This window comes from Lampetra fluviatilis, chromosome 3, assembly GCF_964198595.1.
Source record: "Lampetra fluviatilis chromosome 3, kcLamFluv1.1, whole genome shotgun sequence".
In the NCBI taxonomy this organism is placed as follows: Eukaryota; Metazoa; Chordata; class Hyperoartia; order Petromyzontiformes; family Petromyzontidae; genus Lampetra; species Lampetra fluviatilis.
Window position 1 is genome coordinate 24246399 of NC_136277.1, and position 59823 is coordinate 24306221.

Sequence of the window (59823 nt, forward strand, 5' to 3'; positions counted from 1 at the left end):
TGACAATATTTTAAAGCGATTTGAAGCATGTTTTATTTTTGGGGGGGGGGGCAGTGCTTTGTAACGTCATAGTTGAGGGTGGTAGTCTGACTTTTTGTGACGCCGTATGACGAAGGGGGGGGGGGTCAAAAATCGCCCAAAATCGCGTGACGTCATTTATGGACGGCCCCTTATTGGTCACCCTGTGCCCTTATAAATCTCAACCTTCATCCTACAAAGTCTCATCACAAGGAAAGAAAACTCAATTTCCCCTGTACAAGAACACGGGTAAACTGTGTGGTTGACACGCAATTTATCCTGTAATCATATTCGCCCCAGTATGTAAAGTGAAGCCACAACTGCCTGGGGGAGGGAGTTTTGCAATTACTTTGTCCCGCAAAAATTGGGCGGAGGAAAAACATTCGCAGGCACGACTGCCCTTAAACCCTCATCCCTAACTCCGAACTCTTTACCACCCAATCCGTAACCCCTGACTACACGAAAACTATAAATAATTCACGTCTCATCAGATTTAATCAGCTTATGGTAAACGCAACATGCCAAGCAAGTTCTTTCATTAGATTTAAAATCTGCCATATTTACTGCTTACAAGTCGGCTTCTTCCCCGAATTATCTCCATTAAAAAACCAACCACACTGGTTGAAGAGAAGCGATGGAGTGGCCGATTGATGGTGCAACGTGAAAATCAGGTTTTCCGATGACTTCTGTGGATCAAATGCTGACGTCGAGACGTCGTTTGATTGTATCAGCTGTTGTGCCCAAGTATTTCAATCACTCGAGGCTGCCCTTGTTTACGATTATAACACTGCTCAACACACTTTTTCTGGCATAAGGTATTCCAACGGTTTTAATGTAATTTTGGGATGCTGATTCCAAATCTGGCATCAGTTTTTGTCTATCACATCAGGTTTTTGAGATATCAAATATTGCATTTTCAATAAAAACTGCAGAAGAAAAATATTAAATAAATGTGGATATGTACATAAAATTATATTATAAACACACTATCCTAAAAATACAGCACCATATTTTAACACTAAAGCAGTCACTGACTCGCAACAACTTGCAATCATAAGTGACAGAGTTAATTTTGGGTAAAATAAATGAAAATGGGGTATGCCGGTAGCATAAAATGAGATGTGATAGAGAAAATCTGAGATCAGATTTGGAATCAGCACCCTGAAATTAGTCTAAAACAGCTGCAAAAGTCCAGGCCAGAATTTTTTTTTTTGTTGACCAGTATTACTCTCAAGCAGTGGTTCTTAATCTTTACTGCAGCCTTGTATGCCTTTGGTTCTCAATCGTTAAAACATGTATAATGTTAACAAATACGTAGGTTTGATGAAACAAAGTAGTTGTATTTACAGCTGTGAATAGAAAAATCAACCAGTGGTAGACAATCTTCATTCCTATGTCGTGGGACGAGTTTGTGAATTATGGTAATCACTATATACATTCTTGCTTCTGTCGATAAAGTCACGTAGATAGAAAATTTGGTCATCACTGTGGATTTCCCCACAAAGTGGTTACCCATTGTATTCAGCCCAGAGGTACATATAGTGGCTGAGTCAACCCCCAACGAGGATTTGAACTCGGAGCCTCCAGATTTCACGAGCCACCTGACCCCAAGTGTTGTGCTGATCACACTAAAGTGTTAAATAGTTAATTTGGTCGTTGTACAATATTCCTAAAGGGACCTGTACTCGTTCGTTCTTTGCAACATTGATTTTTTTTGTCATTATTTTGTTGTCGCTGCTGTCAGGCACCACTGATCTCACCTTGTGGAATAGCTAGGAAACTGGATAAACGGAATACTAATCCGTGTAACAATTCAAGTTTTCAGTCACCAAATGACGCAATGGCAGTATCATGTTTGACCAAAATTCACACTCATACGACCAATTCGATTCTTGGCATTTTTGGAATTAAAAAAATATTTTCCAAACGCATTATTTCACGCATGAGCACATTTGAAATGATGAACCGATGCCTCCATCCACCCACATCGTTACATGCCTAATAGAAAAATGTGGGTTACTCCCTGGCTAACGCCCCTAGTGATGGAAGGTTTACAAAATGTTGCATCAGCAGAGTTTGGGGGCTGGGCGGGTGCCAGGTTGAAAGTCCGGCCGCGTGTGTAAATTAGCAACGATTCTCATTACGATTCCGGTAATGGTTCTTTTTTAAACGGTCCTTCGTATTTAAAGCAGTGCCTAAATGATTGGAATTTGACCTACTGTTCTCTGGAGCAGAAAACAATTCGGACAACCGTGAACCAATGTCAAATTTGAGACTCGCGTTAAAAGACCGGGTTAAATGATTACCAAAATGTACTTCCTATTCGAGACAAAATACAAAATGTGAGAATTTAGGTTAGGTCATAGTCCCATATCAGCCACTATAACTTTTTCAATGACATCCACTTTTAGACAACATATGTTCGGCTGTCTTCAGTATAGATGTACATTATCCAGGGTGATCTAAATGTCTTGTGACCCCCATTTAATTATCTAAAAGTTAAATATTTTTAAAGTAAGGTTTATTTGAAACAAAAATTAATGTGCAAAGGAAAAACATGTTAGGGGTCAATGAATTGGAGGTCACGACATCTGGACCACCCTCTGGTGTTTTAATCTCATCAGCTAACATTCCTTAATTTGGGTTTTAAATTGGCTTGTGTGAATAGACACATGTATAATATGTATTGCAAACATGTCAAATTTATTTCCAAGAGAGAGAATGGGTTTAGTACTCTTGGAATAAATCACAAGTCATAATGTTGGCTCAAAGTTGATCCAAAGTCAGAGGGATAGAGTTGGGTGTTAGGGATTAATTCTAGATTTGAAGCTTTTGTGACTGCAAGGATTCATACTCTTATCTTCTTGGTTCTTTCGGTAAAGTCACGTAGAAGGGAAGTAATAAAATAATAAAAATAAAACATAATAAATGTTTTATGTTTTATTTTTATTATTTTATTACTTCCCTTCTACGTGACTTTACCGAAAGAACCAAGAAGATGAATCCCTGCAGTCACGAAAGCTTTAAATCGAAATTCATACTCTTAGTTCTTTCGGTAAAGTCACGTAGGTAAAAAAATTAATTAAAATTAATTATTATATATTATTATTGTGTTATTTTAATTTCATTTTTTACCTACGTGACTTTACCAAAAGAACTAAGAGTATGTTAGGGATTAATTTACGGGTTAGAGTTAACATGCTTTGGAGTTCAGCTTAGAGTTAATATGGCAGTGTTAGGGTTAGTGCTAGTATTATTGGTTATTTATGGTTAGCGCAAACATTATTGGTTCGAAAAAAAGCTTCGTGTTCATATTATTGGTGAGAGTTGGGGTGAGTGAGCGTTAAGTCAAGATTTATATTTGTTAGTGAACATAGGGTCATCATAATTCGCTGGAGTAGTGTTTTATGGTGTAGATTATCAAGGCTGGGGGTCACGGCCAGCATCTGGGTTGGACTTCGGGGTTGTGTTTGTGCTCAAATCTGCCAACTCATCACCAACTTTTGACCCTGCCTTACTGTGACCCTATCCCTCACGCTCTCCCCCCCGCCCTATCAAGTGACGTCACCCGCCAAGCCCCGCCCCTAAGGGGGTGTGTCAGCCAATGGGCGCGCGTCTTGGTGTTTATAACCGCGGTCCTCTCTCTCATCCACCCCTTCCTCTTGTCGCCCTCGAGCTTAGTTGCCCGGCGCGGCTCTCTCTCTCTCTGCCTGCAGGCACGCGACGATGGCGGGAGAGGATGTCTTCCTGCCGCCCTTCCCACACTTCGCCACGGATGCTGTGCACGCGGGGCAAGAGCCCGAGCAATGGAACTCCATGGCCGTGGTGCCGCCCATCTCCATGGCAACCACGTTCAAGCAACGGGGCCCCGGGGAGCACGCGGTGAGGGGCGGGGCGCGCGGGGGTGAAGGGGCGGGGCGACAGTCGCTGGGGGGAGGGGCGTACCTCCCGGAGACGCCCACATCCGGGCACTTGAACATCTGTTTCATTTTTCGATTTAAGGCTTTCGTGACTGCAGGGATTCATCTTCTTGGTTCTTTCGGTAAAGTCACGTAGAAGGGAAGTAATAAAATAATAAAAATAAAACATAATAAAATAATTATATTATTATTTTTCGATTATTTTATTATGTTTTATTTTTATTATTTTATTACTTCCCTTCTACGTGACTTTACCGAAAGAACCAAGAAGATGAATCTGTTTCATTGTCAGGAACTTGAACATCTGGGTGATCATTGGACACTTTTTCACATGGGTTGTGATCGGATACTTGTTCATCTGTCTGATCATCAAACACTTGTACATCTGGGTGATCATCGTGTACTCTGGCATCTGGTACTTAAATCATTCAATAGACCACCCGTGGTACCCATGTTAGGGACTTTTCAATCCATGTGATGAGAAAAAACCCCAACCAAGCACTTTTATAAACATCTGATATTGAAGTTGTGTTGGTGGATGGAGGGCAGTGCAGCAAAATCTGTAATACAGTACAGTTCTTTATTGATATGCTCCCACTTTTGTACGTACAGTATGTTGACATTATTTTGCACCGGAGGTGGAGCTATAAAGCACTTTTTCGCAGATGTCCACTAGGGGCAGACATCAGTGTCACCAGCTCTCCTCTGTATTTATCTACATTTAAGCAGCTGGGTACTTGAGTATTCGTCTGTGTTCGGCCAAAAGCAGCTTACCTCCACAACGGGGGTGGGGGGTGAATTAGGGAATGTGATTGTGACCGGTGAAGTGTAAAAAAACAGCACTCGTATTGCCAATCATTACCCAACACAACACTTTGCAGGAGGTACAAATGTCATCCATCTGGTGAGCCCAGATGCCACCAAATGGCTTTCCCCATTCAACATAGTACACAGTTCCTCGGTCGGTTGCTTTTCAAATGCCATACGAAAAAATGTAGCTTAGGAATCCAGTTTAATTCGTAAATCCATATCCAGTTTAATTCATAAATCCATGCATCGTTACGTAACCAGAATTTGTGAGAGTTTGTGCCAGGTGTGTATGCTTACTGTGTGTTGGATGTGATATATTACACAAGCAACTGTCTCATCTGCAAAACATTCCCGGTAGGATTCGTTTCAGCAGCAAACTATGGAGTGGTTTTCACTTCTCCTTGAGTCACATCAGCAGACCTCGACGTGATATGCCCCCCAGTAAGTGTGGATAATGAATTATTTGTTTAGTATTACACAGCCAGTAAGTGTGAATTCTGTATATTTCCCTGAGCAAGTGGGAAATAGTGTCGGGATGTGTTTACGATTTTGGAACTCGCCTGGAAAAATCTGAATTGTTTTTTTTCATTGATTCTAAAATGCGATATCATGCGACATGAGATCATTTCGTGAAATAACCTCCGTGCTTTCCCCACCGAAAGCCGATGAGTCGTGTGACATCATCTTTGTAAGTACAAAGACACAAATCTGAAAGAAAAAAGATCCGAAATGTTTAATCAAATTGTCACCCCTGTCATGTAACATATTTAATATTGGCTCTGACCTTAGTGGGAATAATGCCACGTGTTTGAATTCTGCCCCTCTGCTGGGGAAGAGAGCCCTGATGATGCAACACATGTATGTATACAGTACTTGATGTAACGATCCACCCATTCATTAGTCAACATCGATTCTTACACGAATAGTATCATGTTTGTGAGACTTGATTATTTACTATTTGTGCAAATGATATGCCAAAGTTTTGTTTACGCTTAAGAAGCCTGAATAAACCTGTACAAAGTAGAAAATACAAGAAACAATACGAAAAAAACAGCTATTTTAATGAATGACTGATAATCATGACTGACATGGCATCGAATTGATGTGGGAGTTGACTCACATCGAATGGATTTGTAAAGTGTTGAATTTTGACTGCATCTCAAGTTTGTCTGCACTACTCCCCAAACGAAACATGTACACACATCTACACACACACACCTGCTATGTATACACTCTCCCACCGACAAAGCCACCCATTCAAATATTAAACCACATAATCAGCCATTTACAACACAAACTCACCTATTCAACCTTCTCAATCATCCACTCAACCATGTACACATTTACACAAACACCCATTTAGCTACACACATTCACATGTGATCGTCCACACAGCCTCACTTATTCAGCCACACACGCGCCGATGAAACCACACACGGACACGGACACCCACGCACTCGTGGACACATCCACACAATCCTCAATTCGCAGTACTCGCACACAGTCACCCATTCACTCACCCATTCACCTACACCAGGGGTAGGCAATCTGCGTCTCTTTAGGGGTTGCTTCGTGATGTTATTTATTAAGAGCCTCCGTCTCGTTTTTAGGACTTGCATTGCGGCTCTTGAAATATTTAGGGTTTTTTTATTTTACCGAATTTGGAAAAAAAGGTATCTTCTTGTTATTTTGCTTGCTGACCCCTGACCTAAACCCACCCATACACTTATGCACACATCCTCCCACAAAATCATCCATTCAGAGTGCACACACACCCACACACAGTCCTCCAACCACACAGCTGTTTTGTCTCGTAAACACTTACCTCGTCACCTACGCTAAACAACAAAAATCCCAACATATCCATATTGTATAAATATCAAAACAAATTCAACACGTTCGACAATAACACTGCCTCAAAAGGAAAATTATATAATCTGCGACGTTTTGTTGAATAGCCCCTTTTCATTGTAAATTAATAGGCCAGAGATATTGAACAGGAAATGCACCATACATCATGCAGCTTAATAAGAATAATATATTTTTAAATCTTGATGAAAAGTTTTAAATTGACGTATGAATAGTTACCTATTGGTTAATGATGAGTAACGGGCAAACTGTTCAATAATGAGTCTGTTGGGGTAAAGTTGGTTACCAAGCATTGGTTAACAACTGGCACAAATAATGAGAGTTTAATTTCATGGTATAGCCCTGTGAGCCATTCGGCTCTTAAGAGAATAGCGTGGTAAGCACAACTTTGTTTTCCCAATGGTGATGTTTACACACACCACCAGGTACTCATTTAAGGCTGAGTCGACCTAGGTGAGGCCAAAGAAGTTTCTCATTCCACTTACCATTGATGTTATCTGTGGCAGGGAATCTCAACTCGGCTCGCTGGGTTCGTAGTGCAGTGCGATAACCCAATGCGCCACTGATCCAATCTCTCCCCACACACGCAGCTCTTGTGACTGGATGCCTCCCCCACACACAGGACTTTGTCACTGTGTAACCGTGGCCTCAGGAAAATGGTACAGCCCCCCTCATGTGGGCCCCCGAGTTGAACTCCTGGTATCACAGCCAATCTCAGTGGTTTTGCTCCGTCAGCAATATATGATATCGTTTGCTGTCGAGGGGGTGGGTAGTTTCCAAATGCTTAATCTGATCATGTTAATAAAATGCTCACAGTGACTGTGCTTTTCTGTGTTTTATTCATGGACATTAACTATTAAAAGAACACAGTGGATACACCCAACTGCTCCTGACGGGTTGTCTGACTTGACCGCCTGCATGTGAAATTGTAGTTTTTGCTCTGCATCAACATCAGCCATATGAAAGAAAGAAGAATAATTGTACTGGTTCTGCTTCACTAGCAGCACTCGGAGAGGTCGGGCCACTCGATATGCATGACACTATCCATATAAATAATCATAACAGTTGCAGTAACGTGTGCATCAACTTGGGACTATTTATCCTTTTGGGTTTTTTAGTGCACGTGTGTGTTTGTGTGTGCATTCGTTCATCTGTCTGCGTGTTTTTCTGTGTGAACATCTGTTTGTACAGCCGGGTTTCCGAGTAACACTGTTCTTGGGAATCTTACATCATATGCAAAATATTGTTATATTTTTATAGTTTCAGATACTTGGACCCTAACCATTAAAATGCAGTGTTTTCTAGCCTATTATTTATTTCATGGGCAGTTCCACGAATTAGGCAATCTCGCAGCTTCAAAATCACCCTAATTATCCATATTGAAAACAATTTTGAAGGTAATTACCTATAGTTTTAGGAAATATAGTTTATGTATGGGATATATTAATAGTTTTAAAAACGTACGCGAAATTGAATGCACCATCACCATTCCAGTGTTGATCGTGAAACGGTCAGTCTTGGTAATTCTTACACCGCGGCATTAGATGAGTATTTCTCCCTTCGTCAAAAAAGGTAGACAAATTATTTCTCTCTGAATCACAGTCCTAATTGGTCAACACGCTACGCTACTTCGTGATTATACCGATGATTACTCGCATCTCTTTCAAAGTGTTCCAAATTTGTGTCCAAATTCATGGAACTGCTCTTTCTCTGGGTGTTGGCCTTTTCTCAGTTATGCCAGTGCTAAGCGGGCAGGCATACGGAGCGAGTTTTTCTTGATAAAATTGTGTGTGGGTGTTTCCACTATAATTGGTGTGTTTTGTGTGGTTATGAATAGGTAATTATTTCCTGCAATTATGCAAGGTGGACGAGTACATCTTGTGACATTGGGTGTTGGCATTATTATTCTATTTTGAGTTTGTGTAATTAAGTTATGAATGTGTTCTTGTGCATACGTGCCGAATATGCGGCGTCTTTTATATGTTTTTACTTTATTATGTGTACAATTATAGTGTATTATCGTATTTCACGAGTGTTTATGTGTATAGAGAATGCTGAACAAGTGGTTTGAGCACTGCGTTACGAAGGTGCTTGCACGAGCTTTATTTCTAGCCAGGGCGAACATCAGTGGAGTGGCATCAGCAATTATCCTGGGTGCCTTCTTCACAAATCCACAATGACCAGCATTGTGAAGTATGGCTTAACAACCACTGTGACGAACATGGTGTGGGAAGACTTTCACCCAGCAGTGGATTGACAAAGGGTTGTGAAAATGTATACATGCGAATGCAAGGCAGTGATTACAGCAGTAGTGTGTCTATGTACTGCATATGCATGTATGAGTAATATGTGTGCCACAGCGCCATCCATGTCCTAAGCCTGGCAGAATGACTGGCGTCTAACTCCTGCACACAAGCTAATTTCATCGCTCCATCTCCACGGTGAACGTGTTATCCGGCATGTTCCACCTTTGCCTGCCATTCCATCATTAGCCTCTACCGCCGGCCATCATCCTTTTAGCAATATCCTGGCCAGCTCTCGTAGTTAAGTGAGTAGTATAAAAATAGGTTTTATCCTTTTTGGCAATGAAAAGGTAAAACCTATTCGTATACTTAGATACTGGCAAGAAAGATCCCATGCATAAGTGAGTAGTGTTTGTATATGTGTGTGTATGTTCGAAAGCAGGGCTGCGAGTACAGCAGGAGTGGGTTGTGTTTACAATCCGTGTATGTATTATGTACGTACATGATACGTGCGTGTGTGTGCGTCACAATGCCATCTATGTCTCAAGCTTGGCAGTGAAATTTGGCACCACACAGCCACTCGCAGAGCTGAGCCAATGCATACAGCTGTCACAACTCGTATACACAAAGTTCTGAACTACAGGCGACCGTTTGGCCCCTCGCCTTTCAGAGGTGCTTGGCACTGAATGCTTCCATTGTGGACTAAGGGCCTCAAGGTCCCTGTGATGCCCTGTCCTTTGCCAGTTTATTTTGGCAATTAATTATGTATCACATTCTAAAAATGTTTACAGGCTACAATCAAATTTACAGGCTGTAGTCTTCTGCTGATTGAAGTCCTCCCCATGCCGTGTCATCATGGGGGTTGGTTGACCATACTTCGCCACGCTGATCAGTGAAGGGGTGGGGGGCCAGGGCAGTTCAGGAATTGCTCGCTAAGTTCAAGCTGCAGTGCAATAACCACTGCACTACCCCTCCACTCAACATATACTGTACCAATATATAGCCTACGTGTACCACTGCCTATGACTAAATCACCCAAAGCAACATGTTATATGATACCGCATATAAGAACAGCAGAGGGAAATGCAGAAACGTCCATTGTTGTGCTATACTTCTCCTATTTCTATGATGCCCATCTTCACCAACCCACACTGACCAGCATGAAGTATGGCCAAATACTCCCCACGACCCACGTGGAATGGAGAGGCCCTCATCCAGCAGCACATTCAAAATAGAGATGTACATATACACACGAATGCACAACGCAAGCCCAGTCATTGATAGGGGGGGGGGGCATCGGCTTGTATAGCTCCAGCATGAGACACCACAAACTCAAAATGCTGCACCTGCCTCTGTTCGTCGTAATGGTGCTAAACAACGACAAAGGATGTCAAAGCCTCTCTCAAGAGTAGCAATCAAATGCTTCTCCTCTGTCATGGCACTGTCACCTCTGTCCATGGTGCTGAACATGCGGCCGTCTCACTCTGGCCTGGCTCTGCCTTTATATCGGGACTCGCCCAACCAGGACCCGCCCAATCAGGATAGGTCTCCAATCATCCAAGTGTGCTCACTCAACTAATGGCTCAACAACCAATGGCGTGGCAATGGGTTTATTTTGTTGGCACCAGTTGAGTGCCCAAACAAAGATGCCATTGTTCAGTCCATTGTTTGCTCATCATGAACGTTAAGCTCCCTGATCCTCTTTCTAAGAAAGAGAGATTTGCTTTCCCTCCTGCTGCACACTATAGTCCAAAGCCCCGATGACCAGGCATACAATCCCACATTGTGTACAGATGGTTTCCCCCCCCCACCACCCCCCCCCCCCCCCCCAGTGTGTGTGTGCATTTTATCACCAATCATAATATGTCCACTGCTGGATGAAGACCTCCCAAAGTCATCATCATTAAATCTTGACTTAAAGCTTTCGTGACTGCAGGAATTCATATTCTTTTGATCTTTTGGTAAAGTCATATAGATAGGTTCAAAGAAAATAACAAAAAAACTACGACGTTTCGATCGCAACACAAGCGGTCGTCATCAGGAAAAGGGGGTTAGCTTCTAAAGACAAACTGCTTATAAAGGATTGAAATGGACGTAGCCCAAATGTCAGCAGCCAGTGCCAATGCAAGTGGTGGGCAGCGACCGCGGCGGTGGTGGGCTTTCCAGCAATCAAAGGACTGCCAGGCAAAAACTAGTTTTTCACATGATGACGATTGTTTGTGTTACGATCCAAACGTCGTGATATTTTTTCTATGTACGTGGCTTTACCGAAAGACCCAAAGAATATAAAGATTAGCATGTCAATGCAAGATCGCCGAGCATCCTCCACGGCGAGTGTGCCAAGGTGGCTTTGTTAATGTGAGAGATTAGCATGTTAATGGGAGATCGTGAAGCAGTAGCTTCGAGGATGGCGCGAGTATGGCGCGTGAGGTAGCTGTGTTAGTGAGAAATTTAATCTGTTAATGTAAGAAATCGGAGCCGAAAATAACAACTAACATCAGAAGGTGGTAGGATGGGAACATCACAGCCAGTTCAGACTTAAACTGGTTAATAATGTCCTTCCAATGATTGCTCAGTTTGTACTCATCTTCTCGGTTGAAATGGTGTCTATATATATGGATGGCTTCATGAACGAATCTTTGTTGATAGCCAGTGGGTTTGCAAAGTACCTTCGTCTTGGAGAAAAAAAACATTTGTTTGAGCCCACCGCATTAAAACAATGATCAGCCACAGCCGAGGTATTGGTCCTACCGTGTTTCAGATCTGCCTTATGTTCACGAACACAGTCCGAGACATGTCATCATTGTCATCTCACAGTCTTGCAATGCTCATGCACACAAGCCGACTTCATGATTTTACCTCCGTGGTGGGCATTCTCTTGGGTGTGTTTCGACCTTTGAGTGGCAAAGCCATCATTAGTCTCAACCAACGGCCATCATTTCTTCCATGTCAGGTATCCTGACCAAGCTCACTTAACTTTTCCCAATGGTCAGTAGTGTTTGCATAATTTGTATATGTGTAATGCGAGCGCAAGCGGGGTTCGCTGCTGGCCTTTGGGCCAATCACATGGGCCGGGGTATTGGGGGGCGGAGCCAGTATGGGGGCGTATGTGAAGGTCCCCGCTCACCTCGGGTCCAATCGGAAGCGAGGTGAGTGGGGGCGGAACCTAGGGGCGGAGCCAGCAGGGCGCAATGCAGAGGCGAGATCTGGAAGGTTCGAAGGCACGTGGTGTGAGTGAGGAGACAGGGTCACGTGGCGACGTCCGTCATTACATATGTGCGAGTACACGTTTCACGTTATCTTGATTAACCAGGTGAGAATTCAAGAGGCCAGGATGGTTTCATTTGCAAGAGTGACTTGGGTATTTAGTCTGCCAGTAGGAGACGATATGATTGCTATGTATAATCTCAATTTAGGAATTTGCGAGTAATTTTCGAATTTGGACCCTGACGCCAGCAGACAATTACCTACTTTTGCAACAAGCAGTGAACACGCTATCACTAGGCCATGTTACCGCCCGTACAGCAGCAGTAGGTTGTGTGTGTGTATTTGTGTATAATGTGTTGGTGTGCAGTGACGGTCCGTGTATTTTACACCTAGGCCTTCAGTGCTATCCTGCAATTAAACTGCCTTCGAATAACCTCACAATGACATTAGGGCTATAGGCTGTTGTCATTCGACGTAACCACCCCATATTCACAGTGACAGTAACCTTTATCGAGTGGAATAAAGTAATTTAACACGAGGCTCAACACCTGAGAGTTAAAATACACTAATTGCAGAGACATGAATACATGGTAACTGAAACCATCAAGGATGTACCACTATTACGCAGTATGACAGGATGCTGCATCACAAATATACATCGCATAGCCCAAATCAATGTCATTACTAAAGAAACAAGAACAAACTCAATAACCAGTCACGTTTACTCATACGACCACCAAGCAAGCAAAAATGCCGTAAAACACAAATAACACAATCAGGATTCAACAGACTTTCCCACAGAAAATAAAATCTAAAGCACTACATCTAAAAATCTAAACGTCACAAAAGAAAGTTTAAATAAATCTTAGTTGATGCTACGTTACGTGCTAGCTAGTTTTACTTCAGTTAGCTAACTGGCCCTCCGATCACGCCACACGAAAAATGCTGACGTAGGCGGCTAGGCCAGCTAGAGGGCACCGGCGTGCCAAGAACACGCCCACCATGGCAAACTCGACATCTGATTGGTTAAAGAAATGGCAATCGACAACATCGTCCCCATTTGCTTCAACAGCAGAGGGGTTTCACTAGAAATCTTGAAGGCCTCCGGGTAGATTTTTCACCCGGAGACAGCACAGGCGGAAAATCTGATTGGATAAAACCTCTAATTTATGAGCTGCACTGGAAGCAGCACAACTGAGGGAGAGAGTAGCAATGAAATGACGTGAATTGACTGATGGGAACGAACTTTGTAAAATACATATAGCATTAATGAAAATATATACTAAATTATACAAATATTATTTTCAGATTCTGACAATCTCTAGGCCAGCAGAGAAAGCCTTGCTGGCTCTGACGGGGCCCGCCTTTGTAATAATAATAATGGTGTGTATATGTGTGTGTGGGGAGCAGTAGTGTAGTGGTTAGCACGCTGCAATGGTGACCCGGTTTTGATTGCTTACAGACAACACCAGTGACGATTATCTGAACCGGTCCTGAGCCTCCCCTAGGTCGACTCGGCCTCACATGAGTACCGTCGGGCATGGTACTGGTCACACACCCCATCGTGTACCATGCCGGCATTCATAGGTGCTCAAAACAGCACTTGCCAAAAAGTCAATTCAGGCGATAAGGGGGATTTTTGTCTTTGTGGGTGGATTCGTGGCGCAATGGTTCATTCACTGCGCTAGATCGACTCGGGGTTAATTGAGTGGCGAGTGTGTCGTCCTGGCATCACCGCCCCCTCGTGCATCACTTAAGCCTTATAAGGTACTCGCTAACGGAACTTGCCCCAACAATCTGTAAGGCTACACGGGACATCCTTACATATTATATAAACATTGTCTATGTGTGTGTGTATGTGTGTGTTTCCAGGGTTTTGAGTACAGCAGGAGTGGGAATCCTACCAGGAACTGCCTGGAGAAGGCCGTGGCCACCCTGGATGGCGCCAAATATGGCAAGAACCTCATTAATGAATATTCATAGTCATTAATATAATTATCTCATGTATATTCGATGCATAATTAATATGTCCAGTGTCTTAGGTTCGATTGCCATTCACGGCCAACACCAGCGACAGATATATGAACTGGCCCTGGGCCTGCCCTAGGTCGACTCAGTCTCAAATGAGTACCTGGTTACGGTGTGTAAACATCGTCACTGGGGAGCCAAAGGCAGTCAGGTGTTGTGCTGGTCACCCACCCCCTCGTGACCCGTATTGGCCTTCATAGTTGCTCACTAACAGCACTTTCTAAAAATGTCTTTTAAGGCTATAAGGGGGATCGTTGCCTTTGTATGTGCCTGTGAGTGTCCCTGTGTGTACATGTGTGCGTGTCTCCTTGTGTGCGTCTCAGCTATGGCGTTCTCATCGGGCCTCGCCGCGACCGTGACGGTCACTCACCTCCTCAAGGCCGGCGATGGCGTCATCTGCATGGACGACGTTTACGGAGGTTGGGACCCTCGCCACACCTCGCCAAAGCCTCTTGATCGCTGACGCCGACTCATCACGATCATCACCTCCTCCTCATAACCATCACTTCATCCTCATAACCATCACTTCCTCATCATCATCATTTCCATCTCATCATCCGCCACCTTGATAACCCATCATCTCCACCTGACCATAACCGTAATCTCATGTTTTTCATATCTCATCCTCCTCACCACCACTTCCCCATTTCCATCACCTCACACTTCCCCATCATCTCCTTACTCATCACAATCACCACCTCTCCACTTGCTCCTCATCAGCACCTCGCATTTCAAATGACTCCACGTATGCACAGGGTTCTCATTGCAGCTGGACAGATTTCTTCACTCACCTGTACACACGGGGCTGTGATCTCACCTGTGTTGTGTGAGTGTGTGAGTGAGTATATATCTATGCATGTGTCTGTATTGTTCTTGGCCCATTGTATGGCGTGCCGGCCTTCATAGGTGCTTGCTAACAGCACTTTCCCCAACAGTATGCTTAGGCTATAAGAGGATATTTGTCTTTGTATGGGTCTGTGTTTTGCATGTCATTATGTGTGGAATGTATCTGTATGGGTGTGTGCAGGTGTGTATCTAGTGTAGCGGTTAGCGCGCTTCGCTATGAACCTGGCGACCCGGGTTCGATTCCCGCTCACGGCCAACACCATTAACGACTATCTGAACCGATCCTTGGCCTCCCCTAGGTCGACTCGGCCTCAAATGAGTACCTGGTGTGATGTGTCAATACATCGCCACTAGGGAGACAATGGTGGCTGAGCGTAGTGTTGGCCACCCCCTCGTGTGCCATGATGGCCTTCATAGGTGCTCGCTAACAGCACTTGCCCCAACAGTCTGTTCAGGCTATATGGGGGATTTTTCTCTTTGTCACTATTGTGTGTGAGTGTCTGTGTGTGTGTCTGTGTGTGTGTCTGTGTGTGTGAGTGTCTGTGTGTGTGTTTGTGGATGAGTTGTGTGGGGGGTTCACACATTGCACTACAAACCCCACCACGGTCAACTATGGTGGCAAATATCTGAACCAGTCCTGGGCCTTAGGTAGGTCAACTCAACCTTAAGATTAGCACTGGGGAGACAAAGGCGGCTGGGTGTTGTGCCGACGAGACCCTCCCTCGTGTGCTGTGCGGACCTTCGTAGGTGATCGCGAAGAGCACTTGCCCAAGTAATCTGCTCAAGGCTATTTATGTGGATCTTTATCTTTGTTTTGTCTTTGTTTTATACTGCATGTGCCTGTGTGTGCAAGTGGATACTTGTGTGTCTATGTATGTGTCTGTATCTGTGTGTTTGCGTATGCAAGTGTGTATGTGTGTGCGTCTGTGTTTAGTCTTTTGTGTGTTGTTGTGTCTATGTATCTGTGTGTATCGTGCGGCACAGGTACGAACAGGTATTACAGGCAAGTTGCCGCTAACCTGGGCATCCAAGTGTCTTTTGTCGACTGCTCTGACCTCACGGCTTTGGAGGCGGCGATCAAACCCAATACACGGGTATGTGAGCGCACGCAGTGTAGAGGTGTATGAGCCAGTGTGGGTGATCAGGTGTGCGAGTGAGCAGGTGTGTGGATGAGCGTGTGTGGGCGAGTGTCTGTGTGAACAGGTGTATGTGTAGCCCCATTAACCCCTTACTCAATGTGCTGTGTGTGTATTGGTCGGGAGCAGTAGTGTATTGGTTCGCGCACTGCTCTACGAACCCGACGACCCAAGTTCGATTCCTGCTGGCAGCCAACATTGGTCATGAATAGTTGAACCAGTGCTGGGCTAAATGAGTACCTGGTGCGATGTGTAGATATCAGCATTGGGGCGACAAGGACGTTCGGGCGTGGTGTTGACCATTTTACCCCCTCGTGTGCCTCGCCGGCTTCATAGGTGCTCGCTAACAGCAGCTGCCCACCTCAAGTCTGTTAAGACTAATGGGAGGATCTTTGTCTTTGTGTGTAGATGGTATGGGTGGAGAGCCCCACCAACCCCTTGCTCAAGGTGCTCGACATCCGTGCCTGCGCCGATGTCGTCCATGCCAAGGGTGACATCCTCCTCGTCGTTGACAACACCTTCATGTCGGCCTACTTCCAGGTGAGTGTGTGTCCCCGTCTCTCTGTGTCTCCCCAGTGTCTGTGTCCCTCTGTCCCCGTGTCTGTCTCTCTGTGTCTCCCCAGTGTCTGTGTCCCTTTGTCCCCGTGTCTGTCTCTCTGTGTCTCCCCAGTGTCTGTGTCCCTCTGTCCCCGTGTCTGTGTCTCTGACTGTCTGTGTCTCCCCAGTGTTTTGTCTCCTTGTGTCTTTTGTGTTCCCATCTCTGCGTGGCTCTCTCCCCACACGTCAGGGTGGTGTGTGCTTATGTCTCATCACAGAGTTCCCACGTCTACGTGTTTCTATATTTCTCTCTATGTCCTCAAGTCGGTGTGTCTCCTTCTTGGTCCGTATCATTGTGCCTCCGTGTCCCTGTGTCTCTGACTGGCGCTCTGGGCTCCGTGCCTCTATGTCTGTCTGTCCTCAAGTTTTTGTCTTTGCCCCAAGTGGCCCTGTATGTCCCGTGCCTTCGTGTGTCCACGCTTATTTCTCATGATATATTTGCCTTTGCCTGGGACTTTTTGTGTGTGTCTGGGGCCCCATGTCTCTGTATCTCTTCTCTCCCTGTCTCCTTATCTTTTCCGTGTGTCCTTGTGTTGATGTGACGTATTCCTGTGTCTACTTGCCACTGTCCCTTTACCCACATGTGTCTTCCTGTGTCCCTGTGTCTCTGTGTGTCTGCAGCGCCCCCTGTCCCTGGGTGCTGACCTCTGCATGTACTCCGCCACCAAGTACATGAATGGTGAGAAATGCACGCAGCAGCACATCCCACAGAGCCATGCCACTTGCACTCTCTTGCATTGGCGCGCGGTGATGGTGTTCATGGTGACGTCACACTGACGCGGTGAAGTTGTTGATGTGACGGTCATGTGGTGATGTTGATGGCGTCTGACTTTGATGTCGCCGGTGTTGATGTGGTTCAGGTCACAGTGATGTGGTGATGGGCCTCGTCTCTCTCAATAGAGGCGATGTGTTTGAGAAACTCAAGTTTCTGCAGAATGGTACGTGAGCAGCACCTCGTGTCCCTGTCTCCATGTCTTTCTGTCTCCTTGTGTCTCTGTCCACGTCTCTCCGTCTTTCTCTCCCCACATCTCCACCCGTAGAAGTAGTGTCCTTCCCCCTTATCTGTGTGTTCCCATGTCCCTATGTCGTCATGCATTCTGTGTGTCCTCGCAGCGTGTTTCCATGTATCCCCGTGTATTTTTGTTTGCGCCTCTCTTCATTTCCTTACGTCTCCACATCCCCATGTCTCTGAGTTTCCCCTGTTCCTATCCTAAGATGTGTATCCAACCTCACCGTGTGTCCTTGTGTGTGTGTGTGTGTTCCCTGTGTGTCTCACTATTTATATCCGCGTCTCAAAGAGTGTCTCCACATCTCGATGTGTTATCCCCGTTGTCTCACCAAGTATCTCCTGTGTCTCTCTGTGTGCGTGTCTGCTTGTCCCCCGTGCATCTCTAGCTGTGGGTGCCGTGCCGTCCCCCTTTGACTGCTTCCTCGTGTCTCGGGGGCTCAAGACGCTGCCCGTGCGCATGAAGCAGCATTTCCACTCGGCAAAGGCGGTCGCCATCTTCCTGGAGCAGGATCCCCGCGTCACCAGGGTCCTATACCCGGGTACGCGCACATCCACTAGGACAAAGATCCCCCGTTTAGTCTTTAACGTGGGCAAGTGGTGTTAGCGAGCACCTATGAAGTCCGCAACGGTACACAAGAGGGTGGGTGGCCAGCACTACGCCCGACCGCCTTTGTATTTCTCGTGCCGGTGTTTACACACCGCACCAGGTATACTCATTTGAGACTGAGTCGACCTAGGGGAGGCCCATGACCGGTTCAGATATTCGTCACTGGTGTTGACAGTCAGCGGGAATCGAACCCGTGTCGCCAGGTTCGTAGCGCAGCGCGCTAACTTTTACCCTACCGCTCCCCACACGGGGACACACACGGGGACACACTGGTTATATACCCGGGTACGCACAAGCATGGGGACACGGGGACACACACGGGGACACACGGGTCATGTACCCAAAAGTGCAGGGACACAGAGCCACAAGGAAATGCGCATACAAGAATATGCACACACAGGCGAGCACATCGGTGACACGGATACCCGTGGGGAGAAGGAGACACGAGGACGAGGAGCTATGAAGGAGATGCGCGGATATGCCCTTGAGTAATGGCTGCCGTCCCCGTGTCTGTTTGTCCTTGTGTCTCCAGGCCTCCCGTCTCACCCGCAGTACGAAGTGTCACTGAAACAGACGAGCGGTGCCTCGGGGATGGTGACGTTCTACATCCGAGGGGGCCTGAAGGAGTCGAAGACATTCCTGAGTAGCCTCAAGGTAAGAAACAGGAATTGGTGGAAGACACTGGGAAAGACGCAGAGATGTGGGGAGAGGTGAAGAAGTCCAAAGAGTTAAAATAAGACACAGGTGGATTCTGGGGGAGGTGAAGAGAGACACAGGAGAGGTGAAAGATGACAGAAGCATAACTGGTGACATGGGAAGGGATGGGAAGATATGACAAGGGGAGGCGGATATGGGGAGGCATAGGAAGGTGAAGGTATATACGATGACATGGAGACGTGGCGAACTGTGGAAATGATGGGACACGAAGACATGGGGAGGCACGGAGAGGTGAATGGAGATATGGGGCGACACAGAGAGGCATGGGGAGACTTTAGGACAGGACACATGATGAGTCTTTTGTTGCAGTGTGATGTAGCCATGTGCAACCCGTGTGTTCCCGTGTATCCCAGGTATTCACTCTGGCTGAGAGTCTTGGTGGATACGAGAGCCTGGCAGAACACCCGTGAGTGCAACAACCACAACAACAACCACACCAATAACAACAACTCCCACATTTACCATAACCACCACGCAACCAGTACTACCATCGTTATCAATCACAACTACAACACAGACACCAAAACTGCAACAACCAACACAGCAGCCACAACGCCACTGCAGTGACAACCATTACAATAACAATGTCCCTTATTTAACCCGGAAAATCTCGGCACTGAGTCTCAAGAATCTCTATGCATGAGCGTCCTGAACTGGGATGTTTAAGTCAATTCTGTTCACGAGAGTTTGGCTCGTGTCGGCCAAGTGTATGTGCGAGCAGGTAACACTCGAAGCTCCGCACAGATTGATTTAGGAATCTCCTGCTGTGCCTCTATCTGTGTGTTTAGTAGTTGTGGTGGTTCTTGTTTAGTGGTTGCGTGGTCGCTGGTGTGTGGTTGTTGCTTGTTTGGGGCTGTGATTGCTGTTAAGTTATGGTCGTTATGAGTATTTTTTAAGTTGCTTTTGTTGCGTGTTTTGTTGTTTAATTGTCTTTGGTTGTTGTTGTTGATTAGTTGTCGTCATTACTTTCTTGTCTGTGGTTGTTTTTGTGGTTGTTCAGTTGTGTCCGTCCGATTGTTGTGCTGTTTTTATGGTAGTGATTGTGTATTTTTCTTTGGTTGTTGTTTAGTTATTTGGTGATTGTATCGTTGTAATTCTTGCTCTTTGAGTGATTGTTATTTACTTCATGCTGCAGTTGTTTAGTTTTTGATAAGTCATGGATGTGGTTGTTGCTTAGTTGTTGTCATTGTTGTGCAGGGCCCTCATGACCCACGCGTCTGTCCCCGATGACGTGCGTGCAACTCTGGGAATCTCGGACGCGCTGATCCGTCTATCCGTGGGGCTCGAAGAGACGGAAGACATGATTGCGGACATTGACATGGGACTGAGACTCGCGGTGAGACATGAGTACAACCGCCACTACACAGACAACTACTACTATTACAAGATACACACAATGCAACGACCAGTATACTATAACATCTAAATACTACAACCATCAAATACAAATATTACAACCACCATCAGTCACCTCTGTCACCACCATCAGTGTGCTTGATGAGATTGCTAGGATTTTGATTGTTGGCACTGTGGTAATTATGTTGTTGTGGTTGTTGATCAAGTGTTATTATTTTGGTTGCTTTTTCTAGTTGATGACGTTTGTTGCTGTGCCTGTGGTTGTCGACGTGAATGCTGTTGTGGTTGCCGTGCTTTGCGGTTGTTGATGTGGTTGATTCGTAGCTCTGCTTTGGAGTGGCTGTTGTTGACGGGGGTTTTGTTGTGGTTGCAGTGTCCGGACATCCCCGTGCCACCGTACAGCACCAACAAGACATCATCTCATTAACGTCTGCTCTTTAGAGTCTCAATACCTCGTTACAATTACCTCATTAACTTGACCTTGTTAGGAGCCCGTCCACTAAACCGTTGTGAGTTTGAGTCGAGGCTGTGAATGTAACATACAAATAAACATGACAATGGCTTCCAAAGCAAAGACCGGGTACTTGTGCATGTGTGCACACACACTTGTGCACGTGTGCACACACACGTGCATATGTAGTGAGCCCAAAGACGAGGGAGAGCCGGTACTTGAGGCAACAGTTTATTTAACAAATAACTCGACGCAAGGTCCCTACTATGAAGGGCAACGGCCCCCTACACCTGCTACCTGGGGAGGTATGGCCCCAGGGCTATCGTGCCTCCTGACACTGGGACCCACTCTACACTCAGCCCTCCGGCTAGGGGCTCTAGGGGAGGCGATCCTGACCCGACCCAGCCAAGGTCCTCGGGTCCTGGCCACTGGCCCACTCAATCCCGGCCCTGACAAGGAAGTCGGGTCTGGGGGTACCCAAGGTCCGACCACTGTCCCACCTCAGTCCCGGCCCTTAGAAGGACAGTGGGTCTGGAGGTCCCAGGGTCCTACTCTAAGCCCAGTCTTCTGTCTTCGGCTTGAGGACGACTGCCGAACCCGTTCAGGGGTCCGGCTTTTATACACTTCCTCGGGTCTCTCTGCCCCTGGCCACGCCTCCCTTCCAGAGTGTTCCAGGGGATCCTAGAATATTCTCCCAGCCACCCTCTTGGGGTCTGGGGGACCTCGGTGGCCCACATATCACCCCCTACTGACGTATGCCCGCTAGTGCAGGTAAGTACACCGTGTGTTCATGGCGTTACACATACATACACAATCACGCAAAGATCCTTAACAGACTGTTGGAGCAAGTGCTGTCAGCGAATGTCTATCGAGGCCAACACGGTGCACATGAGGCTAGTATGGCTTACACTACACTCGGCTGTCTTTGTCTCTCCAGTGCTCATGCATACACACTGCGCCAGGTACTTCTTTATGGCGGAGTCGACCTAGGGGAGCCCCAGGACCATTTCAGATATTCATCACTGATCTTGGCCGTGTGCAGGAATCGAACTCTGATCGCTGGGTTCATAGCGCTGAGCAATAACCACGATGTTATCGCTTCTCACACGCATGGACAGAATACGTAACGCACATGCACACAGACATGCGGTTACAATGTACAGCTTCACACGTGGACTCGTGTACACGTGTCAAGTTTATTCCATTAAGCAGGTGAGAACGTGTACTCACATGCATGTACAAATACACACGCACTTATGTTTATACACTAGATATGGATTAACGCTGACATGCACAAATAGTCATCATTTAGCCTTATATTCTGTTGGGATAAGATCTATTGGAGAATGAAGCCAAGTTGAGGCTCGAGACGGCATCAGATACCACCTGCTACTGGTGTCATGAGGCACGTTCCCACACCCACTTGGTAAGGTTGAGGCCAGCACTTAAAATAAATGTTAGCCAACCTGGAGCATTATTAACTCGGCTAATGATGCAACGTATGCATGTTGAACTTCTTTTGTAGCCAACCGTGGGAATCGGAGATGCGGGAAACGCACAAATATCAAACTCAACATCTGTTAATCCACCAAATTTGACGGATCAGTTTGGCAGTTTTTTTCCAGCCCGCATCCCCCCCCACGATCGATGTTGTTGATAGGGCCTTCGTCTCTCAACTTTACAGTGTTAAAACAGGAAGTGTGCCGTGCTCGCTGAAACGTTCCCCAACAGCTTAGAGCGTTATGCCTTTTGGCATATTTTAATGGAGTTTTCATGACCCGTGTGTTAGAGAAGGATTTGAGTACGTTGGACGGCAGTGTGGCGTCGTGGTAACGACTGTGGATTCACAGCAAGAAGGACCCGTGAGTTTAAGTCGGGCCCATTTTTCTGCGGAGTTTGTACATTTCCCCCAGATGTTTTCTCGTGCCTGCCTACTGCTGCCAATTACTCATTTGGCACCACTGCCAGGGATGAATAAAAATATTAATACGATGGAGTCCATTTGTCGGATATGTCGGGTTCAATTTCAAGTTCATGTATTAGGTATAGCCCTGTGAGCCATTCGGCTCTTGAATCGGGTGCAACCGCAACAAACAAAAAACTAAAATATGAACAAAAAACATCTTAAAGTAAATATTTTACTAAGTGTGGCATGGGAGGGTATCCCAGAGTTCTAACGATAGGAAGGCTCGTGGCAGGCTTGTGCTGAATGAACTCAAGTTGAATAGGGTTGAAAAACATTGTATTCGTACTTGAAGATAACGCACGTGGTGGTGGGGGGGGCACAGAGCGTGTGAGGTAATAACGTATATTGAGTTATGGCCATCATGAGTAGCAACAGCATTGCCATCAGGAGGATCATCATCAGTGGCAGCAACGGCACGTCATCGGCAGTGACATCGGCACTATCGACAACAGCGGAACCATCGGCATCATCAGCAGAAACAACAGCAGCAACAGAAGCATTATCTTTCGATTTAAAGCTTTCGTGACTGCAGGGATTCATCTTCTTGGTTCTTTCGGTAAAGTCACGTAGAAGGGAAATAATAATAAAATAATAAAAATGAAACAATAAAATAAAATTCTCACGACGTTTCGGCCACAACGCAAGCAGCCGTCCTCAGGTGAAGAACAGGTCTGTCGGAAAGACAGCGTCAGAATGAAAACCACCAAGCTTGGCAGCGTATATTTAAGCAGAAGCATTATCGTCAACAGCGGCATAATGCACGGGCATATTATGACTTTGAAACCCCCCGCCCACCTCCTATGTATTCCACAAGTAATGACTAATCCCATATCTGCATTTCCCATAAATATGCTAAATTCCTCTTGATATGCAAATTATTTTGTCAAGGCGCTCTTCCCCCTGCAACCCAGCTTAAATATACGCTCCAAGCCTGGTGGTGTTTCATTCAGACGCTGTCTTTCCGACAGACCTGTTCTTCACCTGAGGACGGCTGCTTGCGTTGTGGCCGAAACGTCGTGAGAATTATTTTATTATGTTTTATTTTTATTATTTTATTATTTCCCTTCTACGTGACTTTACCGAAAGAACCAAGAAGAAGCGGCAGCAGTCTTCATCACCACCGCCGCCCGCTCTCACTGTGCACAGAACACCATTCTCTGTCGGTAGATAAGGTATTTGGTGTGCTATGCAGAAGGGCAAATTAGCCGAAACGTCGCCCTTTGTACGCATTTGACCCTATTTAAGGCGGCGTTATTGACGACTGCGTTGTTGAGTTGTGTTGGATCGGTAGAGGTCGCTATGATCGCAGGGTGCGCAGATCGGCGTTTGGAGAGGGCACGAGTGAGGACGGACGAACGGCGTCGTGGCCCAGGGCTGGCACGTGCCAGACGGCGGAACTTGAAGCTGTGCACAAAGATTACTCTGCGGGTTGTTCAGCTTGCCGATTAAACAGAACGCACAATTCACTTCGCGTGAAATGCACAAAAACATCGGTTTTCCATCGCACGAAACAATTGTAAACGTAGATGGTACAAATTTTGATTTAAAGCTTTCGTGACTACAGGGATTCATATTCTTGGTTCTTTCGGTAAAGTCACGTAGAAGGGAAATAATAATATAATATTAATATTAAACGTCGTGAGAATTTTTATTGTTTTGTATTTATATTATTTTATTATTTCCCTTCGACGTGACTTTACCGAAAGAACCAAGAATATGTAGATGGTACAAATAACATAAAAATATCGACATCGCGTTGCTAATCTTTTCACTGAAAGATGCGTGGTATCGACAAACTTCAACACACCTTAGGACAGGGCATTTCAATTGCTGGTGAACTGCGCAAGGATTCTTATCTCTGAAGATGTGGATCCTCACCCTAAGAACTAATGGAGAAACAGCGTCATCGAGCAGAACACGGAGACACTCGGGGAAATATGTAAACGTTTTTGTTTATTGGTCCAAACGTTTCGATGTTATGCAGCAAACCGGTAACCGTTTATTTTCCATGGGGTTACCAATAATGCAAATAAACCCCACTTTTAACAACCCTATTGGACACCATCACTTAATTACACAGCAAATCAACACATTTGTCAACCACACCGACCTGTAAAGGAAAACATAATATATGTGACTTTTCAGAAATAGCCATTCTTCATATAGCACATATAGCACATACATCGACATGCCAGAGAGACGGAGTGAATAATTACAGTTGGAGACCGCACTTTACCCCATGGGGCCTCTGAGAATTAATCTGCGAACTTAATTTGGAGCTTTCGTGACTGCTATTATTTAATGTATTATTTACTCTTTATACGTGACTTTACCGAAAGAATCAAATAATAAATTTCGATTTAAAAATTTCGTGACTGCAGGGATTCATCTTCTTGGTTCTTTCGGTAAAGTCACGTTGAAGGGAAATAATAAAATAATAAAAATAAAACATACAAAAATATTCTCACGACGTTTCGGCCACAATGCAAGCAGACGTCCTCAGGTGAATGGACGCTGTCTATCCGACAGACCTGTTCTTCACCTGAGGACGGTTGCTTGCGTTGTGGCCGAAACGTCGTGACAATTATTTTATTATATTTTCTTTTTATTATTTTATTATTTCCCTTCTACGTGACTTTACCGAAAGAACCAAGACGATGAATCAAATAATAATTCACGTGCGGTTTGGGAGTTAAATGTTTTAAAAAATATAATCAGATTCCCAGTTTTTTTTTATTGGCATACGAATCGTTACCTAACAGTGGCTATTGATTAACAAACCCTTCAAAAATCATAATGTATTACTACACAAAATCATGTACATTAAAAGTAAAGTATTAGAATGTTGCTGGCACACATTGAATTGTTAATCATTTGTAACGGAACACTTTTATTGAACAAACAGGGTAGCCTCGTCAGTGTATTGGAAAACACTACGCCAACAGTAAAGAACTAATGGCTGACTCATCGTTCAATGTTGTGGCTTTTATATGTTTTCCTTTCTTAACTTTTTTTATTTATACATTATATATGCGCTACTTTGGCATTTAAAGGTTAGTGTGACCTCGCAACATTGAAAAGTTTCCCGACGTTTGCATGGGGACGTTTGCATGGGGAAAAAAACGCATTTGAACCACCTCCTAACTGCAAGTCCGCGATTACGAGGTTATGCATGTTGAACGTATTTCCCACCGTACGTAAGCCAACCGTGCTAACCGGAGGTGCGGGCCGGACTGCCCAGGTGGCCATCGCCAGACGATTTTAATCAACCACCCGTGATTTAAACAGAGTTCTTTCAAGTGTAGCGAGTGAATGGTCTCAGCCCGATCACTGGTGACTGGATTAGTGGATCGAACAAATGTTGTTAAACTCCCTTCCCGTGGGCGTCGAGGAGGTGCCATATCCTGGCTTGTCAGGAGAAGGCAATACAGCAAATGGGCGAATCTCAATCTGGTATTATCTGTTTAACACGTAGGCTTTCGCGACCAATATTATTCATAATCAACGTTTTTGGGTTTAGATCGCGTTATTTATAAATGTGTTGTAACCCTCCACCACCCGACACGGCCAATCAGCAAAAAAATTGTCACGTTGACAAAAGACAAATAGTTCACTACTTTAGCCCACCGGTGTGTTGAAGCGTGAAACCACAACATTTACAATTTGAGTGCGACGTTTCGCTGGTGATTGCATCCAGCATCATCGGGCAATTGCCCGTCGTACTCAAATTGTAAATGTTGTGGTTTCACGCTTCAACACACCGGTGGGCTAAAGCAGTGAACTATTTGTCTTTTGTCAACGTGACACTTTTTTGGAGGGTTACGACACATTTATAAATATCGCGATCTAAACCCAAAAACGTTGATTATGACTGGTATTATCTGTATGGAGATCGAGCGTTGACCCCTCGCACGCGTGGCTTTTCTGCAGGTGCTCCGGTTTGATCCCACACGTTAAACAAACACTCATCATGAATTAGCTGAAAATATCTCAAACTAAAAACCCAATGCAGGACCCTCCTAAAAAAATTGTACTTCCGTTCAGTGTGGCTTTCCTAGAACAGGACCCTGCGGGGTGGGCTGGTAGGAATAATACTAATACCGGTACAGGGATATCGACCGCACACACACGCGCACACACACACACACGCACATACACACACGCACGCACACGCACGCACACGCACGCACACACACACGCACGCACACACACACGCACACACACATGCACGCACGCACACGCACACACACACGTAATGAAGTTGTGTTGCTACGCTTCCAGTTCGCCGTGAATAACGATCCGAAGCCCAATAGCGCCCATTCATCACGCCGCTCGAATGGGCCGGACACGCACACACGCACGCACACACACACGCACACAGTCACACATATACACACACGCACGCACACACAGACACGCACACACACGCGCACACACACGCACACACACGCACGCAAACACACACGCACACACACACTCACACATATACACACACGCACGCACACACGCACACACAGACACGCACACACACGCGCATACACACGCACACACACACTCACACACGCACACACACACTCACACATATACACACACGCACACACACGCGCACACACACACGAACCTCTCACCTGCAAGGCAGCGGTCGCCGCTTCTCCTCCCACATCTCTCGTCGCGGCAGCTGTAGCGATGGTGCAAGTTTGTTTTTATCATCAATTCCTCCTCCACCCCTCCCCGCCACTGTTCACCCACCAGAATAAATGAGTTCGCCCATAGTCAGTCGATCAATAATAGGTGGATTATTACATCGCAGCAGGATAAGGGCGTGGGGGGGGGGCGACGGCTTGGGGTTGGCGTTCATCCAGCAGTGGATTTATCACGGCTGCGACCCCGCGTCACCGCGATCCTCGTGTCCTCCCCTAGGTCGACTCAGCCTAAAATGGCACACCGGGATTGGTGGCACAGACGTCTTGGCAGACTCACGAAGCCTTCCGCACTAGGCCTCGCGAAGCCTTCTCTGCAGTAGGCCTCGCGAAGCCTTCTCTGCAGTAGGCCTCGCGATGCCTTCTCTGCAGTAGGCCTCGCGAAGCCTTCTCTGCAGTAGACCTAGCGAAGCCTTCTGCACTAGGCCTCGCGATGCCTTCTCTGCAGTAGGCCTCGCGAAGCCTGCCGCACTAGGCCTCGCGAAGCCTCCTGCAGTAGACCTCGCGAAGCCTTCTGCACTAGGCCTCGCGAAGCCTTCTCTGCAGTAGGCCTCGCGAAGCCTGCCGCACTAGGCCTCGCGAAGCCTGCTGCACTAGGCCTCGCGAAGCCTCTGCAGTAGACCTAGCGAAGCCTTCTGCACTAGGCCTCGCGAAGCCTTCTCTGCAGTAGGCCTCGCGAAGCCTTCCCTGCAGTAGGCCTTGTGAAGCCTTCTCTGCAGTAGGCCTCGCAAAGCCTGCCGCACTAGGCCTCGCGAAGCCTGCCACACTAGGCCTCGCGCCATGCTTTTCGTGCACAAATAAGGCGATTAAATGTATCTCGTCTCTGTGTTAATAAATGTATCTTGTCTATGTGTTAAAAAAACGTGCTGCGTTTCAGTAAAGTAAATTTGAAGCGAAGTTTAAAGTTTCGCCGTGAGGCGCCGGAAGCGACGGCCATCTTGTTTAATTCACAGATCGCAGGGGGAGCGGGCGGCCATCTTGTCGGACAGGGTCATGCCAAGTGTTTGCAGTAGGGGGCGATGTTGATACACGGACGGACGGACGGACACATTAATCTATTGGTGGTCTGGTCCACTTCGTTCCTACCAGTAACAGGACCCTGCGGGGTGGGCTGGTAGGAATAATACTTAGTACCGGTACAGGGATATCGACCGGGTATAGAGGAGTTAAAGAAAATTTTTTACTGTATTCTAGTGTAACGTTAATTAAAAGTGTTTGTTTTGACAAGAAACGCTGTGAGATTTAAAGACCCCCCAACACCACCCTCAACACCACCCCTCCCACCACCCCCCACCACCACCACCCACCACCACCTTCTGCACTAGGCCTCGCGAAGCCTGCCGCACTAGGCCTCGCGAAGCCTCTGCAGTAGGCCTCGCGAAGCCGCGCTTTTCGTGCACAAATAAGGCGATTAAATGTATCTCGTCTCTTTGTTAATAAGCCTCCCGCACTAGGCCTCGCGAAGCCTGCCGCACTAGGCCTCGTGAAGCCTACTGCACTAGGCCTCGCGAAGCCTTCTCTGCAGTAGACTTAGCGAAGCCTTCTGCACTAGGCCTCGCGAAGCCTCTGCAGTAGGCCTCGCGAAGCCGCGCTTTTCGTGCACAAATAAGGCGATTAAATGTATCTCGTCTCTGTGTTAATAAGCCTGCCGCACTAGGCCTCGCGAAGCCTGCCGCACTAGGCCTCGCGCCGTGCTTTTCGTGCACAAATAAGGCGATTAAATGTATCTCGTCTCTGTGTTAATAAATGTTTCTTGTCTCTGTGTTAAAAAAACGTGCTGCGTTTCAGTAAAGTAATTTTTTTTAAAAACGTGCTGCGTTTCAGTAAAGTAATTTTGAAGCGAAGTTTAAAGTTTCGCCGTGAGGCGCCGGAAGCGACGGCCATCTTGTTTAGTTGACAGATCGCAGGGGGAGCGGGTGGCCATCATGTCGGACAGGGTCATGCCAAGTGTTTGCAGTAGGGGGCGATGTTGATACACGGACGGACGGACGGACGGACACATTAATCTATTGGTGGTCTGGTCCACTTCATTCCTACCAGTAACAGGACCCTGCGGGGTGGGCTGGTAGGAATAATACTTAGTACCGGTACAGGGATATCGACCGGGTATAGAGGAGTTAAAGAAACAATTATCGTGCACAAATAAGGCGATTAAATGTATCTCGTCTCTGTGTTAATAAGCCTCCCGCACTAGGCCTCGCGAAGCCTGCCGCACTAGGCCTCGCGAAGCCTACTGCACTAGGCCTCGCGAAGCCTTCTCTGCAGTAGACTTAGCGAAGCCTTCTGCACTAGGCCTCGCGAAGCCTCTGCACTAGGCCTCGCGAAGCCGCGCTTTTCGTGCACAAATAAGGCGATTAAATGTATCTCGTCTCTGTGTTAATAAGCCTGCCGCACTAGGCCTCGCGAAGCCTGCCGCACTAGGCCTCGCGCCGTGCTTTTCGTGCACAAATAAGGCGATTAAATGTATCTCGTCTCTGTGTTAATAAATGTTGCTTGTCTCCGTGTTAAAAAAACGTGCTGCGTTTCAGTAAAGTAATTTTTTTTTTAAATAAACGTGCTGCGTTTCATCTTTGTGTTAATAAGCCTGCCGCACTAGGCCTCGCGAAGCCTGCCGCACTAGGCCTCACGCCGTGCTTTTTGTGCACAAATAAGGCGATTAAATGTATCTCGTCTCTGTGTTAATAAATGTTTCTTGTCTCTGTGTTAAAAAAACGTGCTGCGTTTCAGTAAAGTAATTTTTTAAATAAACGTGCTGCGTTTCAGTAAAGTAATTTTGAAGTGAAGTTTAAAGTTTTGCCGTGATGCGCCGGAAGCGACGGCCATCTTGTTTAATTTACAGATCGCAGGGGGAGCGGGCGGCCATCTTGTCGGACAGGGTCATGCCAAGTGTTTGCAGTAGGGGGCAATGTTGATACACGGACGGACGGACGGACACATTAATTTATTGGTGGTCTGGTCCACTTCGTTCCTACCAGTATAATCTATTGGTGGTCTGGTCCACTTCGTTCCTACCAGTAAAACGAGCACCTGAAGGGGCGCGCGCATGCACGCAGCCGCCTTCGTATTAGTGGTGGTGCACGTGGGCGTGTGCGAGATCACCCCGGGTGGTGGTGAGCCAGCCACTTGGCTATGTCCCTCAGAGAGGGCGCTGGTGCAGGGGGGCCGATCACTCGATCGGCGGGGGCCCGGCGAGAGGCGGCCGACGAGGAGGAGGGGCAATGGCGGAGCCAGGATTTTCAGGTAGGGGGGGGCAACCCCTCCAGCAATGAAAAATGATAGAGGAGTTGTTAGTAAGTAAGGACTTGTCCCTTGCTTTTTATTCGACGCGTGTGCGGCGATGGCGCAGCCATCGATCGAGGGTGGAATTCGAACCGCGTTGTGTGATCGGCATCGTGCTCGCTGAAGGTGTTGATGCCTTCAGGGAAGTCGTGTACTGTATACGCAACTGCCCATAATTCTGTGAGTCACTCATAACTGCTTTGCCGTTACTTATTGCCAATTATGGACTATTGTCCTATCATCTCATAGAGTCCCTGGCACATAATAATATGCTACACAGTGGCAGTGGGTGTCGCAAAATGCCGATTTTTTTACTATTAAACCCCAATGATCCGATCGAAATTAGGGATTTCGATGGGATCATTGGAGGGGGCACGTGCCCCCCCCTCCTCCGCCAGTGAGGAGGGGGGAGTGGAGGGGGTGGACGTCGCGCCCCGCCCGCTCACAGGGAGCGGGGAGGCGGGCGTCAATCGGTAATGCCATCCTCTCTGTCAGTCTCACTCCGATTTCATTCCAGTGATGCTTAAAACTTGGTCTGCATGCCTTCGGACTGTTGGCGTCAAATAATAATGGCAAAAAAAATATTTCGAGTCATTTTGTCAATCCACAGCTCCACTGCTATAGGAGGCCCTCCCCACACCATGGGCCAATGCGAGTGATTTGACCATCCTGTACGTTACCACGCTGGTCAGTGCATCGAGCATAAATAGTCCTGTGCAGTCCAAAACACCAACTTTAATGGGCGACGTTTGGGCCAATGGCCCTTTTTCACAGCACATAAGTACAGTACGACGGTGTATTTCGCTTCAACGCCCTCTGCTTCCAACAACGTAGCCCTGGAAGCGAGATGTTAACTCCGTTGCCTGGTATACAGGAGGTCGTGTGTTCGATCCCGACCCTAACGCCTGTATATTTGGAGTCTGCGGTGTCTCTCACCCCGTGATCGTGTGAATTTTTATCCGGGTGGTCTGGTTTTCACCTCCACATTTAGAAACATGCGTTTAGAGCATTTGGCTGCTATAAATGTCCACATGATGGGCCACTTCGTTGAGCTATCAATTGTGGCTTAGGTCGCTTCTAGAAAAATAGCTAAATAGCTCAGTGACCTTACCTGGTAAACTAAAACATAGTTTTTTTTTGTTTAGCTCTGAAAAAAACTACAACACCGGTTTAAAGTATGGTGGTCGCTCATCCAAGCACTATGCAGATTCGTCCCAGCTTGGCTTTAGAGATCTGACGAGATCGGACATATTGTGCATGATTTTTCCATAGCCCCTCTGCGCATTCATTCGTTCGGCCAATTATTTTAAGCGGTAAAATGTTTTGCTTCATGTTCGAGGAAACTGAAATGCCCAGACCTACCCAGCACCTCCACTCAGTGGAAAAATCCATGAATTCGATTCCCGGTTGGGTGCCACTCAGCCCTATTATAATCTTCATCACCATCATTCTTTGAGGTCGCTAAAATGTGTCACCTGTTGTGTATATACCCCCTTTTTATTTTTTTTAATATTATTTTTTTTTAAGAATTATTCTGCCAACATATATAATTATTTTTTTTAATAGACACGGGGCAACGTGGAACGAACACGCCCCCACACTTCCACAGATGCGCGCATACCTCACCTCAAAGGGCTAGAGGGCATGAAAGAGGGCAATAAAGGCCATAAAAACTCCCCTAATTTCACACAAGAGGAACAAGGGAGGGGGGAATGGCAGGCGGAGGGTCAGGATGACATCCTTTCGTTAAAAAGCCTTACAAAAAAAAACCCTTTGATAAATACAAAACCAGGCCACGAAATATATAATTATATTCTTAACAAAGGAAACAACATTGACGACAAAAAGCACAGACGGGTTTTGAACCATGTTAGATAAACAAGTTACCAACTTAGCCATGAAGATTAAGCAAACAGTATCTATCCTCACTCCAATTGGAAACCAGACTACAGTCACCAGGGTCGCGACCCACCATTGTTAAATTCCATACGGACATTATGTACACTTGGTAGTTCGACACGGCCGGGCCGAAGCATCAAATAATAATTATGGCTTGGGTCGCTCCAAAACAAAAATTCCTAGCCGGGATATCAGATTAAATAATCACAAGAAGTCAAATAATAAGTACGGAATTAAAGTGGATCTCCTAGAGGAGCTAAGGGCGGAGAAGTCTCTCATAATTAACCAAACGCAACACCCCATGAGAAGCGAGCAACACGGCCGTCTTTGTTTTCCCGAAGAGGATCTCCACACGCAGGCACAAAGCCAGGAAATGGCCCCATAAAGATCGTAGCGCGCGGGCAACGACTCGAGAAAGGAAATTAATAAATAAAACACGTGCAGGGCGTTCCAACACGGACAGCAGGATTTGCACACGCGAGCAAATAACATTTCCATGGGAGATCGGGTCATGATGAAACATCAGGAACACGGTTTCGGCATAACTTGGGCATAATGGAACTAAGCACATTTCAACTTCCAAACCAAAACAACTTAAGCTGTGTGAGACAAAAGATATGATCCCCGAGCAAGGGAGGGAATAATTAAGCTCGCTTAACGTGTAGGTTTTCACGACAAATATTATTCAGAAACAAAAACATGGATTAGAATATTTTTTTTATATAACTCGATGCGAACGCAATCGTCAGTCTGGTTAATGGATAACTTAGGTGGCGCCGTCGCGAGGCCCCCACCCCTCCTTCCAGAATAATTACACAGCTGTGTCTTCAAAGCTAATAAACGAACATACGAACACGCCCACAACGCACACGAACAAAGAGAAAAGTTATATGACACAGCCTTTGAACAGACTCGGGAACACTAGTGGACTTTCCCGATATAAGCAAAGGCAAAATCCACCCACCATCTCGTCTCCGGGGCTTCAGCCCCACCACAGACCGTCACGGGGCGTCGGTTCCACCTCCTCTCGTCACCGCCAACGAAGAAGTTTTTCGTCATCCAGAATGACGAGGTTTGCGGGGTAGCGACGTGCAGCAACAAGCCGAGGTCTGCACCACCTGAGAAGAATCGCTACCCTGAGTCGCCGAGCTGCGAGTGAAGCTGACGGAGACTCCAGCTACCACTCCCGAGCCAACACAGACACCGACGTCCACCCTGCAACAAACGAAGCATCGCTCCTCGTCAGAGTGATGACCAGCGAACAACCCGCAGGAAAGGCGGAGATCGCCAAGCGAGCAAAGCAGAAAGCGCGAAGCAGTAGAGAAAGCCTGATTGAACGGCTCTGAGGAGGAGGACAGCGCCAACGCATGCGCCGTGTGTTTGAGGCGCACACCGACCAACGGCCAGTGAGAACAGACTATACGTCCAGAGCGACGGCGAGCATCGTGCCGACTCAACAATCGTCCAGCAGTGGAGAAGCCGGGGGCTGCCACCAAGAGAGAGCAAGAGCTATCGAATGCGCAGTGTGTTTGATGCACACCAACACCCAGTGAGCACCACAAGACGTCCAGCAGCGAGGACGGAATCATCGCGCAACACGACGGCGAGCGTCGTGCAAAATCAATCGAGCAGTGGAGAAAGAGAGTCAAAACCTTCAGAACGAGCGCCGCCAAGCGCCGCCGCTCACCTCGCAGCGGAGAAAGTCTCGGCTGCAACTCGCACGGACAGAGGAATCTCCTAATCGGTCGTATCGCTCTCCACACACAGACTCAAGGAAGCGCACAGAGAATATCTTGTCAAACCGGTTTCTTTGTCAGAGTCTCGCCAAAGAATTAATTAAAACAGAGCCAGATTCGCTCTCACACCACCACACACGCCCTCACCCACCATTGACTCAAACATTCCGTTACCAGATTTAATCTTGCCAACGAATCGATTGAAATATGCTTCGCTTTCGGGGTACAATAAGTGCTTTTACTACCGCAAAATGAAGTGTGTCATGCTTGTTTTCAAACTCGGTCAGTCGCCGATTGTGATCGATACATGGGGGAACTAATGAGATGCCTGGTGAAAGGTAGAGGTTAGAAGTGTTTTTAGTCATTCAATTTCGTAATTGCATAATCTCGCAAATGCATAAGTTTTTGTCATTCATATTAGTTCATTGCATAATCTTGCTCATGAATTATTGACGCATGTTTGACCTGCATGATAGAATGTCACATGCTTGTTAGAATAAAATTGTTATCACAGAAGCATATCGAGTGTTCCTTCCAAGTCCATGCAAAACTGTCTTATTCTTGAGAACTGTATCCTGTGATGAGATCTGAAACTGGAGACCTAAAATATCATAACACACACTAGGATGATCGGTAAATGTTTAATCAATGATAATCGTGTTATCCTGATTGATATAACTCTGGATAAACGAAACTAAGCCTAATTATCATAACTGCACATATTAACATAGTCGCAAGCATCCGCATAAATTACTACGATTATCTCCGTGATTATCATAATTTATGCATATAATTACTTACATTATCATAATTTATGCATATCGATACACACATTCACATAATTAATGCGATTTGCGCATTTTTCGGAAAATTATTATTTTTTATTATTTTTTTCAAAATTTCATAACCCAACACATACAACACACCACTCTGTGGGACGTAAACAAGCAGTGGTCGTTTCCCGCCATAGGAATGTGCCATTTCCAACACTGGTTCAGGAAAGCCAGTGAAGATGAGGGCTGCCCTCTTTCCTTGTATGAACAAAATTCGGTTCAACTTTTCAATCAGTGGTTCTGTATCGTAAAGTAATCCTGGCTGATGATCATAATGATGATGATGCAGATGAAGATATTCAGTTTAACACGTAGCCTTTCGCGATCAATATCATCAATAGTAGAGGTTTTCTTTCTTGTTAGATTTTGTAAATATAAAAGTGTCGTTAAACCCGCCACCACCCGACACAGCCAATTAGTAAGGTTTGTCACGTAAACAGAACATGCCAATTCGTTACTAGTAAATGTTGTAGGTTTGCTCTCCAACACACGGGTGTGCTGTACTAGTAACGAATTGACACATTATGTTTACGTTGTAAACCTTACTAATTGGCTGTGTCGGGTGGTGGCGGGTTTAACGACACGTTTATATTTACGGGATTTTACCCCCAAAAAAAGATATTATGGAGATGAAGATATTGTTAAAGCTGGGACTGCTGCTGCTGATGATGATGATGGAAAGAGGCATGATACTGTAATGAAGCTTTCCTGGAAAAAGTACATCAATGATTATGATACCGCTACGCTGCTGATGATATTTTTCTTGCTGCTGGGACTGTTGCTGCTGCTGATGACATTCTTATGTATGCGTACTCAAGAGGATTTCCATAGGTAAATGAACATTGTCATGATGATAATGATGAAGAAGCTGTTTCTTATTCTTATTTATATTCCTCTTTCGCATTTTTTGGGGTTGCAACAGATTACAAATTGAACCTGCAACTGCTGTTTTTAATGGCGGCGACGATGATTATGATGATGATGGCGACGTTGCTATGAGAAGGCGCTATCTTTGATCTCACAAAAACACGCTAAATATAATCCGAAAACTCCACTGTGGTTGCGTCTGGACCTAATCTGCAAGCACACATTTTCTTGTGCGGTCGTCTCGGGATTTTCATAGGGGCAGGTCCCACCGCAGTCCCAACACAGACAGAATTGCCTCCCTATAAATAAAGAGAGAGTGGGGCTCCGCTCTCCACTCGCTCCATCTCCTCTTTGGTGGTCCACCCTCCCCACGTCTCTTCCGTACTCCTCGTCATCGTCTCTCCAGGTCGCCGTGATGGAGGTCACTCCTCACCTACTCATTCTCCTCACCTGCCTGTTCACCTTCCTGCTCACCTCAGGTGCGTTGTCAATGCAGGCTTCGTCAATCCATTCCTGGATGATGGCCTCCCCGCCTCGTGCGAGTCTTTGACCGTACCTCGCCGTGCTGGGCACTGCGGGTTCGTGAAGGTGGGGAGCATGGAGCATAGTACGAGACAACAATAGAATGTGTTGCACTGCCATCTGGTGACAATGTAGCCCCGGGGGCAGCCTATAACATCTGCTGTGCACCGTTAGGTCATTGCGGTTGTACGCCGCTGTTCGAATAATGGTAGCGCAATGGATGATGGACCGATTCACGCCATTTCAACGTCCCCAAAGCTCCTTTGAGTGCCATCCGTGCCGTCCATTAGTGTCTAGTGAGCGTAACGCGAGTCCCGTATGACATGAACACACGGTGATTTAACAGTGGGCGGTTTGTTAGCGCTCTGAAAATCGCGTCTTCTTTCTTCTGATTTGTTCTTGCGAAGGGTCAGCAATGTGTTCAGGAGCCGAATGCCAATTGTCGACGTCTGAGTGTACGGCATTGAATGCGGCAGGCGAATTCACGACTCGTGGTCTGCGACACCGTCGTGGGAAGTGGCCCGTGGAAGTCTTGCAGATACCATTTGTTTTTATTCCCCCCCCCCCACAAAATTCCAGATGTTTTATTGTGCTGTTGACAGTGGGGGCCCCCATGGTTCTGAAATGTTGTCAGTCGCTGTTATACTATAGAAGGATCGCGAGGAGCGGTGGTGCAGTGGTTAGCACACTCTATTGAGCCTGACAACCCGAGGAAAGTTAATTCCCGGCCACAGCTAAGATCATTCGCGAGTATTATTTGAACCAGTCCTGGATGCCCCCCAAAGCAAAGCTTGACCAACCCGCAATGACCAAGGTGGTGAAGTATGGTAAAGACAACAACACCCTGCGTGATGGACGTAGCGTAGGGAGCGAGACTTTCATACAGCAGTGGATTCATGAATGGCTGTAACGTTATTAGTTTTTTACAGGATTCTGTTACTTCTGAAAACTCGTGTGGATTGGGGTCGAGAAAATAGGTACCGCTTTGTGGAAATTTAACCAGTGGTTTCCATCATGAGACCCCGCCCGTGTGTGCGGTCCACGCACGTGCACAGCCCTCGTGTCAATCCACTGCTGGATGAGGAGAGCACGGCGTTGGGAGTACAAATGCACGGGGTGTCTTCACCAGAATGTTGTGAACTACAGCTCAACATTCGCACGTGACAATTAACAAAGTTTGTCCATGTCCTTAGTGACAACCACTCATCCTGAACTTTCCTTCTCCCACATCGCTCAACTCTGCATGACCTCCTGCTTCCATCTGTGCAACATCTCTCGATATTCACTGACTTCCTGATCCCATGCCTTCTTCACATCCTTACAATTGGAACTCTTTCCTCTACAGTCTCTCAAATACATCATATCCGAACTCAAGATGATCTGAGATGCAGCTGCCATGGTTTTAACCCAAATTCGTAAACGATATCACATGAACCTGATGCATATTGTAATTAATTCCTTCATGAAATACGATATTGCATCGACTGCCTTCAACATCCTCCACGGACTCGCCCCTGGCTATCTCTCCCCTCTCATCTCGCTTCATGCGCTCTTCGCTTCAGAAAACCAAGCGTTTGTATCGAATCCCCCAGGAAACCTCCACTCAATGGGAGGTCGCTGCTTCTCCTGTGCTGGCCTTACGGTCTGCAACTCTCGCCTCCTGGTCTTCTTCACTGCTCATTCTGGCTTTCTGTTCAAGCCCAGGCTGAAGACCTCCCTCTTGTTCTCTATGTCTGACTGCCTCCTAACTCAATGTCTTAATTACCGTTCCTACTGCACAAGAGCCTCTCATTTGTCTCGCGCCATTTACTATGTTTACACAACGAGGGTCACTCCACTGCCGTAACATGTCTTGAGATGTCGTTGCAAGTAGACGCTTTGTAAAATGGCATCGTTTCTGTCCTGTCTGTTCTCAGGCCATGCTTTGAAATGTCATGAGTGTAATGGCGTCGATCAATGCAAGAATTCGAAACCAATTGAGTGTCCAGCTGACAAGGCCTACAACTGCATCACGGATTTCAACGGAACAAGTGAGTAGCGAGCCCGGGGTCTCTCTTCCTGGCTGACCTCCTCCTCATGGGCCACACACAGTGTTGACGCCAGCATGCCTAGCCACCTTTGTCTCACTGCCTTTGATAATGCCACCATTACCACTAACAACATCACCACAAAAAAATGTATCTTTATAAAGTTTAGGTAATTCTAGTATGATGTAATTGAACCGAACCCCCAGCAAGGCCATCTACTTAACGACGAGAGAAAATTCACACGAAATGTCGTTTTCAATGAAGTCTTCCAGATGTAAAATGATATAAGCTTTTAATGAAGAAATACAATTATCAAATTCAAAACATAATACAATTCAGAGATGTTTCATTTTAAAACTTCAAAACGAACATCGGGTGCTTGCGTGAATACGTCGTTCGTGTTAATTTTTTTTGTGACTTTCCTGGCCGAAGGCCGTAAATGGTTGAGCCATAGGCGCCCCCGAACAACCCCTAGTTTGCATATATTCGTATATACATGGCATGTATTGTGAGCATGAATTTATTTTAATCGATTACTACATGCATGACACATGCCTGAATACGTCAAGTTGCAAGCTTAAATCCTGCTTGGGAGATTACTCAGTTGATCATCCCTCTAAAGCAGATCCAAAAAGTAGAGCACTTCTTTACAAGAATTTACTAATGCTTGTCCTACATAAAGACCAGCTTCTGACATAGTAATGTGGAATATCGACCACTGGCTCAACAATAACTTTATCTACAAATAACTTCCTGCAGTGAGTGCTGGTGGTGTTACACAAATACCACGTGATAGGGAATTGTTAGGCACGCTAGAGTCTTTTTAGTTTTTTTTCCAGTGTGCAGATTCTAAAAGTTTGCTAAGTGCGTGGACATCCCGTGAGTGCCGTCGTGAGAGTGTGAGACACGTTGCTCATGAGACCTGAGAGCTCGCGAGTCGCTAGACCGCAATTGGTCTCCCACTGTGTGCCGGGGTGGTCCGCTGGCTCAGAGGTCAGAGAGTTGACCAGGCAGCTGCCTGTGATTAACCGGGTTCTCGAGTGGAGTGCTTTAGACTCAGCCCAGTCATCGTTGCACGAGAAAAAAAAACCCCATCACATTAAAATTTGGTTCTGCGCTTAATTTGGATAAATTCCAGCATTGACAATTCAAACCGTCGGTTCGACTGTCATTCAACGAACATTGCTCGCTGTGGCTGGGCGAGTGGGAGTGCCGCTCCCTACTGTGTGGACCAGAGGTAACTTGAAACGGACCTCACCTTTTTGTTCCCTCTTCTCTTCTCGTGTTTCAACAGTTGCCCGGCCATCTCGATCCCCACCGTCCCTGCTAACACGTGACATATTTCCCCGCTTGCTCCCTTCAGGAAAAGGTTGCGAGGATACGTGCGAAAATACATCCGTTTGCTGCAAATTTGACAACTGCAACAGCGGATCTGCACGGGGCTTGTCTGACCCCCTCTTGCAAAGCCTCACCCTGCCTCTGCTGACCACGGCGATGTTTCTGCTAAAATGGGGCTCGTAGCGTCGCGGCCACGACAGTGATAGCAGATGCATTCGTATCGGAGTTATTATTGTCTGACACATAATATGACTTTGAGACCCCCCCCCACCTCCTACGCATTCCACAAGTAGTGATTAATCCCATATCTGCATTTGCCATAAATATGCTAAATTCCTCTGTTGATATGCAACTTCCTTTGTCAAGGCGCCCTTCCTCCCCTAACCCAGCTTAAATATACGCTGCCAAGCTTGGTGGTGTTCATTCAGACGCTGTCTTTCCGACAGACCTGTTCTTCACCTGAGGACGGCTGCCTGCGTTGTGGCCGAAACGTCGGGAGAATTGTATTTTATTATGTTTTATTTTTATTATTTTATTATTTCCCTTCAACGTGACTTTACCGAAAGAACCAAGAAGATGACACGTACATACAACATACAACTTTGCGCGTTAAGATTTTATTAAAACGTATTGAGACATCGCCTGTTGATGCTCCCATGGCACACGATCATGGGGTATTCACTTAAGGCTGAGCGTCCTAAGGGAGACCCCAGGATCCGATAAAGATGTTCGCCACTGCTATTTGGTCGTGAGCGGGAATCGAACTCGAGTCGACGGAATAATTCGAAGCGCAATCCGCGAACTGCTGCGCCACCGCTCCGCACACACACGCACACAAACACCGCACACACGCACACAAACACCGCACACACGCACACAAACACCGCACACACGCACACAAACACCGCACGCACGCACACAAACACCGCACGCACGCACACAAACCCCGCTCGCACGCACACAAACACCGCACACACGCACACAAACACCGCACGCGCGCACACAAACACCGCACGCGCGCACACAAACACCGCACACACGCACACAAACACCGCACACACGCACACAAACACCGCACGCACGCACACAAACACCGCACACACGCACACAAACACCGCACGCACGCACACAAACACCGCGCACACGCACACAAACACCGCGCACACGCACACAAACACCGCACACACGCACACAAACACCGTACGTGCTCAGGTGAAGGCGTCTCTCATGAACGTTGTGTGTCTGCAATGAGCCCTTTGATAAATACTCGCCCCAACCCCTTCTGAAGTAATTCGCTTTCTCACTATGATCCTGTCTGGCTGGAAAAAAAATAAAAGTACTTTGAAAACAAAGACTATGCCATAATGATGATTGTGTTGGTGATTGATTCTGCTCCTGCTATTGATAACTAATTATGAATGTTATCATTGTTATGATGTTGATTCTGATAATTGTTGATGCTGATGATGATGCAGCCACTTCTGCTGTTGATGTTCTGATGTTGTTCAAGCTTCTAAACTCAGTTTGATGGGTTCATACAAAGACCCCCCGTATAACTTGAACTGACTGTTGGGGCAAGTGCTGTTCGCGGTCACTTATGATGGCCGGCACGGAATACGAGGGGGTGGGTGACCAACACCACGTTCGGCCGCCTTTGTCTCCCTAGTGGCGATGTTTGCACACCGTACCAGGTACTCATTTGAGACTGAGTCGACTTAGGGGAGGCCCAGGACTGGTTCAGATAATGGTCACTGGTGTTGGCCGTGAGCGGCAATCGAGTTGGAGTCGCCACGTTTGTAGCGTTACCCGCTCCACTACCGCTTTACCCTTTACCTTTACACGGTAAAAAGGGTAAATTACCTTACCTTGGTACAACACGTGAAAAAGGGTTATAACGGTAAATGCTAGGTAGAGCGCTTTACTCATGTAGAATACTCTCGAATCGGGCGTTAAGGCTGTCGACGACACCATCCTCCATAACCTCCTCGTCCCAGTCGTCTTGGTCGATGGCGATCTCATCAACAAGTGTGCGGGTCGACCGGGCCCTCGTATCCCTGCGTCAATGTGTTGACCAAGGTCTTGAACTTGTCGCTGCCGGCGGCTCGCAAAGAGATTGCACCTCGGATAACAAAATCAACCACCGCGTTCTCACACTTTACCAGGAGGCGATCCGGGATTGCTGGCCGGCTCAGCGTTTGCTGCATTAGGCAGCTCGCCAACGCCGACGTCCCGACCTCGCTGCCGCCTGGGGCGAGCACGTTGTGCTTCTTGAGGTGGGCTTTCCACCCCGACGCGTTCGTGTTGCGTAGAAAACCATTTCCCTTGCTGCACACGGGGATCACCCTCCATCCAATCGTGCGTGTGCTCCCACGGGAACGCATGCCGCTGCCTCTTTCGATTGCTGTTCGCAGCGACCCCAAAAATGCCGTTGCTGGCATCCTCGTCCTCTAGTACCTCGACCTCAAGAACGTGGACCGTCTCCATCTGGTTCGACATCACGCATCGCAATTTAAAATGTAAACCACGGACTGCGCCACGGAGCTTTTAGCGGTAAACAAGGCACCGTATTTACCGGGTAATACTTCGCGCTACCTTTACCCTACCGGGTAATTCTTCTGAGCTACCTTTACCCTACCCTTTACCTTTACCCTTTTACCCGGTAAAAAAGGTAATTTACCTTACCTTGCCAAGGCCTACCCACCGGTGAGGTCCACGGTCATACGGCAGGTAACACGCGCAAGGATTCAGCACTCCGCACCCAGAACTCCCCTCTCCTTTCTCCCCTTTATATCCCCTGGTCCACATTCCTTGCCGGTCAATCATTGCCCAGGGCTTTTGTCCTCGAAGATGACTCGCTGACCAAGCATGTCTGAGTCGAAACTAATATTTTCCCAGGGCTTTGCCCCAAATTATGATTCACTGGTCATGTGTCTGCCGAGTCTCCAACACATTTGTGCAGCCCATTGTCTATCCACTGCTGGATGACGGCTCCACACGCGTGTGTCGGACATTGGGGGGTTGTTTGAACTTCATCATGCTCGTCAGTGCAGGTTGGAGGAGAAGGGGATCTTAGGATCCGTAATGATCCTCTGATAACGGGAATATACTCCAACAATTAAGGGCCGGAGCGGTTCCACCCCTTGATTTGGATCAATGCAAGCTGGTGAATCAAGGTCTTCAAGGAAACAATTTGATTCTTCAATAACATCCCATATTAGTGATGATTGGGGGTGATTTTTTTCAATGAAGTTTGTTATTAAATTGTTAAGACACTCCGTGGTGTGTCTGTCATCAACAAATGTGAGATGATAAAAAAAAATCCATGTACGTGTTTGCATTAATTTAGCAAAATTAGGATTTTGGAAAAGCTCTTCTAATGTTACTATGAATAACTTTTGAGAAAGCGTGTCTCTTTGTTCCTTCCTTGTGAAGAGTTTTTACCTAAATATATTTTATTCAGGCCTTGTTTTGTGAGTGCTTGTATGATTTTCACCGAGTCAAATGCCTTTTCATAATGTACAAATGGTACTGTACTGGATATTGATTTATCATTTAAAATAACATATGTAAAGGAACAACAGGAACCTATATAAAAAATATAATAAAGAATGTTGCAAAGTTGTCCTCATGATATAACAGCTAAAGAATAGTAGTCTAAAACAATTTGCTACAAAATTTTGAATATAAATGTTGGACGGATACAACTGGGACATATATTAATGTTGGTATACCCAACGGAGTTATTTAAGGCAAATGAGGATAAAATGTATGAAAAACGTGATTTTGGAAAATTTAACTTGATAATGCAAATCAGCATATTAATGTGCCTAAAAAAATATTGTATTTAACCAGAACATACTTCATGCTTTGACATATGAATTGGATGCATGTCCATTATAGTGACCAAAAAAGGGAACACACGAATGAGAGAACATGCTCAAGTTAAGTTACACCATCTTGGCTGCTCAGAAAAGTAAGGTGATTGTGGCTTTGAGGAATATTTATGTAAACAATTACACAACACCGATCTATAAACTCGCTTGACACCTGTCAGCAGTGAGCGACACTTTTAATGTCGTCGTACTCCTCCGAAATGTCATCGTGGCACAAACGACGTTTGCAGAAAAACTATTACACCACTTCTACGGGGAAGTTCCAAGTTTACCTTTTTTCTCTCTCTCTGGGTTTTTTGTTCTCTCTCTCTGCCTGTATATTTAGTGTAATTTTTTCTGTCTACACTCGTTTTTTGTCGGTCTTAGGTTCTGCTCTGTCTGTGTGTCTCCGTTCCTCTTGTTTTTATCTTTTGTCTTTCTTTGGAATTTTCACACTTAAATTCTAACTTAGCAATCTTTGAAATACGTAATCGACCAGGCTATGCGTTAATTGTGTGTTGACCGACTCTCTGTGTCGTTTTACATAACATTTCGATACTTTGCTAGGTTATTTAATTTTAGTGTGTTTCTTTCTCCCTCTAAGCCTGCGTACTTCTCTACGCGTCTCCTCGTACTCATTGACATGTAAATTTTGTCTCTAACCCATCCCTCTCGCTGCCTCCGCCCCCCTCTGTCTATTTAAGGCCACCCCACAGAGACGATCACCCCTCTCTGTACCTGTGTTGCTCGCTCTATGTATCTTGGTGATATCTGTCTGCTTATATGTCTGTCTATAGTTTTCTGGTTAGATTTTATGTCGCTATTTCATTATACCTGATGATGATTGCTTGTGTTGCGATCGAAACGTCGTATGCTATTATTTAATTTATTATTTTATCTTTATACGTGACTTTACCGAAAGAACCAAAGAATAATTCCTGCAGTCACGAAAGCTCCAAAATTAAGATCGGTTTCATAGACTTCAGCCTTGGGCCTTTGGCATTAAAAGGCTGCCAATCATTAGAATTTGTTTGCGCAATTCACCACCACAGTAATTATAAACCTATTGTGTAAAAATAAATGTAATGCTTTTGCTCAGTTTAAATGAGATCATGGTGTTAAACAGCAAACTCTAGCACCACTTGTAAATGTATATGTTTAGCCGATTAGTATTTTTTTGTACCAGAAAAGATGTTATCGAGATTGTGGGAACCTGCTGTACGTTGTTCCTTCTTAAGGATTTGAATCGTACAATTTTAAAAGTTAAATGCCTGGGCCTGTTGACTGTGGCGAAGCACGACTACAACACAGCAGCGTTGGATGATGTTTGTATGTCTGTGGTTTGCAGTACAACACTGATGCCCTTTGATGGATCTCCACCAGCAAGCTTTGACCAACATGCACTAAGCCAGCTTTAATCCCTACTCGTCTCTAGAAATACATTACTAGTGCCACCTATTGGTGGAAGTTATTATTATTTGAATACGGCATGCAAGTAGCTGCCACTCTCCTCACCAACACGGCGAGAGCGGTAAAGGGTTCCAAGTCCGTTTGTTCCATCTCCGTCACACACAGACACAGCTCCCTCCTTCATACGGAGCTCTCTCCTCTCGTCCCTCCTCCTCCGACGTGTCCCCTCTTGTCCCCACCGCCCCCGATCCCATTCCCCTTCACCTCATCCCTGTCACCTGATTCCCCAGTCACTAATCACACACATCGTCAGCAATCAATGGCGGAGCCAGGATTTTCAGGTAGGGGGGGCAACCTCTCCAGCAATGAAACATGATCAAGGAGTTGTTAGTAAGTAAGGACTTGTCCCTTGCTTTTCATTCGACGCGTGTGCGGCGATGGTTGCAGCCATCGATCGAGGGTAGAATTCGAACCGCGTTGTGTGATCGGCATCGCGCTCGCTGAAGGTGTTGATGCCTTCAGGGAAGTCGTGGACTGAATACGCAACTGCGCACAATTCTGTGAATCACTTCTAACTGCTTTGCTGTTACTTATTGCCAATTATGGACTTAGACTATTGTCCTATCATCTCATAGAGTCCCTGGCACATAATAATATGCTACACAGTGGCCAAGAAGATGTAGGGGATGTTATGGGGACTGTTGTGGAGGACCGTCGCATGTTTATGAATTCTTGGAGATTTATATTTGCCCTCGGCCATGACGGAAATTGTCACCTGCTTATGTTGGAGTTTCTTCCGATTCATCCCGAGATCCACACAAAGAACGTGTTGCGATCCACCCGTGGGTAACGTTCAGAGGTCGCAAACGCGTTTTGATTCCTTACCCGTACCCGGCCGCACCAGGGTCGCAAACGGGTACCCGTACCCGGCCGTACCCGTACCCTACCCGGCCGAGTACCTGATTGCGACCTCTGGGATGAAGCCATGTTGCAGGCCCGGGTGGGTTGATTCTAGGAACTTGAATTGTGAGAAGAGACAAGACGTTGGGAAATGAGTGACAAACAGTTACTCACCAGTGACTCACGGCCTACCCGTACCCGGCCGCACCAGAGTCGCAAACGGGTACCCGTCCGGGTACGGGTAGCCGGGTATCGGGTAGGGTACGGGTATCGGGTACCCGGTTGCGACCTCTGGTAGCGCTCCACGCATTGGCCACCGCTGCAATCAACGGATTGTGAGCGGTCTCCACTCTTAGGCTGGGTTCACACGACAGCCTCAAGTGACGCAATGGGGGGGGAGGTGCGTAATCGATTAAACACGTAACTTGTTTCCAGCTGCTTGCAATTCAAATGCGGTTTTTAAGGGTTGGACTGCGTGTTGAGCAGGGGGGTGGGGTTACAAATTGCTCAACGCAGGGACTGTGGTGATAATGTGACGTAACATTTCTAAAGGTCAAAGTTGAAGGACGGGTCGGGTTGGGTTGGGTGGGGGGTAAAGAGGCAGCTAAAGCAGCCTTGGGATTGGTTCAAAGGAATCGCAGCCATATTTGATGAACCGCCATTTTATAAAAATGTGCTCGTGATATCTTGAGATGAATAGAAGTGAAGGGGGCATTTTTACATGGTTCGCGTGACCAATACTGCACCGCATCCAACCCGCATTCCGTTAGGGGGACAGACTAAATAGGCTGTGACAATACCAGAACTGTCTAATAATGGGGAAATACACACGGGGAAATGTACAATTCCTGGAATGTTATACTGGGGTGGAAGGTAGGAACTGTAAGAGGCCTAAGGTCGACTAAAACTATGAATGTACACGGAAAGTGACCCTGACTTTTCCCTCACCTGTGGTGGCGATAGTGGTGGTGGTGTGAACAAGTTTTGTCATGTAAGGCATGCGGCGTTCACCATATCTAAGCCTAAAAACCTGAAACCAACCTTATAGCTGACAAGCTTTCTATGGTCAACTTTATACTGGTAGGAACGAAGTGTACCAGACCACCAATAGATTATATCGTCCGTCCGTCCGTCCGTGTATCAACATCGCCCCCTACTGCAAACACTTGGCATGACCCTGTCCGACAAGATGGCCGCCCGCTCCCCCTGCGATCTGTGAATTAAACAAGATGGCCGTCGCTTCCAGCGCCTCACGGCAAAACTTTTTGATCGACTGACTATGGGCGAACTCATTTATTCTGGTGGGTGAACAGTGGCGGGGAGGGGTGGAGGAGGAATTGATGATAAAAACAAACTTGCACCATCGTTACAGCTGCCGCGACGAGAGATGTGGGAGGAGAAGCGGCGACCGCTGCCTTGCAGGTGAGAGGTGCGTGTGTGTGTGTGTGTATGTGTGTGCGTGTGTGTGTGCGTGTGTATGCGCGTGTGTGTGCGAGTGTGTTTGCGTGCGTGCGTGTGTGTGCGTGTGTATGCGCGTGTGTGTGCGTGTCTGTGTGTGCGCGTGTGTGCGTGTCTGTGTGTGCGTGTGTGCGTGCGTGTGTGTATATGTGTGAGTGTGTGTGTGCGTGTGTATGCGCGTGTGTGTGCGTGTCCGGCCCACTCGAGCGGCGTGATGAATGGGCGCTATTGGGCTTCGGATCGTTATTCACGGCGAACTGGAAGCGTAGCAACACAACTTCATTACGTGTACGTGTGCGTGCGTGCATGTGTGTGTACGTGTGTGTGTGTACGTGCGGTGTGTGTGCGTGTGTGTGCGTGTGTACGTGTATGTGCGTGTGTGCGCGTATGTGCGTGTGTGTGTGCGCGTGTGTGTGCGGTCGATATCCCTGTACCGGTATTAGTATTATTCCTACCAGCCCACCCCGCAGGGTCCTGTTTTTCAATTAACAACATGATATAAAACAGAACATCTGAAGAATATAATTAAAAACACGCCAGTGCAGTAATCTCCTGAAATAGGGTCTTGACACCCACATTTTTTCTGAGTACAAAAATTTACCAATATATGCTGGCTCCTATGAAACGATCTACAGTGTTCGTTAACTAATTTTGAATCATATGGATGAGGAATGATTATATTTTTTTAATGGAAAACGATTAAAAACTACTTTTGAAAAGTTATCTGCGGTTTCTGTTAGACCTCTTTGGCTGCAATGGCCATCATGGTTGCCACTTTAGTGCAAAATGGCCATCATCAGAGGCAGGCTAAGTCCAGCCAGATAGTGGGCGGATGGGGCCGTGGCAGCGTTTAAAAGGCTCTTGTTACAGCCATCCTTCTGGCAGCAGTGGTTGGTGTAGGTCTTGTCTTTTGAATAGGCCATACAGCTCCTGGTGCAGCCCTTGCTCACGCTCAAAACATCTGAAGAGCCGGGGATATCTGCAGGGACAGACAAACTACGTTGTTGACATACTTTGTGATTTATTTCCAAGCACGTACTTGTAATTAAGGTGAAATAGATTATTATGCAAGCTATGCATTGAAGTGTGCATTTTTTTTTATCATGGCAAGTGGTATTATGAATACAGTATGTTTTGGGCCTCCTCTCATATCAACTTGGCGTTGAATGTGTGTGAACCTGAGAAACCGGGGAATTAAAGTAAGCCTGGCTTGGTATTGGTCACAACACATTGCGTGCAGTGTTGACCTTCATAACTCGATTGCAAACAGCACTCTCTCGTTCAGTCTAAAAGGGAGGCTGCAGTGACATTAAAAGTGCCGCAGTGATGCAACAGTGAAGTCACGAACTCCAAGGACACAGCCAAGGTGTATATCTATCAAAATAAGAACTGTCGATTTTGGATTGTTTTCTTTGTCAAAAGTCTGATTCATGGCCGAGGTGCAATTGCATCGAGTTTACCAAAAGGTAAACGTGGAGGAAAATTATCCGATTAGAAACTCGATGAGTTAAATCTGGACGGAGTCACTTACTCGCGGCTCGGGGAAGGGGAGGGGGAATAACTTACTTATGGACTCTGCTGTCTCGTAGCAGTATCTTGCGTCTGCATTTATACAGAACTCTGCGTTCTTCTTCGTGCAGGTGTCGAATGAGTCGCAGGTAACGCACTTGAGTGGGCTAGGTGCGTTACAGCTGTCTCCATTACATCGAGCTACAACTATAGATGGCAGGAAAAAAGCGAGGTCGCTCATGCACCCCTTATTCAGGTATGTGGCGGCACCTGTAACAGACAAAGTCAAACAGTGATGCCACGTGGCGGTCTTAACGCTGTTAGACTTCTGCGGGCACCGACTCCATCGGTAGTCCTGAGCCAGCGGTGGAAATTCCACATTCCTATGGTGGAGGGCAGTCAACAATGAACAATCACCACTGTTAGACAAAACCAAGTGGAGCTAAAAAATGTTGTTCACCCTGGAGGAATGGTGGTTGGTGGTGATGATGATGGGATCATGAGTCGACTTCCTGCTCAAATGTAACCTGTCCCTTAATTCACAGCCCTGATTAATCCACCACGTGCTCATGTAAACAAGAGGTTCCCTCCCCTCACCTGTTTCTCCAACAGCTGTGAAGCAAGCAGTTTCCATGGGGTCGGTGCAGTACGTTGGCTGAGCATTGCTGCATTCTGCCTCTGAGGTGCAGGTTACACACTGCAGAGGCAAACCAATGTTGCAGCTATTTGTTCTGCAGCAAATTTTATGTTGGCACCCGGCGGCCTCTGCACACCCCTTAGCCACACTGTTGCGAGCACCTGTTCCAGAGACCAAGGGAGGAGAGACCACAGGGGAAGGCAAGGACAGGTGAGACGTACGGATCTGTGATGCAAGTCGAGATATGTATACGCATGTGGAGTCATATAGCAATATATACATACATACTGTATATACATATACGACAACATATGTATACAAATGTATACATGACAATACTTTTTACTTCCAAGCTGTTGTTCATTGCATAATACAAAGTATTGAGCATCAACTTGAATTCATGAAGCGTCTTACTGCAGACCACACATCTCAAGAGATGCTGCACAACAGTGAGGCGCAAACACCCGGGGAACATTGTTTTACATTGGACAACATTGGTTGCCGGTTAAATAATGTGGGTTTGTTAACAAAACGATTGCCACGGGGCATTCCTCTCCTCAACTGATCTGGTTTCGAGGACTCGTTGTCAAAGACAAAGATCCCCCGTGTTGCCTTCACAGACTGTCGGGGCAAGTGCTGTTAGCGAGCAGCTGTGAAGGCCGGCACGGCACACGAGGGGGTGGGTGGCCAGCACCACGCCCGGCCGCCTTTGTTTCCTTAGTGGCTATGTTTACACATAGCACCATGTACTCATTTGAGGTTGAGTCGACCTAGGGGAGGCCCAGGACCGGTTCAGATAATCGTCACCAATGTTGGCCGTGAGCGGGAATAAAACTTGGGTCGCCGGGTTCGTAGCGCAGAGTGCTAACCGCTACACTACCGCTCCACAGACACACACATAACACAAATACACATATCCAGACACACAAACACCATCACGTGTATGTTGCGCGTTCTCATGCAATTCACCAGGCGTGGACACCACCTCTGTGTAGCAGTGATCTTGTCCTGCCATGCAGTCTCTGGGCATGGTTTCGGTTTTGCACGATTCGCCCTGGCACTGGATACATTTCAGCGTCTGACCTGCCGAGGCATTCACACGAATATATACGTACAGACATGAGGACATTTCACAATTCATATACAGACACAAGCTGGCGGGCAGAGTGTCCTGCAGACGAGCCGGAACGTCCATCTGTATACCAGTAGTTGTCAACGGCAGTCCTCGCGACCCTGACACCGAACAACTCACCGGATATTTGAACCTTATGGCGGGACCCCGGGGTCACACAAGCCCCCGGCTCTCGCATAAACTGCGTTGCGACCTCATTTTTTATCTGTTGAAGGCGAACGATACGGCAATCTATTCCTCTCGACGAGCTCTACACGATGCGCTAATCAAAGTTTTGTTTCTTCTGCGCGCTTGGACGACATGACGACAGAATAATCCGCGCCAGGTGAGTCGCGGCGTTTATGTGCGCGGTGGGACCAGAGTCGCAAAATAATAATTCATTAATTAAACAATTCTTACGTTTATTCGGGACCCCGCGGTCCCGCCATAAGGTTCATTGTTTAGCCGGGGAATTCTTTACCTGTTTCAAACTTCTCTAAGTTTCTTTGGCACAGAGTAGCCTGTTATAATGCTTCTTAGGTAACTGGACGTTATAAACAAGGACATTTACATACGCACGAAATGTCAACGGTCTCTCTCGCCTGGTAGAGGACGTCAATCACATGAGACAATTGATCTCATTGCGCTCTCTTCTGTCTCAATTAAGGGCATCGATTATTCGCAAGAGAACAATTCTCAAAGGACCCTTTGCCTAAATGGTAAATAAAGTAAATCAGTGACAGAAATGAATTAATGTGAATGCAACTCTCCCCTGGCTAAATGGATGGACACTTGTAGGCGAAAGGAACTGACCTGTAGCTAAAGCTGCCAGACAGGTGATGCCAAGGAGGAACAGCTGGGTTGCAGGCTCCATCACCAGAGACGACGAGGAGGTATGGTACAACTTTCGATGATGGGAGATGGAGCGGCTGGTAATGCTTGCAGGCAGGAACTAACTGATGACAACCAACGCAAGGTCCCTTTTGTATTTATATATTGCGTTTGTCAGCTTGTTCGTTTTATTGCTGTGGAGGCATCACTATAAAATTATTAATTTCGCAATTAATATTGCCAGTTGGAATTTGACTGACGCTTATTTTATGAGTTTGTGGAGGGCTATATTTACATAGTTGGCTGGGTTACGAGAGTAAGTATGGCTGTTAATGGTAATTCGTGAGAACAGCGTGGATGGTTAAGTGCGTTGGCCATTTTGCAACAAGCTGGCACGACATCACCTTGGAAGCGGGATTGGCGGAAAATGTTCAAATGAAGCCACGTGTGCAAATCTCTGGGGGTCGGTGTGGAAGTGGTGACAATGCTGCTGCTTATACTGCATACATGCTTATTTTACTGATGATCGTGCACTGATGCTGCTGTCACAGCTACGTTGACACAAACCTATGCCACACTCTTAAAGTAGTACGCACTTTATAGCGGATGAAGTATGTCCATAGGATATAGATTATGTATAGGAACTGAGAAAAAAATAAACCAAAAGGGACATACGAAGTCCGTCACGTTAATAAAAAGCGTTCAACCTCTAAATCAAGGGACGGGGAGCCCCATACGGCCTGTGGACTGCACGCGACCTGCGACTTCATTTCATACGATACGCGGACACATGCGGGTTGTACCTCTACAGGCAGCCCACTAACAACGAGCGAACGTCTCCTAGAACCGCTGTGGCAATGTCCCAGAGGCGGTCAACGCTTTGGTCCTGTGTACAGTCACACGGTGTGATGTCAGTGTCTGCATTCTACCTCTGCAGCAGGCGTACCGTACCAAATCTCTACACGCAGGCTTGTATATAGGACGCAGATTGTGTATAGGACACACTGTTCAAAGGCTCATCATCGTTAGCCTTGGATATTAATTAACCATTGCCTAGCCAAATGCAGAGTCCGCGAGGCATTGTACAGTCTGTTCTCCAATAGCGCGGAAGTTGCGTTCCTGAAGAACACCGTGTTATGAAAAAAATCGTGTTATAATAACCATAACCCCTTAATCGGAATTAAGGGGTTATGGAGTAGGAGGTTTCTAAAACAAACAAAGAATCCTTGCCGTCGCACTTATGTGTGTTGCAGAAGCACAACTTTGCTTAATTGTTTTCTGCATGACCACGAATAGTGCACAACTTGGATTCTGTAAGTCCCATTGCGCAAATAATATCATGTGTTCTTTCGTTTCGTTTATACTGCTTTATCACATCGAATTTTTGTTCAAGGGTAATAGCTTTTCTTTTGTTTACTTCACTTCCACTTGTACAACTACCAGAACGCTTCGTAGCCTTGCCACTCATTGTAATTAAAATAAACAAAGTTGTATGCAAAGTGAGACAAATTATATAGGGTAAATCATGAAGGGTAAAACACGTGAGATGCGTTTGCAGGCTGAACAAAGACTGAGGTGCGTGGGTAGCATCTAGAAACATCCAGCAGCATCCCGCCTTGTGTGATGCTACGCCGAGGTAGCCGTACAACCGCTTATTCCTACTTGCACGACGTATTTCTGTTTAATCACATTATATCAAATTCGCACCCGCGTTATCAAAATGTGTTCCCCAATACATTCATTGCGTTATATCTCATTTGTGTTATGAAAACACGCGTTATGAACTGACTATACTCAGTGGAAATTGATATGGACTATATAAAGGTATGGACTGAATAAAGTAAATTTTGAGGTGTGATGAAAAATTACATTGTATTGGAAATACTGACTAATCCATTTATGTACGGTCAGTAGTAGTTATAGGGTTGTACTTTAGTTTTCGTCATTGCATTTCATTCATCACGTTTTTGAACCAGCTGTCCAGGTTTTGGCCAACACCTAGCGCACTTTTCACCCAGTCTCTACGAGTCATTATGTATCTCTATGTGTCTCTATGTATATCTATGTGTCTCTATATATCTGTAGTGAGTCCAACTGAGTCGCAGACGTTGTCTTGGGAGCAACACTAATTATTACATCAACTCAAACACAACACAACATAACGTAACCTACACTTGGGTGTTGAACGCCCATCTAACCACGCTACGGCAGATCTAGACACGGTTCCGCTATCCCCCTCCGCACCACAAGCTGGGTCCCGGACCACGTGGCTAGAGGCTTCTTCAACCCGACGTGGATCTTCTTCACCAACAACCCGAAGAGCCCCGAGCCCCTCACGGGCCCCGTTATATTGGCCTGGGCTGGGGCTGGCTCCGCCCCTCGCCCCGCCCACCTTCTAGATCTCTCGAGCTCTTTCCCGAAGGCTCCTGAGAGCTCCTCTATACCACGTGACCACCCAGCGGCCCCCGTCCACCGGTGGCCCCCCTCCAATATCATCCGGTCACGTGTCGGCAGGTCAACCAGCGTATCATGCCCCAACGTAACCCTGGCTGGCTGACACTCTCGTTCCCTCACCGGGATCCCGCACCGCACACTGTACGTGGTGCTTCCATGCTGACCAGCGCTCACCAAAGTCCCGCTAGGGCTGGTACTACACCCAGTAACTGGGCTACACATAATGGCAACACATTATCCGACGTTGCTTCGCAAGCCCGTCACCACACAGTGACATTCACAGTCACTGCATATCTATAAGAGTATGTTAGTTAATTTGTAACTCTTTGAGCCAGCTGGCCAGGTTTGGCCAAAACCTACCCAAACATTAAAACGAACAATAACATATTTAAGAATCACAATAGATAAACAACGTATATACTCTATTAATATATAGTAGGTTGTTTTACTTAAAATCGCATTGGTGGTCCTCAAACTCTCCGGGATACTGTCCCAGTGTCTAAACAGGATATTATTACGTCATTTAAAACACCATGAGCACCCATTGAATGTTTGTAATTTAAAAGCAGTACTTTCTTCAACGCCATCGACCTGAGTAAGAGTACAGAAGGTATATTTTCCCTTCAGATGATTTACAATTTCCATTTTTTTTTAAACCTTGTGTGAACACGAGGGATAAAGTTATTTTTCCTTCCATCTGCTGAGATTTAATTTAGTGAACTCATTAAGGTGCTTCGTCGAATGAGGTACCTGGCATTTGGGCTAAAACGGGGGTAAGTAGTAGTGTTGGAGATTGAGCAAGTGTTAGGCATATAGGATTATCAATAGGTGTAGGGCTAGTATTCAGGATAGTGTGAGGGTTGGGATGGTATTAGCGTTAAGGACAACGTTAATGGTTGGCGATAGAAAATTGTGTTAAGGTTAGGGATTACTTTATTATAATTAGTCATAGAATATACGGGATTGACCTCTAAAATCCTAACCCTGGCACCTAGGGATCCTACTAAAGAGCTTTATAGCTCACCAGATTTCTCCAGTATAAACACATTATGATTCTAACTGTCGTCTGTACATTGCACCTATGCACACCCATATCACAAAATCAATTGTTGCCTACACTTCGAGGCCACGTTGCTTAACGACAAGATGATTTGAACACGGATGACTTATATTTGTATTGTGTGATACGCCCTTAATGAAACCCGAGATGGAACTTTGCTCCACGTTGTTTATTTTATGAAACAGTCGTAAAAAAACATAACAGCGAGCCACAGTTAAAACCGATTTGTACGTGGCCCCGGCAATTGTGAAATTTTCCACCGCTGGCTCTGGGAGGATATAGTTTGAGTTTATAACTGTGTGATCCATGTGTATAAATATACACACACCCCAGTAAAATCAAAGCGATAGAGCCATCGCCTATTACAATATTCACGGTGGCGAGATGTTCACTACCTCAATGGTAATGTTTGTACACCTCGCGAGGCCCTTAACCAACGTTGAGTCGACGTCCCAGCGAAGCCCCCAAGACAGGTCCAGACACCACTTGCAGGGCTGTATTATCCAATAGGCCACAGTATACACTGTGCCGAGGGCCCACGAAAACTAAAGGGCCTGCGAATTTTTGTTCACCATGTATTGTTGTTGTTTGTATGATGAAAAAAAGTAACCAAGATATCTTCTTCAATACATATGTTTATATAGCAAGGATAGGCAAGCGCGCTCCCATCGCATTTGGGCACACACTAAATAATAACTAACGTATCAGCAGTCACGACATCTGTCAAGCGGCTGGACGAAGCATCGCGTGAAACAAGCGGAGTGACAGCGGTGGTCGTTGTAACATGGGGCAGTAGCGGTACCAGCTGGACAAGATGCTTAATCCGGCCCTGACCACTTGCACTGATGTTAACCGTGGCCTAGAATCAAAACGTAGACAGCTGGGTTTGGAGCGAAGTGCACGAACTGATATGCCAGCACCAAAGACAAAGATCCCCCGTGTAGCATTCAGAAACTTTTGTGGAAAGTGCTGTTAGCGAGCACCTATAAAGGACTTACACCGCACACGAGGTGGTGGGTGACCATCACTAAGCCCGGCGGCCTTTGTCTCCCTCGTGACGATGTTTCCACACCACCAGGTGCTGAGTCGACCTGGGGAGGGGGGGGGGTCTCAGGGCCAGTTGGTATTATTCGCCAATGTTATTGGTCGTGAGTGGAAATCGAACTCAGTACGGTAACTGATGTTGACAGCACCACACACACACGTACAGACGGAAACACACGCACAAGCAATGGGAATATAAGCTCACTTTCTTTTTCACTAATAACCACTCATTGTGAGCAATCATGTGGCTCAATGAACCCATTTCCTGGTGTGAGATGAGATATTGATCCGTTCTTTTGAACATCAAGTGGAGATGGACAAGGGTTTTAACAACAAATTGCGTGCAGAGTACACTGTGCACGACAACAACAGCCGTCAGTCACCACGGCGCTCGTAACAGGCTAGGTGCACTTTTAGGCCACATGAAGTGTGGAAGGCTCGCTTCTGGTAGGAGGTCACGGGAAAGACCCAGGTGTTGTGGGTTGACTTAACGAGATCACTTGCAATTGCACCGCCTGCGCTCCCCACTGTGCCAACTTACTGCGCTTTTATTGCCCGGTGATTCGCTCCTCTGCCCTCCGTTGTTGTTGGCAGTGCTACTGCCTCCAACTGCCCAGTAGCGTCCTTCACGAGCCTCCTCTACAGAGGCCGACCTTGACACCGCTGGTACCAGTCGACGGGAAGTTCACTCAGCTCCACGTCCTCCCATACCGCATCAGCTCCATCTCATCTGCAGCCCGCGCCTCGCCCGTTTAGCCCCCTCTACCCGTTCAAACAGAAGCTGCTTGGGCATGATTGTGGTGACTTGGCATGCGGGCAACATGACCCAGCCAACGCAGCCTCCCCCTGCCAGAGGAGCTCACTGATGGGAATGTGTCCCAGATCTTTCAAGAATCTGTGAGTTCTTCACGCAATTCAAACTGGCTGAAAGCAGGATGGCCCTATGCAGGCCAGCCTGAAAGTTTCAAGCTGGCGCAGATGTCTCTGTACTGCAGTGCATGTTTTGCAAACATAGTGAACAGATGGCATGATTGTGGCCGAGGAGACCCCGGGGCTTCGTGTGGAATGACATGCCAAGCGGCTTCTACACGACGCGACGTAATTATATTCAGCAAGCTCCAGGTTCAGCAGCAGAGTGTCCAACCTTCTCAGAATGTATCATGGGACCTCTCTTGCCACTATCAAAATAGAAGAATAGGCTTTACCCTTTATGGCAACTTGCTTTTAAGGGATTACATCTTGAATCATTGCCTCACTTGATGCAGCAAATCTGGCTGTGACGGCCCCACCTGATGACGGAGACTTGTGTTGCCTCCGAAACGTCGTGATTTTTATTTTTTATTTTATTTTACTTTCATTAATTTTTATGTTTTACCTACGTGACTTTACCGAAAAAACCTAAGAATAGGTGTTAAGATGTTAAAGACCAAATTGAAACCCTTTTGCAAGGAATCATATCTGCATTAACCACATACACTTATGGTGAACATGCAAACAAACAAAAACATATTCTTGGGAATAATAAAATATTAATTATTTTTTTTCCCACTTCTACGTGACTTTACCGAAAGAACCAAGAATATGAATCCCTGCAGTCACGAAAGCTTTAAATCAAAACAAAAACATGCTCTAGTAGTATATGAATTGTCTTTTCAACTGGCTCATTCTTCACAATCTGTACACACACAATGAATACTGTACACACATACGCACAATACATAAATACACATTTACGACGTGCGTTTACATGCACGTGGAGGAGCGGCGCCGCAACGGTTCGTTCACGCGTCGTGCTACGAACGTGGCAACCTGATCTCGATCCCCAGCCACAGCTGACATGAGTGGCGAGCGATTCTGTGGCTTCTCCACAAAACCCATATATAAACAAGCACTACACCAGCGTGGTGAAGTATGGTCAACACAACCCTCATGACCGGCACGGTGTGGGGAGATCGTCGTCATCCAGCAGTGGATTGAACCTGTCTGGATGACTCGAAACTGCTTAACTGGCTTTGCCCGCTTTCTGTGGAGATTGTGCTGCACGCCACAGGACAATGAGCTTCTGGGTTAACTCGTGGAGTCTGACCCTGCCCTGTGAGTTCACTTCATCAGTCAGGCCGTAAGAGTTTGTGGCCCAGAACGATTATTGTTGTTATTTTACCAGGTAAGGCCCACTGAGCTATATAGCTCTTTTTCAGAAGTGACCTGGCCACAAATGATAGCTCAACGAAGTGGCTTATCGTGTGCAAATGTATAGCAGCCATCTATTATAAATAAATGTTGAGTCTAAATGTGAAGGGGAAAACCGGAGGACCCGGAGAAACATCCACGATACCACGGGGAGGGAGACATGCAGATTCCAAATATACAGGCGTCTCAGGGTCGGGATCGAACCCACGTTCTCCTGCATACCAGGCGAGGGAGTTAACATCTGATATGATTCAGGGAAGCCCAAAAGTCAGGACACAGGGTTATTTAATCTATCTGAACACTGGCATTAAAACATTTTATTGGTTATTTTTTCAGTTAATATTTAATCCATTATAATTATTAATACGATATCTATTATTTATTCTTCCTTTTCAGGTGGCATTTACAAAACTCGACCAAGAACCCTGAATGAATTGAGACAAAACATCACTGATGAATACGTGTCTTCGTGTCTATGTTTTGTCTCTCTCTCAAATGTAGCAATCTTTGGAAGAACGTAATCAACCAAGTGGGGTGATGACTGTTTTGTTGGCCGACTCTCTGTGTTGTATTGCACTATATTTCCAAGTTAACTATGTTTGTTTTCTTATTCATTTGTACCGGATGATGGTTGCTTGTGTTGCAATCTAAACGTCGTATTCTATTATTATTTAATTAAATTTCTTCCTTGTAAAAGGTTTAAGTTTGGTGTTTTAACATTTTAACACCTGTTTTGTTGCCAGAAAAAATGGGAAAACCTATTATCATATTTTGGTACGGGCAAAGGAGATCCCATGATGTAAAATAACATTGTTTTAAATCGGGTGTTACTGATGTTCGTGCTGTTTCTAACGAAATGATAGCTAGAAAAATTGTATACTGCTGATGATGATGCTGCTGCTGATTACTGGATGCTGATGTATAAGCAGTCGTTGGGAAGACACTGAGCTTTATTGTGAGCGACAGAGCGGAATAATTAGAGGCATCTTCTTTAACGCCTCTTCATCACCTGGCATGGAAGCAACACGCTCCTGTGAACAGCGTCACTGGACCGAAAATGTGTGAGTGCGGGTGTGTCTCTACGTGTATGTATGTATGTGTATGTATTACGTGCGTACATACATACACATACGTATATGTGTATGTATGTACCTCCTAACGCGGTTATCTGGCTTGACCACCCGAGTGTGAAATTGTAGTTGTTGCTCTGCATCTAAATTCGCCATACGAAAGAACATTATATTTATTTTAACAAATCACAAAGTGTTATTAAATGTATTTTAACAGATGTTCAAAATTACTTCCATTAACATGAATACATTTATGAAGTGTTTTTTTAAATGAATCTGATAAAAAAAAAATTTGG

General features: G+C 46.3%; 3 protein-coding genes across 3 annotated transcripts; 2 read left to right on the top strand and 1 right to left on the bottom strand.

Annotated features, from left to right (window-relative positions):
- The first annotated feature begins 3658 nt into the window (after positions 1-3658).
- On the top strand, positions 3659-20907 carry CTH (cystathionine gamma-lyase). The gene is made up of 12 exons (XM_078885607.1): positions 3659-3900; positions 13940-14021; positions 14419-14514; positions 15926-16035; positions 16486-16617; positions 17296-17353; positions 17535-17612; positions 18070-18222; positions 18823-18944; positions 19361-19413; positions 20205-20343; positions 20737-20907. Exons 1-12 carry the CDS (start codon positions 3745-3747, stop codon positions 20788-20790), a joined length of 1233 nt encoding a protein of 410 aa, XP_078741733.1. The 5' UTR covers positions 3659-3744; the 3' UTR covers positions 20791-20907.
- Positions 20908-36243: 15336 nt separating this feature from the next.
- LOC144949362 (ly-6/neurotoxin-like protein 1) lies at positions 36244-40272 on the top strand. Its single transcript, XM_078879355.1, has 3 exons — positions 36244-36573; positions 38533-38646; positions 40007-40272. Exons 1-3 carry the CDS (start codon positions 36510-36512, stop codon positions 40162-40164), a joined length of 336 nt encoding a protein of 111 aa, XP_078735481.1. The 5' UTR covers positions 36244-36509; the 3' UTR covers positions 40165-40272.
- A 6994-nt stretch (positions 40273-47266) lies between these two features.
- On the bottom strand, positions 47267-51811 carry LOC144949367 (uncharacterized). The gene is made up of 5 exons (XM_078879369.1): positions 51692-51811; positions 50737-50850; positions 49728-49928; positions 49188-49400; positions 47267-48600 (listed from the first exon to the last, which is right to left on the bottom strand). Exons 1-5 carry the CDS (start codon positions 51750-51752, stop codon positions 48398-48400), a joined length of 792 nt encoding a protein of 263 aa, XP_078735495.1. The 5' UTR covers positions 51753-51811; the 3' UTR covers positions 47267-48397.
- Positions 51812-59823: the final 8012 nt, after the last annotated feature.

Coding starts and splice junctions, on each gene's coding strand:
- LOC144949362 (XM_078879355.1), top strand. CDS start 36,510: ATGGAGGTCACTCCTCACCTACTCATTCTCCTCACCTGCCTGTTCACC. Junction 36,574..38,532: donor CACCTTCCTGCTCACCTCAG/GTGCGTTGTCAA, acceptor GTCTGTTCTCAG/GCCATGCTTTGAAATGTCAT. Junction 38,647..40,006: donor CACGGATTTCAACGGAACAA/GTGAGTAGCGAG, acceptor TGCTCCCTTCAG/GAAAAGGTTGCGAGGATACG.
- LOC144949367 (XM_078879369.1), bottom strand. CDS start 51,752: ATGGAGCCTGCAACCCAGCTGTTCCTCCTTGGCATCACCTGTCTGGCA. Junction 50,851..51,691: donor TCTGGCAGCTTTAGCTACAG/GTCAGTTCCTTT, acceptor ATGCCTCGGCAG/GTCAGACGCTGAAATGTATC. Junction 48,601..49,187: donor CGAGACAGCAGAGTCCATAA/GTAAGTTATTCC, acceptor CTGTCCCTGCAG/ATATCCCCGGCTCTTCAGAT.
- CTH (XM_078885607.1), top strand. CDS start 3,745: ATGGCGGGAGAGGATGTCTTCCTGCCGCCCTTCCCACACTTCGCCACG. Junction 14,022..14,418: donor CCTGGATGGCGCCAAATATG/GCAAGAACCTCA, acceptor TGTGCGTCTCAG/CTATGGCGTTCTCATCGGGC. Junction 14,515..15,925: donor CATGGACGACGTTTACGGAG/GTTGGGACCCTC, acceptor CGTGCGGCACAG/GTACGAACAGGTATTACAGG.